Source organism: Pseudophryne corroboree, chromosome 6 (assembly GCF_028390025.1).
Source record: "Pseudophryne corroboree isolate aPseCor3 chromosome 6, aPseCor3.hap2, whole genome shotgun sequence".
Lineage (NCBI taxonomy): Eukaryota > Metazoa > Chordata > Amphibia > Anura > Myobatrachidae > Pseudophryne > Pseudophryne corroboree.
The window spans coordinates 91,144,579-91,216,667 of record NC_086449.1 but is presented as its reverse complement, the minus strand read 5'-3'; the positions used below and the strand labels follow the sequence as shown (position 1 = coordinate 91,216,667).

The 72,089-nt window shown below is 47.7% G+C and overlaps 1 protein-coding gene across 1 annotated transcript; it reads right to left on the bottom strand.

The window, feature by feature from the left end:
- Positions 1 to 21,998: 21,998 nt before the first annotated feature.
- On the bottom strand, positions 21,999 to 36,147 carry EIF3G (eukaryotic translation initiation factor 3 subunit G). The gene is made up of 10 exons (XM_063931481.1): positions 36,028 to 36,147; positions 34,802 to 34,935; positions 33,872 to 33,960; positions 26,598 to 26,657; positions 26,140 to 26,244; positions 24,351 to 24,543; positions 24,139 to 24,246; positions 23,853 to 23,989; positions 23,660 to 23,766; positions 21,999 to 22,097 (listed from the first exon to the last, which is right to left on the bottom strand). The coding sequence occupies exons 1-10, from the start codon at positions 36,045 to 36,047 to the stop codon at positions 22,082 to 22,084; spliced, it is 969 nt and encodes a 322-aa protein (XP_063787551.1). The 5' UTR covers positions 36,048 to 36,147; the 3' UTR covers positions 21,999 to 22,081.
- Positions 36,148 to 72,089: the final 35,942 nt, after the last annotated feature.

Here is a 72,089-nt window from a genome sequence, read left to right as displayed (position 1 = left end):
AGAATGAGATGTGAAAATACACAAATGAACATGCAATTCTAAATTTAATCTAATAACATACATTGATGTAAGCACACGCATATAGATATTACATATATGTACCAATCACTATTACTTATGTGAGACCTTATTTAGTGCTTCTAATTTGCATATGAATGTGCAATTTCTTTCACTGCTGGGAGAGAGAAAAAAACAACAACAATCCAGTCACACAGGTTCATTTGCATTTCAATGGCCATCCTACAAGTAGCAGAGTTAAAACAGGTTCTTGAAGAGAGACAGTGACCAAAAAAAACTACTTTGTTTTATTTGTGTATTTCTTAAATCAAATATTTAATTTATTATTAATTTTTTATTAAACTCTATCTGAACCACTTATGATTGACTATGATATGGACTAAACGAATGCATTAAAAAAAAAAACTCATTAAATGATGATTTCTTTTTGACAATGGATGGCTGATTATTTCCTGAGTCAACTGAAAATCAGCCGCTTAGGGGGAAAAAAAATTGACCTTCCCAAAATGGCCGCTGCTCCTCCCCCTTCCACATCCATGAGGGCCACACAAAATGGTGGACAGACCATTTATCACAAAGAAAATCATCATGCCAGCTCCTTTTAGTTATCACGCTATGCAGAGCGATTAAAAATCATTTTTAAACCTATTTAAACAGACACCATCCAATCTGCGTGTGTAGTTGGCACCAAATAGAAATAAAAACCAGATTTACAAAGACAATAACGTACTGTTCCTACCTTCCAGTTCCCGAATTCCTTCAGCACTCCTTACCAAGTGAAGCAGACGCTTATCTGGTCAGCACTGCGAGGGATAGCACCTTCCCGCCTTTTGCTGATCGATAATGTCTGCTAAAGTTACCTAGTGCAGATATGTGAAGACCGGAGGAGCCCTCAATTGACAAAGCCTATATGTTTATCCTATTTAAAACACTTTAAAAGGTTAAGAGACACAGTACGCAATTGGCGCAAAAGGTACCGCAAGGGTACGCCCTTAGTGTAGCAGACGCTGTGCACAGGGTGTGAGCACAGGCGTCGCAGACACTTACAGAATTAAACTTTAATAACTATACCTTATACAATGTACTTATACTGTAAACCCTTGTGCAGTGATAAGGTGTAAATGCAACACAGTGTAACCTTGTTAGTCTAAAAGCTGTATGAGCGTAGGTGAAGCTCAGAGAACCTCTTAGCAATATAATAAACACTCAAATACCGGTCTAAGGGTCTAACGCCTTTTAAGGAAATGAATGAACGTTCAATTGCAAAAGAATAATACAATACAAGTTATACACTACCAAGATAACATAAAATACCTAACCGGATAACTACACATAAAATACAATACAGATACAATTACATTTAAGGGGGAAGGAGAGAGAGAGAATGGCTTATAACATAAAATAAGAGACAATATGTCTGCAGAGAATTTACACATGTGAGAAACAATCGCTGCGCAGTTAGTCAATGCTGAGACCCTTTGTGGAGAGAAAAATTGAGCTCACCCAGGCTGGCTGTCCCTATATACACAACACCCAGCAACAACACAATGGTCCCTACAATACCGCATGGGACAGAAGCTAGACTCCATTTTGGGAAAAACTCCCATGATTCCAAAGTCTGTAACATATGATTTAAAAGGGAATGCTAGCAGCCATTTTAGATTTGCAAGTCCAAACACATGGCACTCTCTGCTACACCACAATCACATAGCAGAAGACACAAGACTCCACTATATTCCAAAATGTCCAAGCCTCAACACAATGCATATGTGCTGATTTTACAATTCCAAACCACCTAACTCACCTTTCACAATTTCAAGCCAACACAGTATCTCAATAACCAGAGCATATGGTATGCTGACTATGCTATCCTTCCAGAATCAGCACCACATATCTCATGCTGTCCATATGAGCCATCACAAGACCAGATCACCAGGTACCCACAAGTATCAGCCTGCTATTGCTACAAGCACATGACTACAGTAACAAAAGGAAGTATGTTTTGACTTCTAACCTTCAGCAAGATGCATCATGTAAAACTACTATAATCTGTTATAAATCACCATCCATAAATGTATACCAGAGATGCTATGCTACAGATTGTCTACTGTTCCAATTCATTACAGATTTCATAGAGTATCATCCCAAACACCCAACAATCACACAACTGCACAAGCATCATTAACCTTAAGCCATTTGTATCTCCAAACTAACTATTCTATGCCAATCATTTCACAACTACTTTACCACAAACACATATTTAAACTATTCTATGCCATTAAGCCATGTGAATTCAATACTTAGCCTTCGTAAGGAGGTCAGTCCTGGTGATGATCCAGCCATGCTTCTGGGTGCAAGGTAGCTGTGTGGGTGAGTGAGTGTGCCCTGTGATTTCCAGTGGGTATATCATACCTGCATTCCAGCTGTGGGGGTGTGTCAACCACAGGAAGTGTGTGTCTTTCACAGCATGTGGGCTAGCTGTATCAGTGAGCTGAGCATGTCATCTTGGTTATGCAAAACGTTGTGTGATGACTAACACATTCCTGTCTTGTGGAAAGCTATTGTTTGGCGAATACAAAACAAACCCTGTCTCTGGGTTTTGTTCGGTATTCTCAATGTCCACTTTCAGTTGAGACAATGACATCTCAGCAATCATTCTTCTGGAGACAAAACCAGCCCCATTCGTAAACACAGGTGTTGGCCCTCCTCATTGAGTCTCAAAGCTTAGTGTAATTAAAGGCTATTGTACTCCGTCTGCGGGAAAGAAACTGATTCGGAATACAATTAATCTTCAATTACTATTCCTGTGCTTAACTATGCATAAGAACATGTGAAGCCCTCCCAACATGAAAGCTATTGTTTGGGGAATCTCTAAGGTCAAAGAGCCATCTTGAGACCCACTGATACCTGTTGAACTCAGGGGAATACTAACTTATAAAATACATTATTTTGATTAAATATGCAGCGTGCACACACATGAAGTGCATATATGGCAACGTGCAGCGTGATATTTTTCTGACTTTGACACGTAGAATGAGCCTGCTGAATCGTGTTACAGATCAAGCGAGCAATAGTCTGCTTAGAAGCAGGAGCGCCAACCTTGTTGGCTGCATACAGGACAAACAGAGCCTCTGTTTTCCTAACCCGAGCCGTCCGGGCTACATAAATTTTCAATGCCCTGACTACGTCAAGGGACTTGGAATCCTCCAAGTCCCCCGTAGCCACAGGCACCACAATAGGTTGATTCATATGAAACGATTAAACCACCTTAGGCAAAAATTGAGGATGAGTCCTCAATTCTGCTCTATCCACATGGAAAATCAGATAGGGGCTCTTGTGAGACAAGGCCGCCAATTCGGACACCCGCCTTGCAGATGCCAAGGCCAACAACATGACCACCTTCCAAGTGAGAAATTTTAATTCCACTGTTTGAAGAGGTTCAAACCAGTGAGATTTTAAGAACTGTAACACCACGTTAAGGTCCCATGGTGCCACTGGAGGCACAAAAGGAGCTTGTATGTGCAGTACCTCCTTTACAAAAGTCTGGACTTCCGGGAGAGAAGACAATTCTTTCTGAAAGAAAATTGATAGGGCCGAAATCTGTACCTTAATGGAGCCTAATTTCAGACCCATATCCACTCCTGTCTGCAGAAAGTGAAGAAAACGGTCCAGATGGAAATTTTCCGCAGGAGCATTCTTGGCCTCACACCAAGATACATACTTTCTCCAGATACGGTGGTAATGCTTTGCCATCACCTCCTTCCTAGCCCTTATCAGAGTAGGGATGACTTCTTCCGCAATGCCTTTTCCAGCTAGGATTCGGCGTTCAACCGCCATGCCGTCAAACGTAACCGCGGTAAGTCTTGGAACACGCAGGGCCCCTGCTGCAACAGGTCCTCTCTGAGAGGAAGAGGCCACGGATGTGAGCATTTCCTGAAGATCTGAATACCAGGCCCATCGAGGCCAATCGGGAACAATGAGTATTGGCCCTCATTCCGAGTTGATCGCTCTTTATTTTTTTTTGCAACGGAGCGATTAGTCGCTAATGCGCATGCGCAATGTCCGCAGTGCGACTGTGCCAAGTAAATTTGCTATGCAGTTAGGTATTTTACTCACGGCATTACGAGGTTTTTTCTTCGTTCTGGTGATCGTAGTGTGATTGACAGGAAGTGGGTGTTTCTGGGCGGAAACAGGCCGTTTTATGGGTGTGTGTGAAAAAACGCTGCCATTTCTGGGAAAAACGCGGGAGTGTCTGAAGAAACGGGGGGAGTGTCTGGGCGAACGCTGGGAGTGTTTGTGACGTCAAACCAGGAACGAAACTGACTGAACTGATCGCAGTTGCCGAGTAAGTCTGGAGCTACTCAGAAACTGCTAAGAAGTGTCTATTCGCAATTCTGCTAATCTTTCGTTCACAATTTTACTATGCTAAGATTCACTCCCAGTAGGCGGCGGCTTAGCGTGTGCAAAGCTGCTAAAAGCAGCTTGCGAGCGAACAACTCGGAATGACCACCATTGTCCGCACTCTTTTTCGTCTTATGATTCTCAATATCTTTGATATGAGTGGAAGAGGAGGAAACACATAAACCGACCGAAACACCCACGTTGTCACTAGGGCGTCCACCGCTACTGCCTGAGGGTCCCTTGACCTGGCACAATACCTCCGAAGCTTCTTGTTGAGGCGTGACGCCATCATGTCTATTTGAGGAAGTCCCCAAAGACTTGTTATCTCTGCAAAAACTTCTTGATGAAGTCCCCACTCTCCTGGATGGAGATCGTGTCTGCTGAGGAAGTCTGCCTCCCAGTTGTCCACTCCCGGAATGAAGACTGCTGTCAAAGCGCTTACATGATTTTCCGCCCAGCGAATAATCCTGGTGGCTTCCTCCATTGCCACCATGCTCCTTGTTCCGCCTTGTCGGTTTACATGAGCCACGGCTGTGACGTTGTGTGACTGAATCAGAACCGGTAGGCCGCGAAGAAGAGTCTCTGCTTGACGCAGGCCGTTGCATATGGCCCTCAATTCCAGTACGTTGATGTGTAGACAAGCCTCCTGGCTTGACCATAGTCCCTGAAATTTTTTTCCTTGCGTGACTGCTCCCCATCCTCGGAGGCTCGCGTCCGTGGTCACCAGAACCCAGTCCTGAATGCCGAACCTGCGACCTTCTAGAAGGTGAGCACTCTGCAGCCACCACAGGAGAGACACCCTGGACCTTGGGGACAGGCTGATTTTCTGATGAATGTGAAGATGGGACCCTGACCATTTGTCCAGAAGATCCCACTAAAAAGTCCTCGCATGAAACCTGCCGAAGGGGATGGCCTCGTAGGACGCCACCATTTTCCCCAGCACTTGAGTGCATTGATGAACTGACACCCTTTTCGGTTTCAACAGGTTTCTGACCAAGATCTGGAGTTCCTGGGCTTTTTCCATCCGGAGAAAAACCCTCTTTTGTTCTGTGTCCAGAATCATGCCCAAGAAAGATAGCCGAGTCGTTGGAAGCAACTGTGACTTCGGCAGATTGAGAATCCAGCCATGTTGCTGCAGCACTCTCAGGGAGAGCGACACGCTTTTCAGCAACTGCTCTCTTGATCTCGCTTTTATCAGGAGATCGTCCAAGTACGGGATAATTGTGACTCCCTGCCGGCGCAGGAGCACCATCATTTCCGCCATTACCTTGGTGAAAATCCTCGGGGGCCGTGGAAAGCCCAAACGGCAACGTCTGAAACTGGTAATGACATTCCTGTACAGCGAATCTCAGGTACGCCTGATGAAGGGGATATATGGGGACATGAAGGTATGCATCCTTTATGTCTAGTGACACCATAAAATCCCCCCCTTCCAGGCTGCAGATAACTGCCTGAAGCGATTCCATCTTGAATTTGAACTTTTTCAAGTACAGGTTTAGGGATTTTAAATTTAAAATGGGTCTGACCGAGCCATCCGGTTTCGGGACCACAAACAGGGTTGAATAGTACCCCTGCCCTGTTGAAGTAGGGGAACCTTGACAACCACTTGTTGTTGACACAGCTTTTGAATAGCAGTTAAAACGATCTCCCTTTCTGGGGAAGAAGCTGGTAAGGCCGATTTGAAAAACCGGCGAGGAGGCACGTCTTCGAATTCCAGTTTGTAACCCTGGGACACAATTTCTATTGCCCAAGGATCCACCTCTGACCGAACCCAGACGTGGCTGAATAGTCGAAGACGTGCCCCCACCGGCGCAGACTCCCTCAGTGGAGCCCCCGTGTCATGCGGTGGATTTAGTAGAAGCCAGGGAGGACTTCTGCTCCTGGGAACTAGCCGTAGTAGGTTGCTTTTTCCCTTACCTCTAGCGAGGAAGGAAGAGCCCCAGCCTCTTCTGGACTTATGCGACCGAAAGGACTGCATCTGATATTGCGGCGTTTTCTTTTGCTGTGTGGAAACATAAGGTAAAAAAGTAGATTTGCCCGCGGTAGCTGTGGAAACCAGGTCCGCGAGACCTTCCCCAAATAAATCCTCACCTTTGTAAGGCAAAACTTCCATATACTTCTTTGAGTCGGCATCACCTGACCATTGGCGGGTCCACAGGGCTCGCCTAGCAGAAATCGCCATGGCGTTGGCTCTCGAACCTAGCAGACCAACGTCTCTCTGAGCGTCTCTCATATATAAGACTGCGTCTTTAATGTGACCTAAGGTCAATAAAATGGTATCCCTATCCAGGGTATCAATGTCAGCTGACAAGGTATCCGTCCAAGCCGCAACAGCGCTACAAACCCAAGCCGACGCTATTGCCGGTCTGAGCAAGGCCCCCGTATGTGTATAAATTGACTTCAAGGTAGTTTCCTGCCTGCGATCAGTAGGATCCTTGAGGGCGGCTGTGTCTGGAGACGGCAGCGCCACCTTTTTGGACAAGCGCGTTAACACCTTGTCCACCCTGGGTGAGGATTCCCACCGTAACCTGTCCTGCGCAGGGAAAGGATACGCCATAAGAATTCTTTTGGGAATCTGCAGTTTCTTGTCTGGAGTTTCCCAAGCCTTTTCAAATAACGCGTTCAGCTCATGAGATGGGGGAAAGGTTACCTCAGGTTTCTTTTCCTTAAACATCTGTACCCTCTTGTCGGGGACAGAGGGGTCATCAGTGATATGTAAAACATCCTTTATTGCAATAATCATATAATGAATACTCTTGGCCACCCTTGGGTGTAACCTCGCATCATCGTAGTCGACACTGGAATCAGAATCCGTGTCGGTATCAGTGTCTGCTATTTGGGACAGGGGACGTTTCTGAGACCCTGAAGGGCCCTGTGACACAGCCAAAGCCATGGATTGACTCCCTGTACCATCCCTGGACTCTGCTTTGTCCAACCTCTGATGTAATAAAGACACATTTGCATTTAAAACATTCAGCATATCCATCAAATCATGTGTCTACGTTGCCGATGGAGACACCACAATCATCTGCTCCACCTCCTCCTTAGATGAGCCTTCCGCTTCAGACATGCCGACACACGGGTACCGACACCCCCACACACTCAGGGATATATCTATATGGAGACAGTTCCCCAATAAGGCCCTTTGGAGAGACAGAGAGAGAGTATGCCAGCACACACCCAGCGCCAACTCACACTGGAAACAAGATTCCCAGATAAACAGCGCTTTTACATAAATATATTCCAAACAAACAGTAGATCACAATCAGTGCGCCTAAGCAGCCGAAAAGAAGAGTGGTTTGAAGTATCACCAATACTCCCAGTGGACAGACTATAGAAAGAATAGTTACCACCCTTTATTTCAGGCGCTTCTCAACTGAGTCAATTAAATGTTCAGTCTCTCAAATTACAGGAACGTGTACCCTTTGAGATGGAACATAACAAAAAATATAGTGTGATACTGTAACAACAGGGGAACACAAGAAAATCACTAATAGCCTAGACTCGTACCGCATCGAGTAGTCTGCTTTTAGCAGACAATTTCGCTTTTTATGGAGCGGATCACCGACTTGGAGATGTTCTGACCTCTTTCAATCCCTTAGAAGTATCCCCTTCTTATTCCAACCGGGGGTGCATGTGAATGAAATGGTTCTCAGATAGTGCATTACCATAACAAATTTATTTCCACATACAACATTAAAACTCTAAAAGGTGGGTTCTCACCAGACTGGATGGTCTACACAAAAGAGTAGACAATAGCGTTTGTTACAGATAAACAACCAGGCGTCCCCAGGAGTAATCGTACACAGCCAGGCGAGAGCTCCACACACGTCCTGCTACCTTCACCAACGCGTTTCAATAACACTGGTTATCTATTTCAAGGTGGACCATGGGGTATAGACAGGCTCCGCAGGAGACATGGGCACTATAAAGAACTTTAGAATGGGTGTGCACTGGCTCCTCCCTATATGCCCCTCCTCCAGACCTCAGTTAGAGAAACTGTGCCCAGAGGAGATGGACAGTACAAGGAAAGGATTTTTGTTAATCCAAGGGCAAGATTCATACCAGCCCACACCATCCACACCGTATAACATGGAATATACGCAACCAGTTAACAGTATGAACAAAACAGCATCAGCCAACGACTGATCTTAACTGTAACATAACCCTTATGTAAGCAATAACTATATACAAGTCATGCAGAAATATGTCCGCACTGGGACGGGCGCCCAGCATCCTCTACGGACTAGGAGAAAAAGATTTACCGGTAGGTTTAAAATCTTATTTTCTCTTATGTCCTAGAGGATGCTGGGGACTCCGTAAGGACCATGGGGATTATACCAAAGCTCCAAACCGGGCGGGAGAGTGCGGATGACTCTGCAGCACCGATTGAGCAAACATGAGGTCCTCCTCAGCCAGGGTATCAAACTTGTAGAATTTTGCAAAAGTGTTTGAACCCGACCAAGTAGCTGCTCGGCAAAGCTGTAAGGCCGAGACGCCTCGGGCAGCCGCCCAAGAAGAGCCCACCTTCCTAGTGGAATGGGCCTTTACTGAATTTGGTAACGGCAATCCAGCCATAGAATGAGCCTGCTGAATCGTGTTACAGATCCAGCGAGCAATAGTCTGCTTAGAAGCAGGAGTGCCAACCTTGTTGGCTGCATACAGGACAAACAGTGCCTCTGTTTTCCTAACCCGAGCCGTCCTGGCTACGTAAATTTTTAAGGCCCTGACTACATCAAGGTATTTGGAATCCTCCAAGTCTCCCGTAGCCACAGGCACCACAATAGGTTGGTTCATATGAAACGATGACACCACCTTAGGCAAAAATTGAGGACGAGTCCTCAACTCTGCTCTATCCTCATGGAAAATGAGATAGGGGCTCTTGTGAGATAAGGCCGCCAATTCGGACACCCGCCTTGCAGATGCCAAGGCCAACAACATGACCACTTTCCAAGTGAGAAACTTTAATTCAACTGTTTGAAGAGGTTCAAACCAGTGAGATTTTAGGAACTGTAACACCACGTTAAGGTCCCATGGTGCCACTGGGGCACAAAAGGAGGCTGGATGTGTAGCACTCCCTTTACAAAAGTTTGGACTTCTGGGAGAGAAGTCAATTCCTTCTGGAAGAATATAGATAGGGCCGAAATCTGTACCTTAATGGAGCCTAACTTTAGGCCCATATCCACTCCTGTCTGTAGAAAGTGGAGAAAACGGCCCAAGTGGAAATCTTCCGTAGGAGCATTCTTGGCTTCACACCAAGATACATACTTCCTCCAGATACGGTGATAATGTTTCGCCGTCACTTCCTTCCTAGCCTTTATCAGAGTAGGGATGACTTCTTCCGGAATACCCTTCCCCGCTAGGATTTGGTGTTCAACCGCCATGCCGTCAAACGTAACCGCGGTAAGTCTTGGAACACGCAGGGTCCCTGCTGCAACAGGTCCTCCATGAGAGGAAGAGGCCAAGGATCTTCTGTGAGCATCTCCTGAAGATCTGAATACCAGGCCCTTCGAGGCCAATCTGGAACAATGAGTATTGTCTGTACTCTTTTTCGTCTTATGATTCTCAATATTTTTGAGATGAGAGGAAGAGGAGGGAACACATAGGCCGACTGAAACACTCATGGTGTCACCAGGGCGTCCACCGCTACTGCCTGAGGGTCCCTTGACCTGGCACAATACCTCCGAAGCTTCTTGTTGAGGCGTGATGCCATCATGTCTATTTGAGGAAGTCCCCAAAGACTTGTTATCTCTGCAAAGACTTCTTGATGAAGTCCCCACTCTCCTGGATGGAGATCGTGTCTGCTGAGGAAGTCTGCTTCCCAGTTGTCCACTCCCGGAATAAATACCGCTGATAGAGAGCTTACATGATTTTCTGCCAAGCGCAGAATCCTGGTGGCTTCCGCCATTGCCACTCTGCTCCTTGTCCCGCCTTGGCGGTTTACATGAGCCACGGCTGTGACGTTGTCTGATTGAATCAGAACCGGTAGGTCGCGAAGAAGATTCTCCGCTTGTCGTAGGCCGTTGTATATGGCCCTTAATTCCAGTATGGTGATGTGTAGACAAGCCTCCTGGCTTGACCACAGTCCCTGAAAATTCCTTCCTTGTGTGACTGCTCCCCATCCTCGGAGGCTCGCGTCCGTGGTCACCAGAACCCAGTCCTGAATGCTGAACCTGCGACCTTCTAGAAGGTGAGCACTCTGCAGCCACCACAGGAGAGACACCCTGGCTCCGGGGGACAGGGTTATTTTCTGATGTATTTGAAGGTGGGACCCGGACCACTTGTCCAGAAGGTCCCACTGAAAAGTCCTTGCATGAAACCTACCGAAGGGGATGGCCTCGTAGGTCGCCACCATTTTCCCCAGTACTCGAGTGTATTGATGGACTGACACTCTTTTTGGTTTTAACAGGTCTCTGACCATGTTCTGGAGTTCCTGGGCTTTTTCCATTGGGAGAAAAACCCTCTTTTGTTCTGTGTCCAGAATCATGCCTAAGAAAGACAGCCGAGTTGTTGGAACCAACTGTGACTTTGGTAGATTTAGAATCCAGCCATGTTGCTGCAGCACTCCCAGGGAGAGCGACACGCTTTTCTGCAACTGTTCCTTTGATCTCGCTTTTATCAGGAGATCGTCCAAGTACGGGATAATTGTGACTCCTTGCCTGCGCAGGAGTACCATCATTTCCGCCATTACCTTGGTGAAAACGTGGAAAGCCCAAACGGCAATGTCTGAAATTGGTAATGACAGTCCTGTACAGCGAATCTCAGGTACGCCTGATGAGGATAAATGAGGACATGAAGGTATGCATCCTTTATGTCTAGTGACACCATAAAATCCCCCCTTCCAGGCTGGAGATCACTGCCCTGAGCGATTCCATCTTGAACTTGAACCTTTTTAAGTACAGGTTCAGGGATTTTAAGTTTAGAATGGGTCTGACCGAGCCATCCGGTTTCGGGACCACATATAGGGTTGAATAGTACCCTTTACCCTGTTGTATTAAGGGAACCTTGATAATCACTTGCTGTAGACACAGCTTTTGAATTGCAGCTAAAACTATCTCCCTCTCTGGGGGAGACGTTGGTAAAGCCGATTTGAAGAATCGGCGGGGAGGCAGGTCTTCGAATTCCAGCTTGTAGCCTTGGGATACAATTTCCATCGCCCAAGGATCCACGTCCGACTGCACCCAGACGTGGCTGAAGAGTCGAAGACGTGCCCCCACCGGAGCGGACTCTTTCAGTGGAGCCCCAGCGTCATGCAGTGGATTTAGTAGAAGCCGGGGAGGACTTCTGTTCCTGGGAACTGGCCGTAGCAGGCATTCTTTTCCCTCTACCCTTACCTCTGGCAAGGAAGGAAGAGCCCCGACCTCTTCTGGACTTATGCGACCGAAAGGACTGCATCTGATAATGTGGCGTTTTCTTTTGCTGTGAGGAAACATAAGGTAAAAAAGTGGATTTACCTGCAGTAGCTGTGGAAACCAGGTCCGTGAGACCGTCCCCAAATAAATCCTCACCCTTGTAAGGCAAAACCTCCATATGCTTCTTTGAGTCGGCATAACCCGTCCATTGTCGGGTCCACAGGGCTCGTCTAGCAGAAGTCGCCATGGCGTTGGCTCTGGAACCCAGTAGGCCAACGTCTCTCTGAGCATCTCTCATATATAGGCAGCATCCTTAATATGACCCAAGGTCAATAAAACGGTATCCTTATCCATTGTATCAATTTCAGCAGACAAGGTATCTGTCCACGCTGCTACAGCGCTACAAACCCAAGCCGACGCTATCGCCTGTCTGAGTAATGTACCAGTATGTGTGTAAATTGACTTCAACGTAGTCTCTTGCCTGCGATCAGCAGGATCCTTGAGGGTTGCAGTATCTTGAGACGGCAGCGCCACCTTCTTGGATAAGCGCGTCAACGCTTTGTCCACTCTGGGAGAGGATTCCCACCGTATCCTGTCCTTAGCCGGGAAAGGATACGCCATAAGAATCCTTTTGGGAATCTGCAGTTTCTTGTCTGGAGTTTCCCAAGCCCTTTCAAACAACTCATTTAGCTCATGTGAAGGGGGGAAAGTAACCTCAGGTTTCTTTTCCTTATACATGTGTACCCTCGTGTCTGGGACCGAGGGGTCATCTGTGATATGCAAAACATCTTTTATAGCAATAATCATATAATGAATACTTTTTGCCAATTTCGGCTGCAACCTCGCATCATCATAGTCGACACTGGAGTCAGAATCCGTGTCGGTATCAGTATCTACTACTGGGGATAGTGGGCGCTTTTGAGACCCAGAAGGGCCATGTGACATATTGAAAGGCAGGGATTGACTCCCTGTATTTCCCCTGGACTCTGCTTTGTCCAACCTTTTGTGCAATAAATTCACATTTGCATTTAAAACATTCCACATATCCAACCACCAATCAGGTGTCCGCGGTGCCGACGGAGACACCACACTCATTTGCTCCACCTCCTCCCTAGAAGAGCCTTCCGCTTCAGACATGCCAACACACGCGTACCGACACCCCACACACTCAGGGAAATTTCTAATCTGGAGACAGTTCCCCCAACCAGGCCCTTTGGAGAGACAGAGAGAGTGTATGCCAGCACACACCCAGCGCCAATAACCCTGGAAACACAAGTCCCAGCAATACACAGCGCTTTTTTGTTTTATATTTAAATATATTGTCTGCGCTCAAATTATGTGCCCCCCCCTCCCTCAAAGCCCTCTGTCACCGTGTTCAGCTGGGTAGAGTCCGGGGAGCCAGCTTCTCAGCAGCGTGCTGTGGAGAAAATGGCGCTGGTTAGTGCTGTGGTATCAAGCTCCGCCCCCTCAGTGGCGAGCTTCGGTTCCGCTCAAAATACAAAAAAACCTGGCAGGGGTTGTATATCATACTGCCATAGCTTGATTATACGTATAATGCCAGCCAAGAGGATTATTGCTGCCCAGGGCGCCCCCCACCTCCCCCTGCACCTATCTGTGCCTGTGTGTGTGTGCGGGAGCAATGGCGCGCAGCGTTACCTCAGTGAAGATCCGAAGTCTTCTGCCGCCTATGAAGTCTTCTTTCTTCGTATACTCACCCGGCTTCAATCTTCCGGCTCTGTAAGGAGGACGGCAGCGCGGCTCTGGGACGAACGGCAAGGGTGAGACCTGCGTTCCGATCCCTCTGGAGCTAATGGTGTCCAGTAGCCTAAGAAACAGAGGCTATCAGTTAAGTAGGTCTGCTTCTCTCCCCTCAGTCCCACGGTGCAGGGAGCCTGTTGCCAGCAGGACACCCTGAAAATAAAAAACCTAACAAAATCCATTATTACAGAGAAACTCAGGAGAGCTCCCCTGAAAGCACCCAGTCTCCTCTGGGCACAGGATCTAACTGACATCTGGAGGAGGAGCATAGAGGGAGGAGCCAGTGCACACCCATTCTAAAGTTCTTTATAGTGCCCATGTCTCCTGCGGAGCCCGTCTATACCCCATGGTCCTTACGGAGTCCCCAGCATCCTCTAGGACGTTAGAGAAATATAGTTAAACATGTAAATTATCCTGCTGGAAAACCGTGTGTGTGTGTATGTATGCGATTCTCTGTTGTCAGTAAATGAAAAAAATAAATCATAAAGGAAAGTGCCACATGGGACAACACTGTGGCACAATGGTTAGCGTTAAAAGCCTCACAGCACTACAATGAGCTTGATTTCCAGAGTCCTTTATGTGTGGGGTTTGTATGTTCTTCCCATGTTTGCGTGGGTTTACTCCAGCTTACTCCCACATTCCAAAACCAAACTGTTTGACGCATTGGCTGCTTTGTGTAAAATAACAGTGCCTGAGTTAAGGAATTTGGGCAGGGGCTGTTGACTATGACAGGAATTCCCTATACAGCGCCGCATTATTGGTGGTGCTATATAAAGGAGTGACAGTAGGAATAAGTCACACCAATGTTACATTTGCATGAAGCCCAGTTGTTCACTCTGCTACTTTCCCTGCAGCAGGACTGGATTGGGTAAAGGAGACTGAAAGTGCACCATGTGTGTTTTAGACCAGATGTGTCAAACTCGCGGCCCACAACGCATACTTTTGCGGTCGAAGGTTGCTTTTTAAAAACCAATAGAATGCGGCTCGCCACTGCCGGATGAGTTACTGTTGGCCTATCTGCCGTGCTCGGAGCGTAGCTCTGACCAGGCAGCATTCACTGTTCTGCACATGCTAGAGAAGATAGAGATAATAGGATTTTGGTACTTACCAGATAAATCCTTTTCTTTGAATCCATAGGGGGCACTGGAGTACTCTTGGGATATGGACGGCTTTAGCAGGACAGGCACTGAATATTTAAATTTAGTAACTCTCCTCCCCTCCATATTCCCAGAATACCTCAGTGTTTTTTTGAGCCGAACAGGAGCGATAGAGAGGATGACAATGGAGAATTACATATAACATAATAACATAACGGACAACAATAAAGTTGACACATAACGTAACTGACAACTAAACAGTTGACACCATAACCGATATAACTTGAACCTTTGAACAATTCGGTGAGAATGTGTTACCATAAGATCCACTGAACTTACCACAAGACAGGTAAAACTGCTCTGGGTGGGCGTCCAGTGCCCCCTATAGATTCAAAGAAAAGGATTTATCTGGAAAGTACCAAAATCCTATTTTCTTTTTCATCCACTAGGGGTCACTGGAGTACTCTTGGGACGTACCAAAGCTTCCCCCGTGGGCGGGAGAGCTGTTTGGCACATGTAACACTCGGCGGCCAAAGCTAGATGCTGATGCCGCAAACGTATCAAACTTGTAAAAACGCACAAACGTGTGCACTGATGACCATGTAGCCGCACGGCAAAGCTGCGTCGTAGAAACCACACGACCTGCTGCCCATGAAGTTCCCACAGAACGTGTGGAATGAGCCAACACTGATGTAGGCGGCTGTAGCCTAGCATGAAGGTAAGCCTGACGTATGGTCAGTTTAATCCATCTGGATAAGGTCTGCTTGGAAGCTGGCCAACCCATCTTGGCAGCATCATAGAGAACAATGTATCCGTTTTACGAACTGTAGACGTTCGGCCTACATAAACGCGTAGTGCACGTACCACATCCAAAGTTCCTGAATCTTCTGATAACACAGGAACTACTATTGGTTGATTGATGTGAAAAGATGACACTACTTTTGGCAGGAAAGCGGGATTCGTCCGAAGTTCCGCTCTGTCATCATGAAACACCAAATACGGTGGCTTTCATGACAAGGCACCCAAATCTGAAGCTAAGGCTAGGAGAAAACTTGTTTTCCAAGTGTGAAACTTAACATCCACTTGTTGTAAGGGTTCAAAATATGAAGACTGTAAAAAAAATCTAAAACCAGATTCAAGTCCCATGGCGCTGTAGGTGGAATGAATGGAGGCTGTACTCTGAGGATACCTTGCAGGAATGTGTGTACAGTCGGCAAAAGAGCCAAACGCCTTTGAAAGTAAATTGACAAGGCAGAGACCTGCACCTTTAGTGTAGACAAACGTAGTCCTCCATCCAACCTCGTCTGTACAAATTACAAAAGACGGGATAACTTGAAAGATGATGTCTGAAACTTCCGAGCTTCACACCAACCTATATAGGCACGCCAAATTCTGTGATAATGAGCTGCCGTAACTGGCTTCCTAGCACGTAACATAGTTGGTATAACAGATTCTAGAATGCCCTCTTTTCTTAAGAGGGCGGTCTCAACAGCCACCCCGTCAAACGCATCCGCGCTAAATCGGGGTAAAGGTACGGACCCTGTTGTAACAGGTCCGGACTTAGCGGGAGTGGACAAGGATCGTCTGCGAGTAGTCCACGGAGATCCAAGAACCATGCTCTCTGAGGCCAATGAGGCGCCACTAGTATGACTGTGGTGGACTCTCATTTGATCCGTTTTAGCAACAGAGTGAGCAGTGGAAACAAATACACAAGGCTGTACGGCCACGCGATTGTGAGAGCATCCACTGCCACTGCCTTTGGATCTCGCATTCTGGACACATACTGGGGTGTTTGGTGATTGTGGCGAGATGCCATCAGGTCCACTTGTGGGTAACCCCACCTCTGGACCAACATGTGAAACACTTCTGGATTTAATGCCCATTCTCCTGGATGAAAATCCAGACGGCTGAGATAATCCGCCTCCCAGTTGTCCACTCCCGGAATGAACACTGCCGACAATATCACTTGGTGATGCTCGGCCAAATTGAGGATTCAAGCTACTTCCCGCATGGCCATGCGGCTTCTTGTTCCTCCTTGTTTGTTGATGTACACAACTGCCGTCGCGTTGTCTGACTGCACCTGGACAGTCTGAGACCGGAGCATGTGCACTGCTTGTTGCAGCGCATTGTAAACTGGCCGGAGTTCCAGGACATTTATAGACCGCAATCTTTCGTGATCCGCCCAGAGACCCTGGAGCTGACAATTTTGGACCACAGCTCCCCAACCTCTGAGACTCGCGTCCGTCGTTAGAATTATCCAATTCCAGATGCCGAACAGTTTCCCTGCGATTGTGTACTTTGAGCCACCAGAGTAGAGATACTCTGGCCCGTGGAGACAACCGCACCATCTGGTGAATCTGCAGATGTGAGCCTGACCACTGTGCGAGCACATCCAGTTGAAAAGGACGTGAGTGAAATCTTCCGAACTGAAGCGCTTCGAAAGCCGCCACCATTTTTCCTAACAGTCGAATGCACAAATGTACCGAGACTCTGCGTGGCTTGAGCACTAACTGTACCAAATGACGAATACTCTGTACTTTCTGTTCTGGTAGGTAAATTCTTTGATTCACCGTATCGAGAATCATTCCTAGGAATTGAAGTCGTTGAGACGGAATCAGATTTGATTTCTTGAAGTTGACAATCCAACCGTGCTGAACTAGCACATTGTATGTTAGCAAAGCATGTTGGAGGAGCATCTGTTGAGACGGAGCTTTGATGAGTAGATCGTCCAAGTACGGGACTATTACTACTCCCAGGGATCTGAGATGAGCTATCATCACAGAAAATCACTTGGTGAATACCCAAGGCGCTGACGAGAGGCCAAACGGTAGAGCCTGAAATTGGTAATGGTTTTACCGTACCGCAAACCTTAAGTACCTCTGATGCGGTGGCCAAATTGGAATGTGTAAGTACGCATCCTTGAGATCCAGCGCAATCATGAATTCCTGTGGCTCTAAACCTGCAATTACTAACCGCAGGGATTCCATCTTTAATCTGTAGTAAGTGACGTACTGATTGAGACCCTTTAAGTTCAATATTGATCTGACCGAGCCATCCGGCTTTGGTACTACAAAAAAAAAAAACTGGAATAATAACACTGACCTTGTTGGTGAACAGGGACCGGAATCAAAACTGCTGAATCTAGCAGAGACTGAATGGCAATTTGCAGAACCGCCTTCTTGTCTTCCGACACAGGCAATCCTGTCTTGAAAAACCGCACTGGTGGGAGACAGTCGAACTCTATTTTGTAAACTTTTAACACTAAATTGCGGATCCACCCATCTGTGGATGTCTGGAACCACGCCAAATGGAACGTCTGAAGGCGTGCCCCCACAACTGGAGATCCGAGATGGGCTGGGAGCCAGTCATGCCACTGGCTTGTCGGTGACCTTAGCGTCCTGACGACGGGTGGTGGTTTGCTGAAAACAACGTCCTCTACCTCGTCTACCAGGTGTGGTTGTTCCTCTACTACGGCCTCGAAAGGGCTGAGGTCTAAAGGATTTGAACGCTGGTCCAGAGTATCTCCGTCTAGGTACCGTTGGAGGCAATGGAAGGAAAACAGACACCCCCCCCCCCCCGTGGCCTCAGAAATCCATTTGTCCAATTCAGGACCAAACAACTTCTCGCCACCGTAAGGTAACGCTTCTATTCCTCTCTTGACCTCTGCCTGCCAAGAACGCAGTCAGAGTGCTCGTTGTGCCGTAACTAGTGACGCTGAAAGGCGAGAACCGACCTGACAGATGTCCGTAGAAGCTGTACATAGATAATCGGCAGCTTCACAGATTTGATCAGCGAGTATAAGGTGGTCGTCCTGTAGGGCGGACCTGAGTTCTGCTATCCATACAATTAGCGCCTAAGCTACCCAAATGCCAACCAAACCAGGTCTAAGCAACACCCCTGCTGCTGTATACATCGACTTTAGCATAGCTTCTAGTTTACGCTCTGAAGGGTCTTGAAGCATAGTAGCAGTTGGTACTGGAATGGTTAATTTTTTAGTAAGTTTTGACAGACAAATCCACCATTGGCGGATTCTCCCATGTAGATGTCACAGACTCTGGAAACGGGTAACTAGACTTAAATCAGCGAGGTATAGAAAACCGTTTATCCGGATTCTTCCGTGCCTCTATTAACATCTTAAGAAATTCCGAAAAAGGAAAACACACTGGAGATCTGTGTCGTTTAGTAAATACCACCTCATCATTTGTCAGAGGTTCTTCAGTCTCTGTAAATTTCAGAGACTGACGCACCGCCCTGATGAGATTATCAGTGCCCGGACTGTCAATATCCTCACTATCTGACTGCTGGTCCAATTCGGCTTCGTCATGCTCATCTTGCACAGTGAGGTCTGGCATAGAATCGTCAGAATGCAACATAGCAGAAACTGGTAAATTATAAGACAAATGAAAATTATCCTTTCTACCCGAAGTGGACTTGGACCTTGGCAAAGGCCGAGACCCTTCTGGCGGTCTCATAATAGACTAAGATCTTGCCGCTTCCCGCTCGTGGCGGCCAATTCTGTTTGCAACCCAGCCATTACATCCGCTAATATTGCCCATTGAGGATCCAGCGATGAAACCGGAGTAGAAATCGGATTTGTAGCTGAATTTACAAAACATACTGGGCATGTGGTAGAACCATCCGGTAACACACTCTTACAGACAGTGCAGGTAAACTGCATAATGAATATGGCACCAGCAAAAACAAAAAGCAGACAGACAACACAAATAGACAAGACAGACAGCTCACACGACTTAGTAAAATTATTACCAAGGTGTGTCTACGGCCGAAGTGCAGTGCACGTGGCCAGTACTATAAGAAACCTGATCCAAAATTCCCACTAACACCCCTGTGCCATCCGGTGGAGTAGGACAGGAACGTTCTGGAAGGAGAAACAGGAAGAACAGGAAGCATGGTTAAAATGGCCCCCATGCCATGCTTACAGTCAGAGTCACATTTCAGGCTATCATTTATAACCTGTAACCCTGTTAATATAGACTTAACAGCCTATCTTCCTATTAAACCCATGCAGCCTTGCCTATAATGCTGCTGCTGCTATGGGCATTTTCTCCCCCCCCCCCTCCCCTCCCCTTGCAGCTGCGCTGCCTGGTATACTGCTTCCCCCCTTGAGCTCCATGCAGCGGACGGGAGTGGCGTGCAGGGAGCCGGGGAATGAAGTGGCCAGCGGTATCGCTGATCGGAGCCGCGCTGCCGGAAGCCGCTGTTAGTAACTCTGTACGGAGCCTGGAGGGTGACGGGCACCCAGCGGTAGCCGTGATCTGACCGCCGCGGCCTTGATTCAGCGGGGAGCGGGCAGGCGTGGCGCTGCTGGGAGCCGGAAAGTGGGGGGAATGTAACTGTCTGCAAAGCACCTTCCCCCACACACAGCGGGGCGGCGTGCTTGGACCTCTGGGCAGCGCGTTCCCCACACAGCGGGGCGGCAGCGTGAGCTGACCGCCCTGTCCCCCCAGCATACCTGATCTCCTGTAGTGAGGGGATATGACGGGGCTTCTTCTGTAAGCTCCGTCCAGCCTTTCCTGCAGCTTAGAGACAGAGTTGCTTGTGGCTGTGAGGGTGCTCTTTGTGTGAGGACCGACACACCAGTAGCTGCCCTTGCAGCGTGCACTATCCCAGACCAAGCTTCTTGCTAAACTGGGAAGGGATGTGCTGAAGTATTAAAAAGCAAAAATAGTATATAAAAAAAAAAAAATCAAAGTATGAGTGGAAGAATCACTCGTGCTTGTCACTCCTGTGAGCACCGAAAAAACACTGAGGTATTCTGGGAGCATGGAGGGGAGGAGAGTTGCTAAATTTAAATATTCAGTGCCTGTCCTGCTAAAGCCATCCATATCCCAAGAGTACTCCAGTGACCCCTAGTGGATGTAAAAGAAAGGGAAATGTCCATGGTGGGAGCTGCTGTGCATGCCCGGCTGCCTTTGTACAGCTCTGCCCCCCAACCACATCTCGCCTGCTCAGCACCATTAGTACTGAGGCTGTCATGCCTTGTAAGTTTGTGTGCCCGACTGACCTGTGTATCCAGCTGCCCTAATTGGAGGATTCTCCTGGCTCACAATGAAGAAGGCAAATTGGAGGCAGCTAGCACAGGGGTTGAAGGCTGCATAGGCACAGGAGATACAGAGCACGTGTGGCTGGAGGGGACACAAGGAGCAAGAGGGGATACCAGGGAACATGTAGCTGGAAGGGAGGGAAAGAGGGGGGCTGGAATGGACGCATTTTACTAGCTCACACTGATATGTATCATACAGGAGGGGGAACCGCACAGTGATATATGAGGGGAATAATAACTCCCAGCTTACATCATTAAAGTTCTTCCCACTACTTGACATCTCTTAGATTGGGTGTAGTATGGTATGCCGGCGGCCAGGCTCCCGGTGACCAGCATACCGGCGCCAGGATCCCGACCGCCGGCATCCCGACAGCGTGGCGAGCGCAAATGAGCCCCTTGCGGGCTCGACACGCTATTTATTCTCCCTCCAGGGGGCTCGTGGACCCCCAAAAGGGAGAAAAAGTGTCGGTATGCCGGTTGTCGGGATTCCGGCGCCAGTATACTGTGTGCCGGGATCCCGACAGGCGGCATACTGAAGATCACCCCTTAGATTATACTTTATTTTTTCTAATACACCTTTCAAAATTGCATAAATTACTTTCTCTTGCGGACCGCACAAGGCTTAGACCTTGATTATTCAGCCCAGTTGGGATTTTGAGTTTGACATGCCTACTTCAGACAGTAACTGCTGCAGGGCACATGTGCAGAGACCGACTCTTCCAGCATTTCATTACAGAAGCCATGTGATAACATCCTTGTACATACACTTGTGTGCTCAGCCACATGAAATGTCCAAATCTAGTAGTGTTTCACCTAGCAAGCTGGGGATTCCAAGCCATCCATGTTATATGTATGTTTTTATAAAGCGAACAGCGTGCTCAAAATTGCGCAAGAGCAAGTTTATTTGGTACACGCCTTCTAGTGTAATATCAGGTGTACCAGAAGGCCAACAATGCTGTGTGCCTGGCTCATACAGCCCACCAAGCACCTCTGCAATCTGGCTGGATCTGTATGCAATAGGTAGCACCTATCCTATATGCCTATTTCCCTATAGATAGTCAGCTTGCGAGCAGGGACCTCTTCCCTCTTTGGATTACGGTCCTGTCTGGTTTAATTTCAGGTTTGCACCCAATTGTACAGTGCAATGGAATATGCCAATAAAATACATAGCAGAACATAAGACACAAGTCATTACTCTCCACCTCAACACTACAAAATAGATGTACCGTTATAAATGTTCAGCGGTTACATAAGCAAAACCTTTATAAAAGCAGAAGTAAAATCAGTTACAAACAAAATCAGAGCATCTTTGGTTGTCAGATGTTTTATTAGAATGCAGTAAGTGATCAGCAGTAAGTCCCGTCTTCTAGTCATATGCAGCAGTGTCACGCTCAGTTGGTTGAGGGTCTGTGGAAAAGAAGAGCGATTTCAGGATGTGTGGAACTACAATGTCACACTAACCTAGCCGGTACCAGACTGCTGGCCAATGAAGCTGGCACTTGGATTTATCACAATTTTTTTTTTTTTTTTTTTAAGTGTTAAGTACTTTTATACAGGTCATGTATCTATGAGCTGATTCTAATATTACTGTAATAATATACAGTAGAAGGTACATTATTCCCTATAAACCCTAAAGTGAAATCAGAACCCAATAATCCAGATAACTTGTGTATTAAACACCTGTAACTTATGTAAATACATGTATATATTCAATTGTACAGCACAACAGAATATGCTGCGCTACATAAATTGTTAATAATAAATTTAGTTTATAGAGATTAAGCTTGCAAGCAAAGCCACATTACCTCTGTCTACTATCACTCAATCTCATCTTATTAATGTTTTGGTCTCAAATGTAATACATTTATATTACACTGTTTTATGGGTCCATCCGATATTCATAATAATGCAACCTATCAATTTCAGGTAAGCAGCATTTCATGACTATTGGCTCAGCCTGAGTAAAAAATGTCCGCCTCCATATGATAAGTGCAATGGTTTAACAAATAATTGTTTTTGTTACTGAAGACGAAACTTATGTGCAACGTCTAGAAAAGGATTAAAAGTTTGCAACTCCCCACACACACACAGCGCAAAATGCTTATTATCCTCAAACATTTTTGCTATTTCCCATAAGTAAGTACACTCCCAAAGACTCAAACCAAATTACTCTCTGCACAAAACCCTCCAGGTCTGTAGGAAGTATGGCGGCCTACACTTAAGTTCCTGTGAGGTTATGTATATTTGCGGTAAGTACTGAAGTCCGAGTTCGGCGGCTATGTGCGATGCCAGCCGATCTCTGACTTTTTTTTTTTTTTTAAAGTGGCAATCATGTACACGGCTAAACTATGCCTTGTACATGACTGCCCCTTTTAAAAAAATAAAATCTGAGTTCGGCTGGCATGCCGCACTGTCGCCGAACTTGGACTTACTACATTCCAACCCCTCTCTCCATGTGTAATTGACTTGGGAAGTACTGGTAGGCAACATCTTATGGGGTGCGTTGGACTAAGACCAGAACACCTCACTGTATTCAGTCTTCTATTGCTCACATGAAGTGTTTGCCATTAGAGGATGGATGGAATTGCTATGGATAGCACAGATTATCTCAGAGGAGGAGTGTGGTGATCTTGTGGGTGGCAGTGACCGGACAACTAATGTGATTAGGTCTGTGATGACAGGGCTGCATGTGACAATGTAAGGAGGGGAGTGGGAGCAAACATGACGCCACAAAGCTTGCTAAGCAAAGTGATGGTCCTTCAATAGCATACAGTACGGATGTGATGTTTCCTGTAATCTGGAGGAAACGGATCGTAGTATCAACGCTTCCGTTGCCAGACAAAATGTCACATCTACCCTATAAACCGCTATAAAATCACCTGCCCTTGTATTAGCGATAAGGGATTCCTACAGAGAGGAGGAAGAAGAGAAGCCTGGCAGGTATATACATAAAGCCAATATAAACATACTTGGCCCATTCCACATTCAGAATGAGATGGTCATAACCAAAGCCAGAGACTCCGGCGATGGCGCGGGCTGCATCCTCTCTGCGATGGAAACTGATGAAGGCAAACCCCTGGGGAGAGAAAGAAGGCGAGTCCATCTCAATACGGGGTTAATAGACATACAGACACATGGCCTGATCAGGAAATGCTGTTATACCTTTGATTGCCCGGTGGTTTTATCCTTAGCCAGGTAGATGCGAGAGATGGATCCGAATGGCCTAAAGAGCTCCTGGAGGTCGGTTTCCCGGGTGTCCTCAGACAAGTTGGTAACACGGATTGTAGCATTGTCATCGGCTACAGGAAGGATGCAGAAACACAAGTGATTACACTACGGGCATGGGAGGAAGCATCTGATAACACCAATCCAGTGAGAGGTCAGTAACCAGTGCCTGAGTCTAGTGACTGCTAGACCACCAGATCCCTGTAACATGGAGCATTCGTACCTCTACGATTAGGCTGCATGGACTCTCCTCTCCGAGTCGCCCCATCTCTCAGACTCGGAGGAACGTACTTTCCAGTCTTGCTCACAGGAGCTTGTGTTGGCTCTGGCTCTGTGGCAAAGACGACAAACAATAATGAACAGTAGTAAATAGGTTTTACATCTCCTTCCTCTATGGATTTCTTGAGCTATAAGTAATGTGTAGATGAAACTAACCGGCCCCTGGCACTTTCTCCTTGTCCGCTGTAGACAGGCCCAGCTGCTCGGCCAGCTCCTTCTGCATAGGACCCAATGTGTCTTTGTAAGGACATCTTGTGGTCCAGTGATCCCCTTTACAAATTCTACAAGACACAATCTTCTGACCCTTCAGCTTGTTCATCGGGTCCTCCTCCTCCTGGTTATTTAGATCCTGTAAGAGTAGAAGATTGGCATCAGCTGTATGAACAGTAGTGTAACAAAGATACATAGAATTTGACGGCAGATAAGAACCACCTAGAACCCCCCCCCCCCTTTTTTTTTTCTTTTCTTATAACCTTTAATTAACTTCAACCCTATCTGATCCTTAGTTCTTTGTAAGGATATCCATATGCCTATCCCACGCATGTGTAAACTGCTTTACTGTCTCGGCCTCAGTACAGCTAACTAAACATGCTGAATTTCAACATACAAGACAAAACACACCAACTCCCAAGGTAGCGAGTAGAGAGACAAGACACAGGAAACCTACCAGCTCATATTAGCTACGGGCTGGACATTTTTTTCTTCCAAAAGTTAAAAGCCAGGTCTGAAATGCAGCTACCACTATTCTGTAGTGTTTCTGCCTTGAAAAATGTATGGATGAGGGAATATGTGCATTAGCACAGCTGCTATTATACATAACACCTATATAGCATCCAGTGCTGGACTACATATGTTTAGCAGTAAGGACCCAAAAGAGTGCACCACCCTGCAGCCAGCATGAGGAGAGTGGGAGAGGTGAGGGGCTGGGAGTTGGATTAAGCACCAGCAGCAGATATATGTGAGGTGTGGAAGAGGAGAGGGGTAAGGGGCAGGGATTAGGCCCAAGCAGCAGATATTTAGGAGGAGTGGATAGCGGAAGAGGTGAGGGGTAGAGAGTGGGAGAGGAGAGGTAAGGAAAGCAGATTAGGCCCAAGCAGCAGATATTTAGGAGGAGTGGATAGCGGAAGAGGTGAGGGGTAGAGAGTGGGAGGGGTAAAGAAAGCAGATTAGGCCGCAGTAGTAGATATTTAGGAGGAGTGGATAGCAGAAGAGGTGAGGGGTAGAGAGTGGGAGGGGTAAGGAAAGCAGATTAGGCCGCAGTAGTAGATATTTAGGAGGAGTGGATAGCAGAAGAGGTGAGGGGTAGAGAGTGGGAGGGGTAAGGAAAGCAGATTAGGTCGCAGTAGTAGATATTTAGGAGGAGTGGATAGCAGAAGAGGTGAGGGGTAGAGAGTGGGAGGGGTAAGGAAAGCAGATTAGGTCGCAGTAGTAGATATTTAGGAGGAGTGGATAGCGGAAGAGGTGAGGGGTAGAGAAAGCAGATTAGGCCGCAGTAGTAGATATTTACGAGTGGGAGAGATGACAGGTAGGGAAGGTAAGAGGTTAGGGTCTGGGAGAGTAGATTAGGTTTCAGCAGCAGATATTTATCAAAGTGACCAAGCAGCCAAGAGTTCTCCAGCCCAGGTCTTGCATTTTCAAGTCACTGTTTTTGTGCTATTTCTGAGTATAATTACCTACTCATTGTGTCTGACTTCACAAACTAAAAGCATAGAGTATTATAGGTTTCCTTTTGAACCTTCTGCCGTCATTGCCTATCCAGCTTAATAGGTCAATAATACATGGTCTGTACATGCGCATTACAGATTCAATGCTCATGAAGGAAGAGCGCACAGAATGCCAGAGGACAATCCGGTTTGGAATACTAAGAGCTAGTCCCGGTGTTAGGAATGATAGCACAATTAGCGGTCTAACTAGCAGAAATAACTTGCTGTGTCAGTCATCTCACCTCCTTATTGGTGATAAAGGTCATCAAGACATCGTCACTGACTGTGGTGGTTGCTACATTTGGTCCAGGAGCGTCGAATTCAGAATTCCCAAATTTCTTCCAATTCTGAAAAGAGCAACAGAAACACAATGAGGGCGGGTTACGGTCGTTGGGTCGACAATGCCATTAGGTCAACATGTACTAGGTCGACAGGTCAAAAGATCAACATGAGTTTTTCACATTTTTTGGATTTTTTCATACTTAACGATCCACGTGGACTATGATTGGAACGGTAATCTGTGCTGAGTGAAGCGGTACCGGAGCGAGGCACGTTGCCCAAAGTATGGCGAGTGAAGCGAGCCACGCGAGGGTACACGGTGCACTAATTTGGATTCCCCGTCACTTTACGGAGAAAACGACACCAAAAACCTCATGTCGACCTTTTGCTTGCAGCAATGTGCCCAAAGCCCTGCACTCACCTTCCTTCGAGCCACCACTTTGGAAGCTTTGCGGGTTTCAATTTTAAAGGTGCGCACGATCTGCAGGTTAATGGAAAGAATTAGAACTGCTACATAGTCTCAATGTGTCAGGTCATTTTCCAATATGTCGTCTCTCTGTGGTAAACAAACGTATTTTATTCACTGTACAATTAAAGAGAAAAGTATTTATGTTTAGAGGACATTTCTCTATAAGGAAAGTTATTAATCAAAGCATGGAGAGAGATAAAGCACCAACCAGTTTCTCTCATGTTGCAGGCTGTGTTCGAAAAAATAACAGGAGCCTATTTGTATGGAATTTCTCTCTCTGGGGCAGATGTATTAACCTGGAGAAGGCATAAGGAAGTGATAAACCAGTGATATGTGCAAGGTGATAAAGGCACCAGCCAATCAGATCTTAACTGTTAATTTACATATAGGAGCTGATTGGTTAGTTCACTTATCACCTTGCACATATCACTGATTTATCACTTCCTTATGCCTTCTCCAGGTTAATACATCTGCCCCTCTGTGCTTTGATTAATACTCCCCTCAATATTGGCATCAGATAGGTAGAAAGAATAACAAAACAGGTCTAGGAGGGAGAACAGTATTGTTACATCCTATATTACAAATACTGGGTCTGCTAGAAGACCTCCCCCTTTAGGAGTCTGCCATTCCGGTTCTCGAACCCTTATTTAATTTGTTTAGGGGCTGGAACAGGGTCCACAGTAAGACAAGTTGGCAGACACAGACCACAACATTTGCTCCTAGTCTGTACAGTATGATTGGATATCTGGCATAGGGTATTCAAGTGTGAAACATGTGAAGAGGTTACTCCAATGCAGCCTTCAGGGAGGAGTCCGTAGTTCCAAGGGCTAAATAATAAGAATTTACTTACCGATAATTCTATTTCTCGGAGTCCGTAGTGGATGCTGGGGTTCCTGAAAGGACCATGGGGAATAGCGGCTCCGCAGGAGACAGGGCACAAAAAGTAAAGCTTTTCCAGATCAGGTGGTGTGCACTGGCTCCTCCCCCTATGACCCTCCTCCAGACTCCAGTTAGGTACTGTGCCCGGACGAGCGTACACAATAAGGGAGGATTTTGAATCCCGGGTAAGACTCATACCAGCCACACCAATCACACCGTACAACTTGTGATCTAAACCCAGTTAACAGTATGATAACAGAGGAGCCTCTGAAAGATGGCTCCCTAAACAATAACCCGAATTAGTTAACAATAACTATGTACAAGTATTGCAGATAATCCGCACTTGGGATGGGCGCCCAGCATCCACTACGGACTCCGAGAAATAGAATTATCGGTAAGTAAATTCTTATTTTCTCTATCGTCCTAGTGGATGCTGGGGTTCCTGAAAGGACAATGGGGATTATACCAAAGCTCCCAAACGGGCGGGAGAGTGCGGATGACTCTGCAGCACCGAATGAGAGAACTCCAGGTCCTCTTTTGCCAGGGTATCAAATTTGTAGAATTTTACAAACGTGTTCTCCCCTGACCACGTAGCTGCTCGGCAGAGTTGTAATGCCGAGACCCCTCGGGCAGCCGCCCAAGATGAGCCCACCTTCCTTGTGGAATGGGCCTTAACAGATATACGCTGTGGCAGGCCTGCCACAGAATGTGCAAGTTGAATTGTGTTACAAATCCAACGAGCAATCGACTGCTTAGAAGCAGGCGCACCCAACTTGTTGGGTGCATACAGTATAAACAGCGAGTCAGATTTTCTGACTCCAGCCGTCCTTGAAATGTATATTTTTAAAGCTCTGACAACGTCCAACAACTTGGAGTCCTCCAAGTCGCTTGTAGCCGCAGGCACTACAATAGGCTGGTTCAGGTGAAACGCTGATACCACCTTAGGGAGAAAATGCGGACGCGTCCGCAGCTCTGCCCTATCCGAATGGAAAATTAAATAAGGGCTTTTATAAGATAAAGCCGCCAGTTCAGATACTCTCCTGGCGGAAGCCAGGGCCAGTAACATAGTCACTTTCCATGTGAGATATTTCAAATCCACATTTTTTAGTGGTTCAAACCAATGGGATTTGAGGAAATCTAAAACTACATTTAGATCCCACGGTGCCACCGGAGGCACCACAGGAGGCTGTATATGCAGTACTCCTTTGACAAAAGTCTGGACCTCAGGGACTGAGGCCAATTCTTTTTGGAAGAATATTGACAGGGCCGAAATTTGAACCTTAATAGATCCCAATTTGAGACCCATAGACAATCCTGATTGCAGGAAATGTAGGAAACGACCCAGTTGAAATTCCTCCGTCGGAGCACTCCGATCCTCGCACCACGCAACATATTTCCGCCAAATGCGGTGATAATGCTTCGCGGTGACTTCCTTTCTTGCCTTAATCAAGGTAGGAATGACTTCTTCTGGAATGCCTTTTCCTTTTAGGATCTGGCGTTCAACCGCCATGCCGTCAAACGCAGCCGCGGTAAGTCTTGAAAGAGGCAGGGACCCTGTTGAAGCAGGTCCCTTCTCAGAGGTAGAGGCCACGGATCGTCCGTGACCATCTCTTGAAGTTCCGGGTACCAAGACCTTCTTGGCCAATCCGGAGCCACTAGTATCGTTCTTACTCCGCTTTGCCGTATGATTCTCAATACCTTTGGTATGAGAGGCAGAGGAGGAAACACATACACCGACTGGTACACCCAAGGTGTTACCAGCGCGTCCACAGCTATTGCCTGCGGATCTCTTGACCTGGCGCAATACCTGTCCAGTTTTTTGTTGAGGCGAGACGCCATCATGTCCACCATTGGTCTTTCCCAACGGTTTATTAGCATGTGGAAAACTTCTGGATGAAGTCCCCACTCTCCCGGGTGAAGATCGTGTCTGCTGAGGAAGTCTGCTTCCCAGTTGTCCACGCCCGGGATGAACACTGCTGACAGTGCTATCACGTGATTCTCCGCCCAGCGAAGGATCCTGGCAGCTTCTGCCATTGCACTCCTGCTTCTTGTGCCGCCCTGTCTGTTTACATGGGCGACTGCCGTGATGTTGTCCGACTGGATCAACACCGTTCTTCCTTGAAGCAGAGGTTCCGCCTGGCTTAGAGCATTGTAGATTGCTCTTAGTTCCAGAATGTTTATGTGAAGAGACTTTTCCAGGCTCGACCACACTCCCTGGAAGTTTCTTCCTTGTGTGACTGCTCCCCAGCCTCTCAGGCTGGCGTCCGTGGTCACCAGGATCCAATCCTGTATGCCGAATCTGCGGCCCTCCAATAGATGAGCCCTCTGCAACCACCACAGAAGAGATACCCTTGTCCTTGGAGACAGGGTTATCCGCAGGTGCATCTGAAGATGCGACCCTGACCATTTGTCCAACAGATCCCTTTGGAAAATTCTTGCATGGAATCTGCCGAATGGAATTGCTTCGTAAGAAGCCACCATTTTTCCCAGGACTCTTGTGCATTGATGTACAGAGTCCAGACACCTTTCCTGGTTTTAGGAGGTTCCTGACCAGGTCGGATAACTCCTTGGCTTTTTCCTCGGGAAGAAAAACCTTTTTCTGAACCGTGTCCAGAATCATCCCTAGGAACAGCAGACGAGTTGTCGGCATTAATTGGGATTTTGGAATATTCAGAATCCATCCGTGCTGCTTTAGCACCTCTTGAGATAGTGCTAATCCCATCTCTAGCTGTTCTCTGGACCTTGCCCTTATTAGGAGATCGTCCAAGTATGGGATAATTAATACGCCTTTTCTTCGAAGAAGAATCATCATCTCGGCCATTACCTTTGTAAAGACCCGAGGTGCCGTGGACAAACCAAACGGCAGCGTCTGAAACTGATAGTGACAGTTTTGTACAATGAACCTGAGGTACCCCTGGTGTGAGGGGTAAATTGGAACGTGGAGATACGCATCCTTGATGTCCAAGGATACCATAAAGTCCCCCTCTTCCAGGTTCGCTATCACTGCTCTGAGTGACTCCATCTTGAACTTGAACTTCTTTATGTACAGGTTCAAGGACTTCAGATTTAGAATAGGCCTTACCGAGCCATCCGGCTTCGGTACCACAAATAGAGTGGAATAATACCCCTTCCCTTGTTGTAGAAGAGGTACCTTGACTATCACCTGCTGAGAGTACAGCTTGTGAATGGCTTCCAAAACCGTCTCCCTTTCGGAGGGGGACGTTGGTAAAGCAGACTTCAGGAAACGGCGAGGTGGATCTGTCTCTAATTCCAACCTGTACCCCTGAGATATTATCTGCAGGATCCAGGGATCTACCTGCGAGTGAGCCCACTGCGCGCTGTAATTTTTGAGACGACCGCCCACCGTCCCCGAGTCCGCTTGAGAAGCCCCAGCGTCATGCTGAGGCTTTTGTAGAAGCCGGGGAGGGCTTCTGTTCCTGGGAAGGAGCTGCCTGTTGCTGTCTCTTCCCTCGACCTCTGCCTCGTGGCAGATATGAATAGCCCTTTGCTCTCTTATTTTTAAAGGAACGAAAGGGCTGCGGTTGAAAAGTCGGTGCCTTTTTCTGTTGGGGAGTGACTTGAGGTAGAAAGGTGGATTTCCCGGCTGTAGCCGTGGCCACCAAATCTGATAGACCGACTCCAAATAACTCCTCCCCTTTATACGGCAAAACTTCCATATGCCGTTTTGAATCCGCATCGCCTGTCCACTGTCGCGTCCATAAAGCTCTTCTGGCCGAAATGGACATAGCACTTACCCGTGATGCCAGTGTGCAGATATCCCTCTGTGCATCACGCATATAAAGAAATGCATCCTTTATTTGTTCTAACGACAGTAAAATATTGTCCCTGTCTAGGGTATCAATATTTTCAATCAGGGACTCTGACCAAACTACCCCAGCACTGCACATCCAGGCAGTCGCTATAGCTGGTCGTAGTATAACACCTGCATGTGTGTATATACTTTTTTGGATATTTTCCATCCTCCTATCTGATGGATCTTTAAGTGCGGCCGTCTCAGGAGAGGGTAACGCCACTTGTTTAGATAAGCGTGTTAGCGCCTTGTCCACCCTAGGAGGTGTTTCCCAGCGCTCCCTAACCTCTGGCGGGAAAGGGTATAATGCCAATAATTTCTTTGAAATTATCAGCTTTTTATCAGGGGCAACCCACGCTTCATCACACACGTCATTTAATTCTTCTGATTCAGGAAAAACTATAGGTAGTTTTTTCACACCCCACATAATACCCTGTTTAGTGGTACCTGTAGTATCAGCTAAATGTAACGCCTCCTTCATTGCCAAAATCATATAACGTGTGGCCCTACTGGAAAATACGGTTGATTCGTCACCGTCACCACTGGAATCAGTGCCTGTGTCTGGGTCTGTGTCGACCGACTGAGGCAAAGGGCGTTTCACAGCCCCTGACGGTGTTTGAGGCGCCTGGACAGGCACTAATTGATTGTCCGGCCGCCTCATGTCGTCAAACGACTGCTTAAGCGAGTTGACGCTATCCCGTAATTCCACAAATAAAGGCATCCATTCTGGTGTCGACCCCCTAGGAGGTGACATCCCCATATTTGGCAATTGCTCCGCCTCCACACCAATATCGTCTTCATACATGTCGACACACACGTACCGACACACAGCAGACACACAGGGAATGCTCTACACGAAGACAGGACCCACTAGCCCTTTGGGGAGACAGAGGGAGAGTCTGCCAGCACACACCAAAAAAGCGCTATATATGACAGGGATAGCCTTATAATAAGTGCTCCCTTATAGCTGCTTTATATATATCAAAATATTGCCATTAAATTTGCCCCCCCTCTCTGTTTTACCCTGTTTCTGTAGTGCAGTGCAGGGGAGAGACCTGGGAGCCGTCCTGACCAGCGGAGCTGTGAGAGGAAATGGCGCCGTGTGCTGAGGAGATAGGCCCCGCCCCTTTTCCGGCGGGCTCGTCTCCCGCTATTTTGTGAATCCAGGCAGGGGTTAAATATCTCCATATAGCCTCTGGGGGCTATATGTGAGGTATTTTTAGCCTTTTAATAGGTTTTCATTTGCCTCCCAGGGCGCCCCCCCCCAGCGCCCTGCACCCTCAGTGACTGCGTGTGAAGTGTGCTGAGAGGAAAATGGCGCACAGCTGCAGTGCTGTGCGCTACCTTTAGAAGACTGCAGGAGTCTTCAGCCGCCGATTCTGGACCTCTTCTTACTTCAGCATCTGCAAGGGGGCCGGCGGCGCGGCTCCGGTGACCATCCAGGCTGTACCTGTGATCGTCCCTCTGGAGCTGATGTCCAGTAGCCAAGAAGCCAATCCATCCTGCACGCAGGTGAGTTCACTTCTTCTCCCCTCTGTCCCTCGTTGCAGTGATCCTGTTGCCAGCAGGAATCACTGTAAAATAAAAAACCTAAGCTAAACTTTCTCTAAGCAGCTCTTTATGAGAGCCACCTAGAATTGCACCCTTCTCGGCCGGGCACAAAAATCTAACTGGAGTCTGGAGGAGGGTCATAGGGGGAGGAGCCAGTGCACACCACCTGATCTGGAAAAGCTTTACTTTTTGTGCCCTGTCTCCTGCGGAGCCGCTATTCCCCATGGTCCTTTCAGGAACCCCAGCATCCACTAGGACGATAGAGAAAATCACATACAGTCCAGTTCTCCATCTCTGTATGGACGCTGAGCTTTATTTGGCGACAGTGTGACTTCTACGGACAGCATTATTTACAATATTAGTTTATATTGGCTACAATATTATTTTTATTAGGTAGGATACAGCAAAGAACTATTAGTCCCACAACAATGGGAAAGCTTTCATTAGGCACCATGACCTCTTACGTTCATCTAGTGCAGTGATGGCTAACCTTGACACTCCAGCTGTTGTTGAACTACACATCCCAGCATGCCCTGCTACAGTTTTGCTATTTGTCCATGCTAAAACTGTAGCAGGGCATGCTGGGATGTGTAGTTCAACAACAGCTGGAGTGTCAAGGTTAGCCATCACTGATCTAGTAGCTGAATTATGTTCTCCTTATTGTAGGTTTCCATTGAATAGTCCTGATTCGTGCACCAGGCGTGCCAGCCAGCAGTGCAGGAGACATGGCAATTCTTCATCCAAATCCCATTACCTGCAATATTCTGAATACCAGAAGGGGAAATAAAATGATTGCTAATATTCGCACACACAGACATCCCTATTACTGGGAAATTTGAACTTCATCTCGTTTGCCTCCACTGATAGGGTACAACGCCAACCCAACACACTAAAGGGGGGGGGGGGGGGTATTGTCTTTAGCACAGAGACTCAGACAAGGTGATAAATCCACCATGGAACCTTTCACCCCTCACACTCCACCCACCTTAATTTTCTTGTCATTTTCATCCAGCTTGTATTCTGTGATGGTCTTTATGTTTCCATTGATGACCTCTTGGGGGGTGTCTAGGACAACTAGGGAAGATCAGATGTTATAACAATGTTCCCTGACATCACACTCTAAATTCCAATATTCCTAATTAACACCTATACCCAGTTTGGTACATCATCATCATCAGTCCTGGAATACAAGGAACGCCCACTAATTGTAAATGACTATCACAAGCTGAGAAAGACACCAGAAGTCATGGAGCCTCAGCATGTAAACATGTCCTGGGGATTACTTTGCATTTCTGTCAACGTGTGCACCTTGTGCCTGACATCCCTCCTATATAATACGTCATGCTGAGCACCCGTCCACTGGAGCAGCATGAGGCAACGACAAAGAGGCCTGGCATCTGATTTCATGTACAACGGTAATGGTGAATAGTCATACAATTATCCAACACCTCCAAGAGATTATTTTACTTGTCACAGATTCAGAAGTAGATGATTCATTATTAAGTGCACTGTTTTCACAGGTTAAACTGTCTATGCTGACAAATCGGAGCTTTTACCAGTGTTGCTCTCACTGTTCTGTTTTCCCTGCTTTCACCCCCGCCATACTGTACAGAAAGGGTCTTCAACCTCAGCCCTCCAGCTGCTGTGGAACTACATGCCCTGCCTCAGTTTTAGCATGCCTTAATAGCAAAACTGTGGCAGGGCATGCTGGGATGTGTAGTTCCACAGCAGCTGGAGGGACGAGGTTGAAGATCCATCGATAGCTAAAGACTCTACCAAACAAAATAGCATCTAGAACGTGTCTGTCCTTATTTATATTACATGTGCAGACATTGCAATACACTTTGCATTAGGATTTAAAGCCAGTAATAACGCTGCTCCGTCATTTTCTACAAACATTGTGGGTCATACTCACAGCCATGTTCAGGGACTCTCTCTCGCTCTCTTTCCTTTTCCTTCTCTTTCTCCTTCACCTTCACAACAGGTGGACTTAAAGGCTCGACATCTTCGACCTCCTCCTCTACCTGATCGGCCCAGCTGGGCTTGGAACTGTGACAGAGTACACACAGATTGTCAGCTTTGTATGGTTGAGGCTAGATCCAAGTGGCCTAAGGGACCTCTTCCGTCAGGGGGAGGAGCCACGACACAAGGGGGAGGAGCTAGGCCAGCGGGACAGTTGCTCTACTAGCCCTGCCACCAACTATTACCTTTAGTAATTAGGTGGCGAGCGAAACGGAGCGGAGCGAGCCGCCGAGCCCCAAGCGTGGAGAGCCCGCGAGGGTACTTTTTGGGTACCCTGTTCAGCCGTAGCTCCTCCCCCTGGTGACGTGTCTCCTCCCCTAGGTACGTCACAAGGTCCCTTCTCCCACTCAGATATAGAACCAACCAGCTTTGTTTAGCCACATCAGGGTCAGCCTAATGTAGGTCTGCTCCCCCACTACCGCCACAGCTGCCCCCAACACCAACCACCATTAGAGTCATCCTTGCAGTGTACGTCACAGATATCCACACCTTCCGCTGGTCAGGCCTCTTATCTCCACCACTGGCTGTGACCCCACCGGCTGGTATCTTTCTTCTGCTTGCAGCGTTCTGTCCTGGCACTACTGCACAATCATTGCCTACAGTACCTTCCTGTTCCTCCTGTGCCACTCCGCTACGTCAGTCTCATCACTGCTACCTTATGTATGTGTGCTGCCAGCAGCTGCATGTGCTCTCACTACCATCATCACCCTCCACTATAGGAGCACAATATGCTCCCTTGCCTCCCCCTCACTGTCCCATGTGTCTGCTCTATCAGCATCACACACATGGGGGGAAGTGTATTAAAGCTTGGAGAGAGACAGCATCAGCCAATCAGCTCCCAGCTGTCATGAAACAGGCTGTCTTTGAAACATAACAGTTAGGAGATGACTGTCACTTTATCTCTCTCCAAGCTTTGATACAGCTCCCCATATTAGTTTGGCATAACCCCAGCTCCTCCCCACCCTAGTCCCCATTCCCTGCGCTCTGTTAGCGCTCTCTGTCCTCTCCATGACACCATCATCTCCCCAACCCCTCATCCCCACTCCCGAATGCCGCTGTCCTCTCCCGTCTGTGACACCCATCACCTATCCTTGGCCGGCCCTCGCCACTAACACTCACTCGTAGTCCTCGGTGGGCATATTGCTGCAGCCTGGCGTTTATGGCGCCGGCGGAAATGAAGGAAGGTGCAAGACGAAAACCACGAGTGTGTACGCGACAGCTTCCGGTGCCGCTCTACCTCGGCGTCCAAAGCTCTATGGCGTTGGCGGACTGGCTAGTGGCTAGGTAATGCGTTAGTGCTGTGCTAGACGCTACCGTGCTTATGTCTGACTGGTATGCTGCCTGTAGTGTAGCCCTATGTTAGGGGAATGGGGAGGGGAGTAGCTCCTCCCCCTTGCGTCGTAACTCCTCCCCCTTACGGAAAAGGTCCCTTAGCCCACTTGATTGATTCTAGCATCTACCGAGAGGCTGGGTCACAGGGGGAACAGCTATCTGGCAGCTCATCACTTACACAGGGGAGACCAATAACAAAAAAATTGGCAGCCTATTGGCCCGTATTGACAGGCCGATGCGGGAGAGATGTGTGCTGAGCGTGCGGGGGTGATGGGGGCCCAGTGGCGGAACAAGCAAGCGGTGGGCCCAGGTGCAACAAAATGCTTTGGGCCCCCCATCCAAGTACACCCCATGGGCAGTGCGCGCCGTAGGCGCGCGCGCAAAAATACATAGTGGCGTGGCTTCGTGGGGAAGGGGTGTGTCCACAAAATAATACCAATTCATAAAACGGTGCACAGTAGTCTCCATTCTTCAAATTACGCCGCACAGTAGCACCACTACACCAGGTAGAGACCCTTTTACTCCTTACAGCGAACAGATTCCCCTTTTTACACATAACGGCAGACAGCGTGCACTTTTTACACATAACGGCAGACAGCGTGCCCTCGTTACACATAGCGGCAGACAGCATACACTTTTTACACAATGGCAGACAGCGTGCCCTCGTTACACATAGCGGCAGACAGCGTGCCCTCGTTACACATAGCGGCAGACAGCGTGCACTTTTTACACATTACGGCAGGCAGCGTCCCCATTTTACACATTACGGCAGACAGCGTCCCCATTTTACACATTACGGCAGACACCATACACTTTTACACATAACGGCAGATAGCGTGCCCTTTTTACACATTACGGCAGGCAGATTCTACCTTTTTACACATAGCGGCAGGCAGATTCCCCATTTTTACATTGCGGCATGCAGATTCCCCATTTTTATACATAGCGGCAGGCAGTCCCCCCTTTTTACACATTGCGGCAGGCAGTCCCAACAAATAAAAAAAGAAATTACCTGCTTGTTGCCAGGGGTTTCATGCACTTGGTTCCATGCACAGTGCCAGGATGTCATGCTCGTTGCCAGGGGTTTCATGCACTGGGTGTCATGCTCGTTGCTAGTGGGTAGTGCTTGTTGCTAGGGCCGTGCTCCCAGTGCCACATATGCTCCCAGTGCCAGATATTCCCCCACAGTGCCAGGTATATGCACCCAGTGCCAGATATTCTCCCACAGTGCCAGATATTCCCCCCCAGTGCCAGGTATATGCCCCCAGTGCCAGGTACATGCCCCCCCAGTGCCAGTTATATGCCCCAGTGCCAGGTATATGCCCCCAGTGCCAGATATTCCCCCCCAGTGCCTGCTTCCCCCCCAGTGCCAGGTATATGCCCCCAGTGCCGGGTATATGCCCCCCCAGTGCCAGATATTCTCCCACAGTGCCAGATATTCCCCCCCAGTGCCAGGTATATGCCCCCAGTGCCAGATATTCCCCCCCAGTGCCAGGTATATGCCCCCAGTGCCGGGTATATGCCCCCCCAGTGCCAGATATTCTCCCACAGTGCCAGATATTCCCCCCCAGTGCCAGGTATATGCCCCCAGTGCCAGGTACATGCCCTCAGTGCCGGGTATATGCCCCCCCAGTGAAAGGTATATGTCCCCAGTGCCAGATCTGTCCCCCCAGTGCCAGGTATATGTCCCCAGTGCCAGATCTGTCCCCCCAGTGCCAGGTATATGTCCCCAGTGCCAGATCTGTCCCCCCAGTGCCAGGTATATGTCCCCAGTGCCAGATCTGTCCCCCCAGTGCCAGGTATATGTCCCCAGTGCCAGATCTGTCCCCCCAGTGCCAGGTATATGTCCCCAGTGCCAGATCTGTCCCCCCAGTGCCTGCTCCCCCGGTCCCCCCTCCCCCCCCTATGTGTTGGAGGGACACGAGCGCATCGCGCGTCTCTACTGTGTCCCTCCTGGCTCTCCCCCGCTTGTCTAATGAAGCATGTGCCGTTCGTGAGCCAATCAGAGCTCACGAACGGCACATGCTTCCTTAGAGCGGCCGGGGGAGAGCCAGGAGGGACACAGAGAGACGCGCGATGCGCTCGTGTCCCTCCAACACATAGGGGGGGGGGGCCGGGGGAGCGGGGGAGCAGCAAGGAGGGAGAGGAGAACGCAGATTGACATGCGGACTCTCGTCCGCATGTCAATCTGTTCTAAATGCCGGCCGGCGGCTGTGGGCCCCTGAGTGCGGCGGGGCCCCAGTGCAATGCACTGCCTGCCCCGCCAGTAGTTCCGCCCCTGTGGGGGCCACTCATTTCACCCAGCGGGTGAAATGAGCGACCTGCTAGATTGGCCTGCATACAGGCCAATCTAGCAGCAGCAATAGCGATGCGTGGGGCTGCGCATCGCTATCGCTGTGAGGGGTACACATGGAGCGATCATGCTTAAAATCTAAGCAATCTAGTCAGATTGCTTAGATCACAGGTTCTCAAACTCGGTCCTCAGGACCCCACACGGTGCATGTTTTGCAGGTCTCCTCACAGAATTACAAGTGAAATAATTAGCTCCACCTGTGGACCTTTTAAAAAGTGTCTGAGTAATTAATACACCTGTGCACCTGCTGGGTTACCTGCAAAACATGCACTGTGTGGGGTCCTGAGAACCGAGTTTGAGAACCCCTGTCTTAGATTATCACTCCATGCGTAGTTAAGGGGGGTACTCATGGAGCGATATTCTAAGCAATCTGACTAGAATGTACCCCCTACAGCGATAGCGATGCGCAGCCCCTTACATCGCTATCGCTGCTGCTAGATTGGCCTGCATGCAGGCCAATCTAGCGGGTCGCTCACTTCACGCTCAGCACACATCTCTCCTGCATCGGCCCGTCTATATGGGCCTTTAGACTTCCCAGTTGTTTTGTAACTACAAGGATCATAAAAGGTAATATGCTGAGACTTGTAGTTCCACTGTAGCTAACTCATTTAGGGTTCAGTCTGGGGGTCCTTTAGAATGTAAGTTCTCATGAGCAGGTCCCTCGCCCTTTATGTGCTTTCCCTTCTCTTAAGCTAAGTACACAATGTGTACCCAGCGCGATGTATCGGGTGTGGTTCGTTGGGTCGACAGTAACTAGGTCGACCACTATTTGTCGACATCTGGAATAGGTCGACATGAGAAAATGTCGACATGCGTTGTTGTGTGTTTTTTTTAAATAGTGTCGTTTTCTTCGTAAAAAGTGACCAGGAACCCCAATTAGTGCACCGTAACCCAAGGTTACTATTCCCAATTGTAGTCCACGTGGATCGTAAAGTATGAAAAAGAAAAAAATAATTAAGAAAAAAAAAGTGAAAAACTCATGTCGACCTAATGAGTGTTGACCTAAAGCCCAGTACCCACGGGCCGATGTGGGAGAGATGTGTGCTGAGCGAACCGCTCACATCGAATGCAATCACATTCCCGATCACATCGAATGCAAATCCAGAACAGGCCAAAAAGGTAATGTCTGTGTGTGCTGATGAGGAGTACACCTATTACATAGTCCGCCAATAAGGGGAGTGTAGTGCAAGTGTGTAATACAAAAATATGTATAAAATAAATAGAAAAAAACAATAATAATAAAAATAAAAAAAAGATTGTACACAACAGGAAAATTAACCATAGACCAAATTCACCCATATGTTCATGTTTAAGAAAGCAAGCTAAAGAAGCTGGACTGCTATAGTATTTTGATGCATTTAATTCACCATGGAGCCGGCCCCGAGGTGAGACACAGTGCATCAGCACTAGACTGATACACTGTGTACTCTAGTGGGAATTGCCAAAGGGGTGAGTATCACTCCCCTACTCCGGCAAACGAGATGTTCATACATCTCGACGGTACCTCTTCCTGCTTTACCTCGGTAAAAAGGCAAAAGCAGGAAGCGCTATAATACAACCCCCCCACCCTCTCCCATGTCTTAATCAAAAGTACATGGGTGCACAAAGCACCCCCCCCCTCCCCCCTTCAGGTTCTACTACAGTAAATGCCAGTCCTGAGCCTTTATAATAAAGGAGCTTTGGCACTGAGCCCACCATGGCCTCCATAATAAAAAGAAAACAAACCTGGATATGAGCTTATTTTACATTTCTGATGTCCCAGGAGAACACATGTAGAGGAGTTCTCTAGACAGTGTAAACCAGCCTCCCAGAACCCAATTGAGGTTTTCCTGTGCCCTTCAGTCCAATACAGGTAAATGCATATTGCTCTAACCATATCCTCAGAAATGTTCCTCCCTAGAGAAGGAATAACAATTTCCTCATCCACATGAAATCATGATACCATATTGGGTAAAAAAAATAAAAATAAAATCCATTTATCTGAATCCACTTGGGAACACTGAAGATCTAGACAGCTGGGGTGTGAAGATTGCAGACCGGAGGTGGCACAATGTATTAATAAAAAATTATTCAAAGCTGGCTCCTCCCCATTCACGCCCCCTACATTCCTCCAGTTTGAAAAATTTGATGGAGAGAAGAGGGAACATTAAAGACTCACGCCTGACGGGAAGGAACCAAACATATCAGAACGTCAAACAGCAACCAAGCACTCTCATAAAACAGTAACCAACTTGTCTGACCCAATGTAACAAGGACACGCAGGCTGACAGCACCGAGGTGGGCGTTCAGTGTCCTTGGGTGGATTCAGAGAAATGGATTTATCGGTAACTACCAAAATCTTCTTTTCTCTGACGTCCTAGTGGATGCTGGGGACTCCGTCAGGACCATGGGGATTAGCGGCTCCGCAGGAGACAGGGCACAAAAATAAAGCTTTAGGATCAGGTGGTGTGCACTGGCTCCTCCCCCCATGACCCTCCTCCAAGCCTCAGTTAGGTTTTTGTGCCCGTCCGAGCAGGGTGCAATCTAGGTGGCTCTCCTAAAGAGCTGCTTAGAAAAAGTTTTTAGGTTTTTTATTTTACAGTGAGTCCTGCTGGCAACAGGCTCACTGCAACGAGGGACTTAGGGGAGAAGAAGTGAACTCACCTGCGTGCAGGATGGATTGGCTTCTTAGGCTACTGGACACCATTAGCTCCAGAGGGATCGAACACAGGCCCAGCCATGGAGTCCGGTCCCGGAGCCGCGCCGCCGACCCCCTTGCAGATGCCGAAAAGTGAAGAGGTCCAGAAACCGGCGGCAGAAGACTTTTCAGTCTTCATGAGGTAGCGCACAGCACTGCAGCTGTGCGCCATTGTTGTCACACACTTCACACCAGCGGTCACGGAGGGTGCAGGGCGCTGCGGGGGGCGCCCTGGGCAGCAATGAAATACCTATACTGGCTAAAAGATACATCACATATAGCCCCTGGGGCTATATGGATGTGTTTAACCCCTGCCAGGTCTCAGAAAAACGGGAGAAGAAGCCCGCCGAAAAGGGGGCGGGGCCTATTCTCCTCAGCACACAGCGCCATTTTCCCTCACAGAAATGCTGGTGGGAAGGCTCCCAGGCTCTCCCCTGCACTGCACTACAGAAACAGGGTTAAAACAGAGAGGGGGGGCACTTATTTGGCGATATGATTATATATATTAAGATGCTATAAGGGAAAAACACTTATATAAAGGTTGTCCCTGTATAATTATAGCGTTTTGGTGTGTGCTGGCAAACTCTCCCTCTGTCTCTCCAAAGGGCTAGTGGGGTCCTGTCCTCTATCAGAGCATTCCCTGTGTGTGTGCTGTGTGTCGGTACGTGTGTGTCGACATGTATGAGGACGATGTTGGTGAGGAGGCGGAGCAATTGCCTGTAATGGTGATGTCACTCTCTAGGGAGTCGACACCGGAATGGATGGCTTATTTAAGGAATTACGTGATAATGTCAACACGCTGCAAGGTCGGTTGACGACATGAGACGGCCGGCAAACCAATTAGTACCTGTCCAGGCGTCTCAAACACCGTCAGGGGCGTTAAAACGTCCTTTTACCTCAGTCGGTCGACACGGACACTGACTCCAGTGTCGACGGTGAAGAAACAAACGTATTTTCCTTTAGGGCCACACGTTACTTGTTAAGGGCAATGAAGGAGGTGTTACATATTTCTGATACTACAAGTACCACAAAAAAGGGTATTATGTGGAGTGTGAAAAAACTACCTGTAGTTTTTCCTGAATCAGATAAATTAAATGAAGTGTGTGATGATGCGTGGGTTTCCCCCGATAGAAAATTATTGGCGGTATACCCTTTCCCGCCAGAAGTTAGGGCGCGTTGGGAAACACCCCTTAGGGTGGATAAGGCGCTCACACGCTTATCAAAACAAGTGGCGGTACCATCTCCAGATAGGGCCGCCCTCAAGGAGCCAGCTGATAGGAGGCTGGAAAATATCCTAAAAAGTATATACACACATACTGGTGTTATACTGCGACCAGCGATCGCCTCAGCCTGGATGTGCAGCGCTGGGGTGGCTTGGTCGAATTCCCTGACTGAAAATATTGATACCCTTGACAGGGACAGTATTTTATTGACTATAGAGCATTTAAAGGATGCATTTCTATATATGCGAGATGCACAGAGGGATATTTGCACTCTGGCATCAAGAGTAAGTGCGATGTCCATATCTGCCAGAAGTTGTTTATGGACACGACAGTGGTCAGGTGATGCAGATTCCAAACGGCACATGGAAGTATTGCCGTATAAAGGAGAAAAAGACAACGTCTTTTCAGCCTCAGTCCTTTCGTCCCCATAAGGGCAAGCGGGCAAAAGGCCAGTCATATCTGCCATGGGATAGAGGAAAGGGAAGAAGACTGCAGCAGGCAGCCCATTCCCAGGAACAGAAGCCCTCCACCGCTTCTGCCAAGTCCTCAGCATGACGCTGGGGCCGTACAAGCGGACTCAGGTGCGGTGGGGGGTCGTCTCAAGAGTTTCGGCACGCAGTGGGCTCACTCGCAAGTGGACCCCTGGATCCTACAAGTAGTATCCCAGGGGTACAGATTGGAGATTCGAGACGTCTCCCCCTCGCAGGTTCCTGAAGTCTGCTTTACCAACGTCTCCCTCCGACAGGGAGGCAGTAGTGGAAACAATTCACAAGCTGTATTCCCAGCAGGTGATAATCAAAGTACCCCTCCTACAACAAGGAAAGGGGTATTATTCCACACTATATTGTGGTACTGAAGCCAGACGGCTCGGTGAGACCTATTCTAAATCTGAAATATTTGAACACTTACATACAAAGGTTCAAATCAAGATGGAGTCACTCAGAGCAGTGATAGCGAACCAGGAAGAAGGGGACTATATGGTGTTCCGGGACATCAGGGATGCTTACCTCCATGTCCAAATTTGCCCTTCTCACCAAGGGTACCTCAGGTTCGTGGTACAGAACTGTCACTATCAGTTTCAGACGCTGCCGGTTGGATTGTCCACGGCACCCCGGGTCCTTACCAAGGTAATGGCCGAAATGATGATTCTTCTTCAAAGAAAATGGACGATCTCCTGATAAGGGCAAGGTCCAGAGAACAGTTGGAGGTCGGAGTAGCACTATCTCAAGTAGTTCTACGACAGCACGGGTGGATTCTAAATATTCCAAAACCGCAGCTGTTTCCGACGACACGTCTGTTGTTCCTAGGGATGATTCTGGACACAGTCCAGAAAAAGGTGTTTCTCCCGGAGAAGAAAGCCAGGGAGTTATCCGAGCTAGTCAGGAACCTCCTAAAACCAGGAAAAGTGTCAGTGCATCATTGCACAAGGGTCCTGGGAAAAATGGTGGCTTCTTACGAAGCGATTCCATTCGGCAGATTTCACGCAAGAACTTTTCAGTGGGATCTGCTGGAAAAATGGTCCGGATCGCATCTTCAGATGCATCAGCGGATAACCCTGTCTCCAAGGACAAGGGTGTTTCTTCTGCGGTGGCTGCAGAGTGCTCATCTACTAAAGGGCCGCAGATTCGGCATTCAGGACTGGGTCCTGGTGACCACGGATGCCAGCCTGAGAGGCTGGGGAGCAGTCACACAGGAAAAAAATTTCCAGGGAGTGTGATCAAGTCTGGAGACTTCTCTCCACATAAATATACTGGAGCTAAGGGCAATTTACAATGTTCTAAGCTTAGCAAGACCTCTGCTTCAAGGTCAGCCGGTATTGATCCAGTGGGACAACATCACGGCAGTCGCCCACGTAAACAGACAGGGCGGCACAAGAAGCAGGAGGGCAATGGCAGAAACTGCAAGGATTCTTCGCTGGGCGAAAAATCATGTGATAGCACTGTCAGCAGTGTTCATTCCGGGAGTGGACAACTGGGAAGCAGACTTCCTCAGCAGGCACGACCTCCACCCGGGAGAGTGGGGACTTCATCCAGAAGTCTTCCACATGATTGTGAACCGTTGGGAAAAACCAAAGGTGGATATGATGGCGTCTCGCCTCAACAAAAAACTGGACAGGTATTGCGCCAGGTCAAGAGACCCTCAGGCAATAGCTGTGGACGCTCTGGTAACACCGTGGGTGTTCCAGTCAGTGTATGTGTTTCCTTCTCTGCCTCTCATACCAAAAGTACTGAGAATTATACGGCAAAGGGGAGTAAGAACGATACTCGTGGCTCCGGATTGGCCAAGAAGAACTTGGTACCCGGAACTTCAGGAGATGCTCACGGAAGATCCGTGGCCTCTACCTCTAAGACGGGACCTGCTTCAGCAGGGACCGTGTCTATTCCAAGACTTACCGCGGCTGCGTTTGACGGCATGGCGGTTGAACGCCGAATTCTAAGGGAAAAAGGGCATTCCGGAAGAGGTCATTCCTACACTGGTAAAAGCCAGGAAGGAGGTGACTGCACAACATTATCACCGCATTTGGAGAAAATATGTTGCGTGGTGTGAGGCCAGGAAGGCCCCCACGGAGGAATTTCAATTGGGTCGATTCCTACATTTCCTGCAAACAGGATTGTCTATGGGCCTCAAATTGGGGTCCATTAAGGTTCAAATTTCGGCCCTGTCGATTTTCTTCCAGAAAGAATTGGCTTCAGTTCCTGAAGTCCAGACTTTTGTAAAAGGAGTACTACATATACAGCCCCCGGTTGTGCCCCCAGTGGCTCCGTGGGACCTTAATGTAGTTTTGGATTTTCTCAAATCCCACTGGTTTGAGCCACTCAAATCGGTGGATTTGAAATATCTTACATGGAAAGTAACCATGCTACTGGCCCTGGCTTCAGCCAGGAGAGTGTCAGAATTGGCGGCTTTATCGTATAAAAGCCCATATCTGATTTTCCATTCGGACAGGGCAGAACTGCGGACGCGTCCTCAGTTTCTGCCTAAGGTGGTGTCAGCGTTTCACCTGAACCAGCCTATTGTGGTGCCTGCGGCTACTAGCGATTTGGAGGATTCCAAGTTGCTGGACGTTGTCAGGGCATTGAAAATATATATTTCAAGGACGGCTGGAGTCAGAAAATCTGACTCGCTGTTTATACTGTATGCACCCAACAAGCTGGGTGCTCCTGCTTCTAAGCAGACGATTGCTCGTTGGATTTGTAGCACAATTCAACTTGCACATTCTGTGGCAGGCCTGCCACAGCCTAAATCTGTCAAGGCCCATTCCACAAGGAAGGTGGGCTCATCCTGGGCGGCTGCCCGAGGGGTCTCGGCATTACAACTCTGCCGAGCAGCTACGTGGTCGGGGGAGAACACGTTTGTAAAATTCTACAAATTTGATACCCTGGCTAAAGAGGACCTGGAGTTCTCTCATTCGGTGCTGCAGAGTCATCCGCACTCTCCCGCCCGTTTGGGAGCTTTGGTATAATCCCCATGGTCCTGACGGAGTCCCCAGCATCCACTAGGACGTCAGAGAAAATAAGATTTTACTTACCGATAAATCTATTTCTCGTAGTCCGTAGTGGATGCTGGGCGCCCATCCCAAGTGCGGATTGTCTGCAATACTTGTACATAGTTATTGTTACAAAAAAATCGGGTTGTTATTGTTGTGAGCCATCTGTTCAGAGGCTCCTACGTTTGTCATACTGTTAACTGGGTTCAGATCACAAGTTGTACGGTGTGATTGGTGTGGCTGGTATGAGTCTTACCCGGGATTCAAAATCCTTCCTTATTGTGTACGCTCGTCCGGGCACAGTATCCTAACTGAGGCTTGGAGGAGGGTCATGGGGGGAGGAGCCAGTGCACACCACCTGATCCTAAAGCTTTATTTTTGTGCCCTGTCTCCTGCGGAGCCGCTAATCCCCATGGTCCTGACGGAGTCCCCAGCATCCACTACGGACTACGAGAAATAGATTTATCGGTAAGTAAAATCTTATTTTCTCTATCGTCCACTAGGGGACACTGGAGATCTAGACAGCTGGGGGCGTCCAAAAGATACTCCCATGGGCGGGAGTGCTGTCCGAAGCCTGTAGAACCAAACGACCAAAATTTTAATCTCTAGATGCAAAAGTAGCAAATTTGTAAAAGCGAGTGAATGTGTGTGCTGATGACCACATTGCAGCTCTACAAAGTTGGGCAGTAGAAGCTCCTCTAGCCGCAGCCCAAGAAGCCCCCATTGACCTGGTGGTATGAGCACCCACCGGAACTCTCTTACCGCTTGAGATATATGCTTGTTTGATGGTTAGTCTTATCCATCTAGCCAAGGTTTGCTTTGAAGCTGGCCAACCTCTCCTGGGGCCATCATACAGAACAAAGTGTCTATTATCCTAAGAAAACTAGTACTCTGTCCGTACACTCTTAAACCTCTGACCACATCAAGGGAAGGGTCCCCCTCTGACACCCCATGGAAAGATGGAACCACAATTGGTTGGTTTATGTGAAAACCAGATACCACCTTAGGTAAAAACTCAGTCTTCGTACGGAGTTCCACCCTGTCTTCGTGAAAGACAAGGAAGGGACTTTTACATGACAGGACCCCAATTTTGAGACCCTTCTTGCTGATGCTAAAGCCAAAAGTAAAACTGTTTTCCAACACACATATTTCCAAAGGTTCAAAAAGATCAGATCTCAAAAATTCCAACACTAAAAGGTGGTTGAATTCTCAACACTCCCTGTAAAAAGGACTGAACCTCTTGCAGGGACGCCAGCCTTTGCTGGAAAAGAATTGAAAGTGCTGAGACCTGGACCTTCAAGGATCCTAAGCATAATCCGCCATCCAACCCTGATTGGAGAAATCTCAACAATCTAGTAAGGCAGAATTCTCTAGGATTCCAACCTTTAGGCTGGCACCGATCCATGTATTTCTTCCAGATCCTATGGTAGGGTGCTGCAGTGACCGGTTTCCTTGCTGGTATCATGGTAGGGATAGATGATCTTGGGATACCCTTCTACCATAAAATCCTGGTTTCAAGAACCACGCCATTACACTTAGTCGGTTCAGTTCGGATGCAGAAATGGGCCTTGTGACAGCAGATCACCCCTCTGTGGAAGTCTCCAAGGCACGTCCGCCAGAAGTTTATTCAGATCCGCATACCAACTTCTGCGAGGCCAATCTGGTGCTATCAAGATTACCCATGCTCTTTCCTGTTTCACCTTTTTTTTTTTTTTTTTTTATAAATTTCTTTATTAGACAGCCATATAGTCATAACATAAGTTTCCAAAAGACAGCGTACAAGGTTATTCAGCAATGACAGATATTCTAAACCAATAGTGAATAGCATGCAGAAAATTGGAGGCTGTACATCTTTTCTATTTTTTAGTGAGGAAGGAAAAGAGGGGAAAGAAAAGAAGTTAGCAGCAGTTCACATAGGATAATATAAGTCCAGCTGTCCAGCAGCGAGCATGGAGGAAATGATCCACGTGGGTGTCCCACCTTCCCCAACCGCCCACCACATAAACAGGACGTAAACTAAATATCACATCTGCCAGAGAGGAGGAAAGACGGAAAAGAAATAGGATAGAGATAGAGAGTGAAGAAAAGAAAATAATACAGAAATTCTGTAATTGGGTGATGTATATTGCCGGGGGGGGGGAGGTGATCAAATATACATTCTGGATGAGGGGAGTAAATCTCGATTTTGGGGTGACCGTTTCAATGTGGAGAGTTATCCTTTTAGAGGATCGGTATTATAAGTGGGATTTACCCATTAACTCTGCCTTTTAAATTGCAATAATCATGTAATAATTCCCGCTATCCGACCAGTCCAGTACCACGTTGTGTCTCGGAATACCCTCCATATACCTTCGCGTCTAGCCGGGGGTAAGCTCTCAATATACAGTCCCCATTTTTTATGGAAGAGTACAACTCCATTCTCAATTTGGAAAGTGGCCATTCGTCTCTCACAAAACAGCACATCTAATAAGGCGGATTCCCATTCTCCTACTGATGGGGCAGTTTTGTATATCCAATGCCTCATTATCACCTGTTTTGCCACCGTGACCATCACAGTCAGCAGAGGGATTGCCGGGGCAAGGTCAAATCGCGATAGCCAGGATGAGAAGTCAGCAAACAACAGCGGGCCCACTAGTCCAGGAAGATTTAACTTGAATAGTTGGGATAAATATTGGAGAATCTTACACCAGAAACGTCTAATCTTCCCACATGACCATAGGTTGTGTGTAAGGGTTGCTCCGTTTACTCCACATTTAGGGCATTTGCCCGACTCACCCTGGCGGAAGTGTTGTCTTTGGGAGGGGGATATATACATCCTGTTTACAATCCTTAGATGTATCTCTTGTAACTTAGCTGATTTTAGGGCTTTTAGGACCGCGTCAGTGTTCTTTGAAACCCCGCCCATCTCAGGTGTCCCTGGAAGTTCTCGCTTCCAAGAATCAGTGAGAGGGGACCAAGAGGGGGTTAACGTTTCAATCAGGTCATTGTAGAGATAACGAATTTTGAATGGATTATGTCTGCAGAACAGGAGAGTGTCGAGAATCGTTCGAGTGGGGGTCTCTTTGCCCAAGGGATCCTTAAGGGAGTTAATATAATGGCGTGCTTGGAGAAACATGAAGAAGTTGGAGTGGGGTAAAGAAAATTTGTCACGTAGTTGCAGAAAGGAGAACATCTGTCCCCCAGGATCAAAGACATCCCTAATAGTGTATATCCCTTTACATTTCCATGTGTAAAAATGACGATTATCTAAAGAAGAGGGGAAGTTGGGGTTACCCCATAAGGGTAAGTATGGTGATTCAAAGGGATCAGTATGGAATAGTTTATGTATGGAGGTCCAGGCCCTATAAGTGTCCCAAAATAAAATATTAGTCTTGATCCCCTGGGGTAGTTTGGACCTCGGTGTGTGGAGCAGTGCTGCAGGGGAGTACGGGGAAAACAGTGCTTCTTCCAGTTCCAAGTTCGTGAATATATCTGATCGGAGGAGCCAATCTGAGGCAAATTTAAATAGTGCCGATCTGGCAAACATCGTCACATTGGGCATGCTCAAACCACCCTTTCGCTTACTAACATAAGTTCGGATCTTGGGCATGCGGGGTTTTGAGTTTTTCCAGATGAATTTTGAAAACATTTGTGAGCATAATAAGGAGTCTTGTTTAGTGATCGTGATGGGGAGCATTTGAAGCAAGTAAGCCAGTTTCAGGAAAATGACAGCTTTTATCACCACTATCCTACCCAACAGAGAGAGTTTAAGGTCTTTCCAGGATTCTAATCGTGTTTTGATTTGCTGGATAGTGGGTATATAGTTAAATTGATATAATCGGGAAAGTTCTGAGGGAATATAAATACCTAAGTATTTTAGTTTGGTAGGTGTCAGCGTGAATTGGGAGGAGAAGTCAGCATAGAGGAGAGGGTTCTGCATGTTGGTCAGAGGGAGTAATTCCGATTTATGGGTGTTTATGCGATATCCTGCAAAGGTACTAAAACATTGTATAGTGTCAAAAATGGCAGGTATTGAGATACTGGGGTTAGAGACAAATAAAATCATATCATCCGCAAATAATCCGAGTTTAACTTCTCTTTTTCCCACCGATATCCCAGAGAAGGTTGGTAATTGTCTCAGTGCTATAGCCAGGGGTTCCAAAGCTGCCGCAAAAAGTAAATGGGATAAGGGGCAGCCCTGTCTGGTTCCCCTATGAATCGTTAAGGGTTGAGACATATATCGGTTAGTGAAAACTTGTGTAGATGCATTATGGTATATGGTATGTAAAATGGCCACAAATCTGTCAGAGAATCCGAAGCGTCGGAGTGTCTCAAACAGGTGGTCCCACGTCACCAAATCAAACGCTTTCTCAGCATCTAATGACAATAGAAAAGTGGGATCACCCGTCTCCACCCCCTTCAGGGATTGGAGAACTGCTAGAACTTTGCGGATATTGGTCACCGAGTGTCTGCCCGAAATAAAACCGGTTTGGTCACTTTGGATTATTTCAGGTAGAATAAATTTTAGTCGGTTCGCTAACAGTTTAGTAAACAGTTTGTAGTCTACATTAAGTAGGGAGATAGGGCGGTAGGAAGACGGGAGGAGCGGGTCCTTGCCAGATTTAGGTATAACCCGGATCAGGGCCGAGTTAAAATGGTGTGGGATAGTGAGGTTGGAGAATATAGTATTAAAGAAGGTCACTAGTGAATCCACAATTTTAGGGGAGAGTAGTTTAAAGAATTCTCCTGATAGGCCATCAGGGCCTGGGGTCTTCAGTGGTTTAAGGTCTTTAATTGCCTCCGTCACTTCGGTGGCAGTTATAGGGGTCGTAAGGGAATCTGATTGATCCTGGGAAATCTGAGGTAATTGTACTGTTTCCCAGAAGGAGGTTTTGGTATATTGGTCAACAGTGTTGTGAGAGTAGAGATCAGTAAAAAAGGAGTGGAAGATGTCAGCTATTGCCTTCCCTTCAGATTGTATAGCTGAGGTCGAATCCCTCAAAGCTGTCACATGATGGGGTCCCTTATCAGATTTAAGTAAATTGGAAAGCATTCGACTCGGCTTATCTCCATATTGGAAAAAATTATATTTGCCTGCAGTGAGGAATCTATTATCCATATGCGTTAGAGTATGATCAAATTGGGTTTTGGCGTCTCTATATTTCTGTTTGTTAGCAAACGTAGGTGTGGTTTTAAAATTTTGAAATGAGGAAGTGAGTACAGCTTGTGCTGCTCTATATGCGGCGTCTTGATCTCGTCTATATTTCGCCATGAATGCAATTATATCTCCTCGCAGAACAGCTTTAGCGGTCTGCCAGAATAAGGCAGGGTCAGACGTATGGTCAGCATTGTTAAGAGCATAAGAGTCCCAGGAAGTCAGCAGCATAGTTTTGAATTCCGGAGAAGCCGCCATCTTGGCAGGGAATCTCCAATGGGAATTGGTACCCAAAGTGAGTCTACCTTGAAGGACAAGTGATATAGGGGCATGGTCTGAAATAGTTATAGGGTTAATAGCTGCCTCAGTGATCCTGGGGGACAGATCAGTGGAAACAAGAAAGTAGTCAATACGTGAGAAAGAATTATGGGATGAAGAATAATAAGTATATTCCAACTCTACCGGGTTACGGAGTCGCCACACATCGACCAGTCCCAATTGTGCAGACATGTATTCCAGGTTGATCTTGGGGAGTCGGGCCCCCTGAGACGAGGCACCCTTCCTGTCCAAAACCAAAGAGGATACCATATTGATATCCCCGCCAACAATGAGGGAGGTATGTGAATATGGACGGAGAACATTAGTTATTTCTAGATAGAATGCTTTTTCATAGACAGCCGGGGCATAAATATTACACAAGGTTAATCTGGTGCCCTCCAAGGTGATATCTAACACAACATATCTGCCTAGAGGGTCGATAATCTGATGATGTATGTCAAATTTCACCCCCTTACGGATAAGGATAGCAACTCCCCTTGCCTTTGAAGAAAATGAAGAAAACACTACAACCTCTTGTCTAAGCATGGTAAGTTTAGCATGTTCAGGGGGGGTCAGGTGTGTCTCTTGGAGCATAGAGACATCAGCTTTTATCTTATTTAAGTAGGTAAGGATACGTCTCCGTTTAATAGGAGAATTAATACCCCTAACATTCCACGATATTATATTAAGCTGTGACATTTATATCAACAACGGGGGAATACAGAGAGGTATCAGTCGGTCTCATGAAGAAAGACAGCTTCCCGTCATTAATACAGAGTATCATAAACATAAATATTCCCCACCACAGCCAGGCAAACATCTGTAGGTAAAAAGTAGCAGAGAGGAGAGTAAAAGGAGTCGGAAAGAAGAGAGAGAGGTAAAGACAAATTTTAAGAGAAGTATAACATATGAGTGCGTCCACACCAGCATGCATCATTATGGACTTTCAGCGTGAACCCGCTGCGATGTAGAACAATAAAAATAACAAAATAACCAACAGGCAATAGTATGATAAGCAACTCAAGAGATCGCCTTAATGATCCTAATACAGGGAAAGGGAAGTATTTTCGAAAATGGTCGTGGTAGGGGCAAAACTTAATCCACCTCGTATAAGAGGAGGATTATTAACTATAACAACCAGTAGAAGAACATGGGTAAAGTCCCGGTGTCAGGTTTCAGTCGGTAACTGCAGCTCCGTTTGGGGAGGATGGATGTGAGGCCGAGGATAATCTCGCAGATTCCCCAAGTTCCGTTATATAGTCCTTGGCCGAGTCAGCTGAGGTGAAATCTTTCGGGCCTTGTGAGGTGAAGATGCGTAGCCTTGCAGGGTAAAGAAGGGCAAATCGAAGACCATTTTTCACCAGTTGAGAGCAGATTGGAGACATTTCCCTTCTAGCTCTGGAGACTTCCGCAGAGTAGTCCTGAAAGAGGAACAATCGCTGACCCTCCCATTGAAGTGGGCCTTTGTTTCGAGCTGCGGACCATATCAGTTCTTTGTGTCTGAAATTTAAGCATTTAAAAATGATCGGTCGGGGTCTAGCCTGGTTAGAGTCACGCGGGGGACCCAATCTATGAGCTCGTTCGATCTCCATCGAGGAGAGTTCTTCGGGAATACCTAGAAGGTCTGGTAAGTCGGAGATGAGGAATTTTAGCAGGTCCGGGCCTTTCAGTGATTCTTTAAGGCCCACAATCCTCAGGTTATTGCGTCTCGAACGATTTTCCAAATCATCTATCTTCATCATCATATGTTGACGCGAGGTCGCTAAAGATACGACTTGTTCTTTGAGATCCTCTATTTCCTTAAAGTTAACTCCAATTCTATTTTCGTTCACTGAGATTCTGCGGGTCATCGACCCAAGTTCTGATTTCAAATCTGATACTGCGGTCATAAATTTATCAGCCTGAGCTTGTAGTAAAGGTTCCACGGTTTCTTTAATCGCTTTCACTATTTCCGAATAGGAAGGTGGAGCAGGGGGAGCTTTCGGGGCCATGGTAGGTGGTGTTTCAGCCGCGATGTCTTGGCAGACAGAGTGGGAGGTTAGTGATGGGGAGGTGGTGTTTGGTTCTCCGCGTTTACTCCCACTTCTATATCGTTGCGGTTTTGGTGTAGAGGAACTTAAGAATTTGTCCATAATAGTAATTACGAGCTCATGAGGGTCGGAGAGATGACATAACTTGCCGTTGGTTAGAAAGATGGGGATAGGTCTACATCACAGTTGTGGGTGACACGACTTCACATATCGCCACGATATGTATCCAATTATGAGAAGCTGAGAGTGGGTGTGGTTCTCCAAGTCGTCGGAGGGATGGAGTTGTGTTTACCAGTTATAAGATTGCTATCACCACTATATGGGAGATTAGACAGTGAGATTTAGATAGCGTGGAAATAATATCTGTGATTTCAATTACAATGGCAATCCGGCCCGCGGCATCACCGTGTAGACACGCCAACTGAGAACTGATTAGTAGGTATGAAGATAGTCTCACTCACCTCCCACACACGTGGCGACGGGGAGGGGGGGTAAATAGGAGTTGTAATTCACTTTGTGGCAGCAGACTGGAGAATTAATGGCAGTTTAAGTAATCAGCCATGGTGGTAATGAGGGTAGGCAGCTTCACTATGGTAGGATCCATGGATGTCGGATTATAAGCAGTAAAGGGTATGGGGAGGGGGAGATGGTGCCCCTATAGTTGTAATGTTAGGTAAGGCTTCCCCAGCATGAGTATGGCAGCTGCAGTCTTCTTCACCCTCACAGCCCCCCTCCTGTCTCTCCCTATTACATTAGGAGCTATTGCTATTGGGGGGAGAGGGGTGTAGGGAAGATACCTCAGTGTCTCAGTTTCTTCACTGCAGGCTGAGGGAACGTTGCACCGCCGCAGCACCGGAAGTGCGGGTCCGCGGCTTTCTTCCGTCCACGAGCGCCGGGTCCCAAGCCCGATGTACGGGGCACTGGTGTCTGCGCAAGGGGGGTCCCAGGCACTCTCCAGGTGGTTGCAGGGTCAGCCTGTGTGGTCCGACGTCCGCGGTCAGCTCCGGCGTCGCGCACCTCTTGGAGCTTCTCGGCGGGTCAGCTCCAGAAATCTAGTCCCCGGCTCCGGTGTCTAGTGCAGGCCACAACCTGCAGAGACCATAAAAACGATCTCCCGGCTCCGTGACTCGGCACCCAGACACCTCGAGGCACAAGGTTGGTTGTGAGGGCAGTGTGGGGGTAGTTTGTGTAGGGATATACGGGTTATTTTTTACAATGAGCAGGAGCTCCGAATTTTTGCTGCCAGTCTCCTCTCCAGTCAGGCCACGCCCCCCCCTGTTTCACCTTTTTTAACACTTGGTGGGAAACGGTGGGAATATGTATACCAGGTCATAATTCCAGTGAACTGCCAGCATATCCACTGCTTCTGCTGCTGGATCCCGCGTACTGGCCACATACCTCAGCAACTGATGGTTGAGTCCATGAGATCTACCTGCAGCCACCTTACCACTGCTTCAAAGACCTGGGGGTGTAGACTCCATTCTCCTGGGTGCATATCCTGATGGCTGAGGTAATCTGCCTCCCATTTGTCCACTCCTGGAATGAAGATTGCTGACAGGATTATGTTGTGTTTTTCCATCCAGGACAGAATCTTTGTAGCCTCCTTTAAGGCCATGCGAGCCGCATGTTCCTCCCTGATGGTTTATGTATGACGCTGCTGTCACGTCCGATTGCACCTTCACGTACCGAGCTCTTACTAGAGTCTCCGCTTGAAGGAGTGCATTGTAGATGGCTCGTAGTTCCAGTACATTTTTTGGCAAGCTACTTTCGTACTGTGACCATCTCCCCTGAAATTGATGGTTGCCTAGTACTGCACCCCATCCTCTGAGACTGGCATCCGTCCTTAAAATGATACAATCCCAGATTCCAAAGCTTTTTCCCTTCGATAGGTTCTTGTGAACCGACCACCAAATCAACAAAGTCCTGGCCTGAGGTGACAAGTGAATTCTTCTGTGAAGTAGTAGATGCATACCTGCCTCCTTGGGAATCAGATTTGATTGAAATGGTCTAGAATGTTGTCTGCCATACTGGATCACTTCGAAGAATGCCACCATCTTTCCCAGAAGCCATACACAGACATGTAGCGATACCGTCTGATTCTGGAAGACCTGTTGAACCATCTCCTGGATGTGTCGAATCTTGTCCTCCGGAAGGAACACTCTTATTTGTATTGTGTCCAAGATGAGACCCACAGAATTCTCTGTGTTGGTTGTAAATTGGATTTTTTGAAATGTACAATCCAACCGTGTTGAATTAAAAATTGATGAGTGATCCGAGCATCCCTGATCAATAGATCCTGGGATGGAGCCTTGATCAGAAGTTCATCCAAATACGGTATTATTGTTACCCCTAACGATCTCAATTTCGCTATCATGACTGCCATGATCTTTGTGAAGAGTCTTGGGGCCAATGACAGGCCAAATGTCAGAGCTTTGAATTGGTAATGATTCTTGTTCACCGTAAACCTTAAATAAGCTTGGTGTGGGGACCAAATTGGGACATGGATGTACGCATCCTTTATGTCCATCGACACCATGAACTCCTGTTGCTCCAGACTCGCAATGACCGACTGTATCGATTCCATTTTGAATCTGTAAACCGTCAGGAATTGATTTAACATCTTTAAATTGAGGATTGGCCCTACGGACCCATCTGGTTTCAGTACTACAAAAACATTTGAATAAAAGCCTGTTTCTCTCTGAGGAACTGGAACTGGTGTAATTACTTCCGTCAGAAGTAACTTTTAAATAGCCATGTCCTATGCTCTTGCTCTTTGAGCCCCTGACACTGCTCCCCAGCCCTGGAGACTGGCATCTGTTGTCAGAATTTCCCAATCTGATATCCAAAAGGGTCTCCCCTTGTGCAGATGGGACATGTGTTGCCACCAGGCTAATGACCTTCTTACTTTTATCGAAAGTACCATAGTCTGTGTTTTTATCGTCTGATATAATCCATTCCATTTGGTAAGAATCAGACGCTGCAGAAGCCTTGAGTGGAATTGTGCATACTCCACCATGTCGAATGTTGACACCATCAAACCCATCACTCGCATTGCTGCATGAATGGATACTGTTTGACTGTGTAGTAAGTCTTGAATCTTTGAGTGAACCTTGGATATCTTATTTCAAGGTAAAAATACTCTCTGCAGACCTGAATCCAGTACAGCCCCCAAGTGAGTCTTCCGTTGTGACGAAACTAGAGACGATTTTGCCCAATTTATGAGCCACCCATGCCTCTGCAGACATGTTATTGTCTGTTGTAGATATCATAGGAGCAATTCCTGTGACTGTGCCAGGATTAAAACATCGTCGAGGTATGGAAAAATTCTTATCCCCTGCTGGCGGAGATAAGCTGCCATAACCACCATAATCTTGGTAAATACTCTGGGGGCTGTGGCTAACCCAAAGGGTAGAACCTGGAACTGAAAATGCTGTTGGAGGATAGGGAATCTAAGATAACACTGATGAGACAGTGCTATAGGAACCATCCTGTAGATCCAGGGATACCATATAATCCCCTGGGTCCATGGCCAAGACTATGGAACGTAACATCTCCATGTGAATCCGAGTTACCCAAATGTATTTGTTTAGCATTTTGAGATTGAGATTGGGCCAAAATGACCCATTTGGCTTCTAAACCAAAAACTGGTTAGTGTAAAAGCCCTGTCCTCGTTGTGCAGGGGGAACTAGAATGACTACGCCTGACTGAAGCAATTTCTGAACTGCTTCTTGCAACGCCCTGGCCTTCGACTCTACCTGGGACGGGCTGGTACAAAAAAACCTTTGAGGAGGATGCTTCTTGAAGGGGAAAGCATAACCTAGAGATACCGATTCCTGCACCTGTTGTAGACTGCTGCTAGATTTGTGCAAACTGAAGAAGTCAGCCCCCTACCCTGGGGTCCCCTAGGAGGAGGCCCGCACCATCAGGCTGATGGCTTGTCTTCTGATTTGGAAGCCGGCCCTCTGGTAGCCCAATGCTTTCTTGATTTACCAGACTTATTGTATTGGGGCTGCTTGCGAACACTTTTTCCCCTAGCTTTTCCTTGAGACCGAAGGGGCCGAAAAGCCGGAACTTTAGGTTTGAAGTTGTATGTGGAAGGAAACTTGACCTTTTTGGAGTCTGCTTCCGACTCCAGAATATCTGTCAATTCTTTACCAAAAAGAATATTTCCAGAAAAAGGCAAAGATTCCAAAACCTACTTAGATTCTGAATCAGCTTTCCACGTACGTAACCAAACTGCTCTGCGAGCAGCTTTTGTTGAAGCTGATGCCCTGGAGGCAATAGTACCCATATCTAATGCTGCTTCTTCCAAGAATATTGCAGCCTGTTTTATATGAGCTATATGGGATTTTTACTCTCTAGTGGCTAGACAAAAATCCCCCTGCAATGTATCAGCCCAGGCAGCCACTGCCTTTGCCATCCAAGCTGAAGCCATGGTTGGCCTTATGACTGCCCCAAACAGGGAAAATATGGTTTTTAGAAACCCATCCACTCTCCTATCCGTGGCATCATTTAATGATGTTGAAGGCAAAGGTAATATAGATTTTCGCACTAATCAAATCACATGCGTATCTACTTTAGGAGCTATCTCCCTTTTAAAACACTCCCCAGCTAGAAGAGGATAATTGGAAATCCAATTTTTTTAGGAATTCTAAACTTCTTATTGGGTGTAGCCCAAGCCTCTTCCATGATTTACGTCAGCTGATCTGACCCTGGAAACTCGGTTTTAACTGTTTTGGACGTTTAAACACAGGTGCCTTGGTTTTTAACACAGGCTCTGTTGAATCATCTAAGGCTAGAATGGCTTTCATTGCTTTAATTAACTCAGCTATATCCACTGAGCTGAGACCTTCTTCCTCCTCTTCGTATGCCGAAGTACAATTAATTGAACTTTCATCTTCCGATGAATCCTCCTCTGCCTCATGTGTAGCCTGTGAAGGTGAAGATTTACTTACCATCGGTTTATCAGGTTGTTGTTTTTTTGAGAAGCTGCTGGTGGAAGTGATATACCGTAGGTAGGGAGCTGCATGTAACGGTTAATAGTGTAACCTATTCCTGGTACAGAAGTTGTAGGAATTATTCATTCAGCTATACTGGATAAGGTCCGTGCAAACATAGCCCAAGGTGGATCCATCTGTACCTGACGTTGTACAGGGATCTGCCTTGTACTTTGCTGAAAACTAAAACAATTTGCACATAAACCATCCTGAACCAGATCCTGAGAGGATAATACAGATTTGCAAGACAAACATGATATGAGTGTTGGTGTTGCTGTGAGTGTACCTTACTCACCTTTGCCGCTCTGACATGATAAATATTCAGCACTTTCACAGTGTACTACACAATTTGTGACAGTAATCACTTTAAAGTTTCTAAAGTGACATACAATCTGACCCTACCCATGCACCAGCATTGAGGATCAGAAAAACAAACTGACAGACATATAGTAAACTCAGCAATCACACTAGCAGTCAGTCACATGTTATACATGAGTATAATTAGCAATATGAGCATATCATCAACTACAAACACATTTATAAGTATGTAGAACATATTACTGATCATGTTTGAATGGATCTAACGTATTCAGATGCAAAGCGAAAGTAACAACAGTAAATGTATACAGACTCATATGCAATAGGCACTTATCTAACTATTCGTACTCAAAAGGTAGATAGAGATTTAGTGCTGTATAACCCATACTCAGTAGAGTGGGATACAGGGAGACTCACCTCGCTTCCAGGATCGATCAATACGTTAGCGAACGCTGAGTGGTTCCAGACGCTGCTAGTGTACACTGCCGCTCCATGAACCTATAGTGAACACAGATGCTCAGTGAACACAGCCGCCTATGCTGCGACCGAGTCCCCTCGTGCACAGCGTCTGGGATGGAAGCGAGGAAACAGTTCATGGAGGGAGACTCGGAGGAAACTGGTAATGAACCGGGGGGAGGGGCGACCAGGAGAGCGTCTGACATCAACCCTAGGGTTCGCGGCCTCATGCTATTCCTGGAGCCTATAATCCCTAAGGCCTAGCGCTGGTGCACCCGCGGTGGCAGCTGCGTCAGCTACTCTTTGGTAGTCTCCTCCCAAAACAGTGCGGCTGTGTCCATATTCCATCTAGCTAAGCGGAACCGATGCCTTACCTTCTCCACGTGCTCCGGCCACAGCCTGGTAACGTCTGATGGACCTGCTAGTATATCCAACAGACGCCCACCGAAACAGCACTGTACTCGTGGGTAAGCGTTGTCGCGACCCGGCGGACAGTTGTTGGAACGACTCTTTCTAATATAAGTTTAGGATGCTGTTTAGAAAGATCACTCAAAAAACTAGTAAAACTATAGAAATCAAATAAAGCTTAGGGCTGCTAAAAAGCAGCAGCTCTCTGACCATGGTCCGGCTCCTGGCGTACCAAACAAAAAATTGATTTGCCTGAGCCAGGAGGCGGGGATATATGGATGGGCCTGTTGCATGCTGGGAAGCCGGAAAGCTTTGATCGATTGGTGCCAATCTGCTGTCGCTTCATCATATCCCATTGTTATTCTGTGTATAACCTGTGGACCCTGCCGGAGAAATATATGCCTGTTCGATGGTAAGTCGTATCCATCTGGCCAAGGTATGTTTTGAAGCCGGCCAATCCCTCTTGGGCCCATCACACAGTACAAACAAAATGTCAGACTTCCGAATAGAATTCGTAGCCTGTACGTAGACTCATAAGGCTCTGACTATATCCAAGGACAGGTCCCCCTCCTACAATTCCTGAAAAGAGGGGACCACAATCGGCTGATTTATGTGGAAGCCCAAAACCACCTTAGGCAAAAACGCCGCTTTTGTATGGAGCTCCGCTCTGTCCTCATGAAAAAATAAGAATTTACTTACCGATAATTCTATTTCTCGGAGTCCGTAGTGGATGCTGGGGTTCCTGAAAGGACCATGGGGGAATAGCGGCTCCGCAGGAGACAGGGCACAAAAAGTAAAGCTTTCCGATCAGGTGGTGTGCACTGGCTCCTCCCCCTATGACCCTCCTCCAGACTCCAGTTAGGTACTGTGCCCGGACGAGCGTACACAATAAGGGAGGAATTTTGAATCCCGGGTAAGACTCATACCAGCCACACCAATCACACTGTACAACCTGTGATCTGAACCCAGTTAACAGTATGATAACAGCGGAGCCTCTGAAAAGATGGCTCACAACAACAATAACCCGATTTAGTTAGCAATAACTATGTACAAGTATTGCAGATAATCCGCACTTGGGATGGGCGCCCAGCATCCACTACGGACTCCGAGAAATAGAATTATCGGTAAGTAAATTCTTATTTTCTCTATCGTCCTTGTGGATGCTGGGGTTCCTGAAAGGACCATGGGGATTATACCAAAGCTCCCAAACGGGCGGGAGAGTGCGGATGACTCTGCAGCACCGAATGAGAGAACTCCAGGTCCTCTTTTGCCAGGGTATCAAATTTGTAGAATTTTACAAACGTGTTCTCCCCCGACCACGTAGCTGCTCGGCAAAGTTGTAATGCCGAGACCCCTCGGGCAGCCGCCCAAGATGAGCCCACCTTCCTTGTGGAATGGGCCTTAACAGATTTAGACTGTGGCAGGCCTGCCACAGAATGTGCAAGTTGAATTGTGCTACCAATCCCACGAGCAATCGACTGCTTAGAAGCAGAAGCACCCAGCATTGTTGGGTGCATACAGGATAAACAGCAAGTCAGATTTCCTGACTCCAGCCAACCTGGAAACTATATTTTCAGGGCCCTGATAACATCCAGCAACTTGGAGTCCTCCAAGTCCCTAGTAGCCGCAGGTACCACAATAAGCTGGTTCAGGTGAAACGCTGACACCACCTTAAGGAGAAACTGGGGACGAGTCCGCAGCTTTGCTCTGTCCGAATGGACAATCAGATATGGCTTTGTGAGATAAAGCCGCCAATTCTGACACTCGCCTGGCCGAGGCCAGGACCAACAGCATGGTCATTTTCCATGTGAGATATATCAAATCCACAGATTTGAGTGGTTTAAACCAATGTGATTTTTTAGGAATCCCAAAACTACGTTGAGATCGCCCAGTGCCACTGGAGACATCAAAGGGGCTGTATATGCAGTACTCCCTTAACAACTTCTGGACTTCAGGAACTGAAGCCAATTTCTTTCTGGAAGAAAATCAACAGGCCGAAATTTGAACCTTAATGGACCCAATTTGAGACCCATAGACACTCCTGTTTGCAGGAAATGTAGAAATTAACCTAGTTGAAATTCTTCCGTGGAGCCTTCCTGGACTCACACCCTGGCACATATTTTCACCTAAGTGGTGATAATGTTGTGCGGTCACCTCCTTCCTGGCTCTGACCAGGGTAGGGATGACCTCTTCCGGAATGCCTCTTTCCCTTAGGATCCGGCGTTCACCCGCCTTGGCGTCAACGCAGCTGCGGTAAGTCCCGGAACAGACACGGTTCTTGCCGAATCAAGACCCTTCTTAGTATCTCTTGAAGTTCCGGGAACCAAGTCCTTCTTGGCCAAACCGGAGCCACGAGTATAGTTCTTACTCCTCTCCTTCCTATCATTTTCAATACATTGGGTATGAAAAGCAGAGGATGGAACACATACACCGACTGGTACACCGACGGTGTTACCAGAGCGTCCCAGCTATTGCCCGAGTGTCTCTTGACCTGGCGCTTCAGGTGGGACGCCATCATAACCACCTTTGGTCTTTCCCAACGGTTTACAATCATGTGGAAACTTCCAGATTAAGTTTCCACTTTTCCGGGTGGAATTCATTTATGCTGAGGAAATCTTCCCAGTTGCCCACTCCCGGAATGAACACTGCTGACAGTGTTAACACATGATTTTCCGCCCAGCGAAGAATCCTTGCTGTCATTGGCCTCCTGCTTCTTGTGTCGCCCCGTCTGATAACGTGGGCGACCGCCATGATGATGTCCTACTGGATCAGCACCGGTTGACTTTGAAGCAGGAGTCTTCCTAGGCTCAGAGCATTGTAAATTGCCCTTAGCTCCAGTATATTCATGTGGAGAGAAGTCTCCAGACTTGACCACACTTCCTTGGAAATTTTTTCCCTGTGTGACTACTCCCCAGCCTCTCAGGCTGGTATCCGTGGTCCCCAGAACACAGTCCTGAATGCTGAGTGTGCTGCCCTCTAAAAGATGAGCACTCTGCAGCCCCCACAGAAGAGACACCCTTGTCCTTGGAGACAGGATTATCCGCTGATGCATCTGAAAATGCGATCCGGACCATTCGTCCAGCAAATCCCCTGAGATCTGCCGAATGGAATCGCTTCGTAAGAAGCCACCATTTTTCCCAGGACTCCTGTGCATTGATGCACTGATACTTGGCCTGGTTTTAGGAGGTTTCTGACTAGGTCGAATAACTCCTTGGCTTTTTCCTCCCGGAGGAACACCTTTTTCTGGACTATGCCCAGAATCATTCCTAGGAACAGCAGACGTATCGTCGGAAAACAGCTGCGATTCTTGGAATATTTAGAATCCAGTCGTGCTGTCGTAGAACTACTTTAGATAGTGCTCTTCCGACCTCCAACTGTTCTCTGGAACTTGCCCTTTTCAGGAGATCGTCCAAGTAAGGGATAATTTAGATGCCTTTTTTCTTTGAAGAAACATCTTTTCGGCCATTACCTTGGTAAAAAGGCCCGGGGTGCCGTGGATAATTCAAACGGCATCGTCTGAAACTGATATTGACAGTTCTGTACCACGAACCAGAGGTACCCTTGATGAGAAGGACAAATTTTGGACATGGAGGTAATCCTTGATGTCCAGGGACACCATATAGTCCCCTTTTTTCCGGTTCGCTATCACTGCTCTGAGTGACTTTATCTCGATTTGAACCTTTTATGTAAGTGTTCAAAACATTTTAGATTTAGACTATGTGTCACCAAGCCGTCTGGCTTCAGTACCACAATATAGTGTGGAAAAATAATACCCTTTTCCTTGTCGTAGGAGGGGTACTTTGATTATCACCTGCTGGATATACAGCTTGTGAATTGTTTCCAATGCTGCCTCCCTGTCGGAGGGAGCCGTTGGTAAAGCAGACTTCAGGAAGCTGCGAGGAGAAGATGTCTCGACTCTCCAATCTTTACCCCTGGGATAATACTCGTACGATCTAGGGGTCAACTTGCGAGTGATCCCACTGCGCCCTGAGACTCTTGAGACTACCCCCCCACCTTGAGTCCGCTTGCACGGCCCCAGCGTCATGCTGAGGACTTGGCAGACGCGGTGGAGGGCTTCTTTTCCTGGGAAAGGGCTGCCTGCTGCAGTCTACTTCCCTTACCTCTATGTCTGGGCAGATATGACTGGCCTTTTGCCTGCATGCCCTCATGGGAAAGGAAAGATTGAGGCTGAAAAGACGGTGTCTTTTTTAGCTGAGATGTAACTTGGGGTAAAAAAAGGTTGGATTTCCCAGCTGTTGCTGTGGTCCCCAGGTCCGATGGACCGACCCCCAAATAACTCCTTCCCTTTATACAGCAATACTTCCATCTGCCGTATGGGATCTGTATCACCTGACCACTGTCGTGTCCCTGACATCTTCTGGGAGATATGGACAACGCACTTATCTTGATGCCAGAGAGCAAATATCCCTCTGTGCATCTCACATACATATATATAGAATGCATCCTATTAAATGCTCTACATGAATAAAATATTTTCAGTCAGGGAATCCGACCAAGCCAACCCAGCACTGCATCTCCAGGCTGATGGCGATCGCTGGTCGCAGTATAACCACCGTATGTGTGTATATACTTTTTAGGATATTTTTCCAGCTTCCTATCAGCTGGCTCCTTGAGGGCGGCCGTATCTGGAGACGGTAACGCCACTTGATAAGCGTGTGAGCGCCTTATCACCCTAAGGGGTGTTTCCCAACGTACCCTAATTTCTGGCGGGAAAGGGTATAACGCCAATATTTGCTATCGGGGTAACCCTACGCATCATCACACACTTCATTTTATTTTATCTGATTCAGGAAAAACTACAGGTAGTTTTTTCACTCCCACATAATACCCTTTCTTGTGGTACTTGTAGTATCAGAAACACGTAACACCTCCTTCATTGCCCTTAACGTGTGGCCCTAATGAGAAATACGTTTGTCTATTCACCGTCGACACTGTATTCAGTGTCCGTGTCTGTGTCTGTGTCGACCGACTGAGGTAAATGGGCGTTTTTAAAACCCCTGACGGTGTTTCTGAGACGCCTGGACCGGTCCTAATAGATTGTCGGCCGTCTCATGTCGTCAACCGACCTTGCAGCGTGTTGACATTCTCACGTAATTCTCTAAATAAGCCATCCATTCCGGTGTCGACTCCCTAGAGAGTGACATCACCATTACAGGCAATTTCTCCGCCTCCTCACCAACATCGTCCTCATACATGTCGACACACACGTACCGACACACAGCACACACACCGGGAATGCTCTGACAGAGGACAGGACCCACTAGCCCTTTGGGGAGACAGAGGGAGAGTCTGCCAGCACACACCAAAAACGCTATAATTATATAGGGACAACCTTATATAAGTGTTTCTCCCTTATAGCATCTTTTATATATATACAATATCGCCAAAATCAGTGCCCCCCCTCTCTGTTTTAACCCTGTTTCTGTAGTGCAGTGCAGGGGAGAGCCTGGGAGCCTTCTCTCCAGCTTTACTGTGAGAGAAAATGGCGCTGTGTGCTGAGGAGATAGGCCCCGCCCCTTTTTCGGCGGCCTCGTCTCCCGCTATTTTTGAAGTTAGGCAGGGGTTAAATATCTCCATATAGCCTCTGTGGGCTATATGTGAGGTATTTTTTGCCTCTAATAAGGTTTTTATTTGCCTCTCAGAGCGCCCCCCCCAGCGCTCTGCACCCTCAGTGACTGTTGTGTGAAGTGTGCTGAGAGGAAAATGGCGCACAGCTGCAGTGCTGTGCGCTACCTTTATGAAGACTCAGGAGTCTTCAGCCGCCGATTTTGGACCTCTTCTCTCTTCAGCGTCTGCAAGGGGGCCGGCGGCGCGGCTCCGGTGACCATCCAGGCTGTACCTGTGATCGTCCCTCTGGAGCTAGTGTCCAGTAGCCAAGCAGCAAATCCACTCTGCACGCAGGTGAGTTCACTACTTCTCCCCTAAGTCCCTCGTTGCAGTGATCCTGTTGCCAGCAGGACTCACTGTAAAGTAAAAAACCTAAGCTAAACTTTCTCTAAGCAGCTCTTTAGGAGAGCCACCTAGATTGCACCCTTCTCGTTCGGGCACAAAATCTAACTGGAGTCTGGAGGAGGGTCATAGGGGGAGGAGCCAGTGCACACCACCTGATCGGAAAGCTTTACTTTTTGTGCCCTGTCTCCTGCGGAGCCGCTATTCCCCCATGGTCCTTTCAGGAACCCCAGCATCCACAAGGACGATAGAGAAAATAGGATTTTAATACCTACCAGTAAATCCTTTTCTCTTAGTCCGTAGAGGATGCTGGGGTCACTTCAAGAACCATGGGGTATAGACGGGATCCGCAGGAGAGATGGGCACTTTAAGACGTTCAAAGGGTGTGACCTGGCTCCTCCCTCTATGCCCCTCCTCCAGACTCCAGTTTAAGGAACTGTGCCCAGGGAGATGGACATTTCGAGGAAAGGATTTATTTGTAAACCACGGTGAGCATCTTACCAGCTCACACTGCTAGCATGCCGCGGAACGTGGCATTCAACAGAGCACAAGCCAACGGCATGAAGAAATTTGCAGCAATATGCTGACAAAAACCGTTACAAAACCTGTGTGTAACCACAACCAATAACTGCAGATACAGTGCGCACTGGGACGGGCACCCAGCATCCTCTACGGACTAAGAGAAAAGGATTTACTGGTAGTTATTAAAATGCTATTTTCTCATATGTCCTACAGGATGCTGGGGTAACTTCAAGAACCATGGGGTTATACCAAAGTTCTAGAACGGGCGGGAGAGTGCGAACGACTCTGCAGCACCGATTGACCAAACTTGAGGTCACCATCGGCCAAGGTATCAAACTTGTAAAACTTAGCAAAAGTGTTTGATCCCGACCAAGTAGCTGCTCGGCAAATCTGTAACGCTGAGACCTCCCGGGCAGCCACCCAGGACGAGCCCACCTTTCTAGTAGAACGGGCCTTCACCGATTTCGGTAACGGCAATCCAGCAGTGGAATGAGCATGCTGAATCTCACCACAGATCCAGCGCGCAATGGTCTGCTTGGAAGCAGGACACCCAACCTTGTTGGGAGCATACAGGACAAACAGAGCCACTGTTTTCGTAATCTGAGTCGTTCAGGCGATATAATCTTCAAAGCTCCAACCACATCCAGAGACTTTGATTCAGCGAAGGTGTCAGTAGCCACAGGCTGATTAGTGTGCTGGCTTAGTGAGGAAGAAGCCCTGCCCCCGTACTGGCGCACTTCTCTCGCTCTTAAATAAATAGTTAATTATACTGGCGGGGGTAGGACAATGTGCCTTTTGACATTTTATGCTGCCCAGGGCGCCCCCCCAGCACCCTGCACCCAGCAGTTGTCAGCAGTGTGTGTGTGAGTTGTGAGGAAGAAGCTCCTCCCCCGTAATGGCGCGCTTCCTTCCCGCAGTTTTCAACAAATATTTATACTGGCGGGTGGTAGGACAGTGCCTTGGCACAAATGTCCCCTCATGCCAGTGTCAGAATGAAGATTTATATGCTGCCCCCCCCCCCCCCGGGTCCTGCACCCTGTAGTGCCGCTGTGTGTGGGAGCATGGCGCGCTGTGCGGTACCTCAGAAGCCATCACTGAAGTCTTCTTTGCTTCTTCTACTCACCTGACTTCTGGCTCTGCAAGGGGGCTGAAGGCCGGCTCTGGGAACGAGCATCTAGGCGTACCTAGCGATTAGATCCTCAGGAGCTAATGGTGTCCTGTAGCCAAGAAGCAGAGCCTTTAAACTCACTAGAAGTAGGCCTAACTTCTCTCCCCTAAGTGCCACGAAGCAGGGAGACTGTTGCCAGCAGTACTCCCTGAAAATAAAAAACCTAACATGTCTTTTTCAGAGAAACTCAGTAGAGCTCCTCAGAGTGCATCCAGCCTGATTGGGAACAGATTCTAAACTGGAGTCTGGAGGAGTGGCATAAAGGGAGGAGACAGGTCACACCCTTTGAAAGTCTTAAAGTGCCCATGTCTCCTGCGGATCCCGTCTATACCCCATGGTTCTTGAAGGGACCCCAGCATCCTCTAGGAGGTATGAGAAACTAGGAACGGACTCTTACATGACAAGGCGCCTAACTCTGAGACCCGTCTTGCTGATGCCAAAACAAGGAGCAGGAACACTTTCCAGCTCACATATCTGAGATCAGCCCTTTCCAAAGGTTTAAAAACGGATGATCTCAAAAATTCTAGCACCAAATTTAGGTCCCACGGGGCAGTGGGAGGGCGAAAATAAGAATTTACTCACCGGTAATTCTATTTCTCGTAGTCCGTAGTGGATGCTGGGAACTCCGTAAGGACCATGGGGAATAGCGGGCTCCGCAGGAGACTGGGCACTCTGAAGAAAGATTAGGTACTATCTGGTGTGCACTGGCTCCTCCCTCTATGCCCCTCCTCCAGACCTCAGTTAGGGAAACTGTGCCCGGAAGAGCTGACATTACAAGGAAAGGATTTTTGGAATCCAGGGTAAGACTCATACCAGCCACACCAATCACACCGTACAACTTGTGATAACCTTACCCAGTTAACAGTATGAACAACAACTGAGCCTCACTCAACGGATGGCTCATAACAATAACCCTTATTAAGCAATAACTATATACGCGCATTGCAGAAAGTCCGCACTTGGGACGGGCGCCCAGCATCCACTACGGACTACGAGAAATAGAATTACCGGTGAGTAAATTCTTATTTTCTCTGGCGTCCTAGTGGATGCTGGGAACTCCGTAAGGACCATGGGGATTATACCAAAGCTCCCAAACGGGCGGGAGAGTGCGGATGACTCTGCAGCACCGAATGAGCAAACACAAGGTCCTCCTCAGCCAGGGTATCAAACTTGTAGAACTTTGCAAAGGTGTTTGAACCCGACCAAGTAGCCGCTCGGCAAAACTGTAAAGCCGAGACCCCTCGGGCGGCCGCCCAAGAAGAGCCCACCTTCCTTGTGGAATGGGCTTTTACTGATTTTGGATGCGGCAGTCCAGCCGCATAATGCGCCAGCTGAATCGTGCTACAGATCCAGCGAGCAATAGATTGCTTTGAAGCAGGAGCACCCAGCTTGTTGGGTGCATGCAGGATAAACAGCAAGTCAGTTTTTCTGACTCCAGCCGTCCAGGCTACATAGATTTTCAAAGCCCTGACTACATCAAGTAACTTGGAGTCCTCCAAGTCCCGAGTAGCCGCAGGCACCACAATAGGTTGGTTCAAATGAAACGATGATACCACCTTTGGGAGAAATTGGGGACGAGTCCTCAATTCTGCCCTGTCCATATGGAAGATCAGATATGGGCTTTTACATGACAAAACCGCCAATTCTGACACACGCCTAGCCGATGCTAAGGGCAACAACATGACCACCGTCCACGTGAGATACTTTAGTTCCATGGTCTTAAGTGGCTCAAACCAGTGGGATTTCAGGAAATCCAACACAACGTTAAGATCCCAAGGTGCCACTGGTGGCACAAAAGGAGGCTAAATATGCAGCACTCCGTTAACAAACGTCTGAACTTCAGGCAGTGAAGCCAGTTCCTTTTGAAAGGAAATGGATAGGGCCGAAATCTGGACCTTGATGGATCCTAATTTTAGGCCCATAGTCACTCCTGACTGTAGGAAGTGCAGGAATCGACCCAGCTGGAATTCCTCTGTAGGGGCCTTCCTGGCCTCACACCAAGCAACCTATTTTCGCCATATACAGTGAAAATGTTTTGCTGTCACGTCTTTCCTAGCCTTTATCAGCGTAGGAATAACTTCATCCGGAGTGCCCTTTTCCGCTAGGATCCGGCGTTCAACCGCCATGCCGTCAAATGCAGCCGCAGTAAGTCTCGGAACAGACAGGGCCCCTGTTGCAACAGGTCCTGTCTGAGAGGCAGAGGACATGGGTCCTCTGAGCATATTTTGCAGTTCCGGGTACCGAATCCTTCTTGGCCAATCCAGAGCAATGAATATTGTACTCACTCCTCTTTTTCTTACAATTCTCAGCACCTTGGGTATGAGAGGAAGAGGAGGACATACATAGACCGACTGGAACACCCACGGTGTTACCAGTGCGTCCACAGCTATCGCCTGAGGTTCCCTTGACCTGGCGTAAAACCTTTTTAGCTTTTTGTTGAGGTGGGACGCCATCATGTCCACCTGTGGCAGTTCCCTTCAATTTGCAATCTGCGTGAAAACTTCCTGATGAAGTCCCCACTCTCCCGGGTGGAGGTCGTGCCTGCTGAGGAGGCCTGCTTCCCAGTTGTCCACTCCCGGAATGAACACTGCTGACAGTGCGCTTACTTGATTCTCCGCCCAGCGAAGAATTCTGGTGGCTTCCACCATCGCCACCCTGCTCCTTGTGCCGCCTTGCCAGTTTACATGAGCCACTGCGGTCTGACTGGATCAGAACCGGTTGGTCGCGAAGCAGGATCTCTACTTGACTTAGGGCGTTGTATATGGCCCTTAGTTCCAGGATATTGATGTGAAGGCAAGTCTCCTGACTTGACCACAGACCTTGGAAATTTCTTCCCTGTGTGACTGCCCCCCACCCTCGGAGGCTTGCATCCGTGGTCACCAGGACCCAGTCCTGAATGCCGAATCTGCGGCCCTCGAGAAGGTGAGCACTCTGCAGCCACCACAGGAGAGACACTTTGGCCCTGGGGGATAGGGTGATTAACCGATGCATCTGAAGATGTGATCCGGACCACTTGTCCAGTAAGTCCCATTGGAAGGTCCTCGCATGGAACCTGCCGCAGGGAATGGCCTCATATGATGCCACCATCCTTCCCAGGACTAGAGTGCAGTGATGCACTGACACCGGTTTTGGTTTTAATAGATTCCTGACCAGTGTCACGAGCTCCTGAGCTCTCTCTATCGGGAGATAAACCCTTTTCTGATTCTGTGTCTAGGATCATGCCTAGGAGAGGAGGATGAGCTGTAAGAACCAACTGCGACTTTGGAATACATAGAATCCAGCCGTGTTGCCGTTTCACTTCCAGAGAAAGTGATACGCTGTTCAGCAGCTGCTCTCATGATCTCGCTTTTATGAGGAGATCGTCCGTGTTAATAGTGACACCCTGCATCCGCAGGAGCACCATCATTTCCGCCATTACCGTGGTGATATTCTCAAGGCCGTGGAGAGACCAAACGGCACCGTCTGAAATTGGTAATGACAATCCGGTATCTCAATTCTGAGGTACGCCTGATGAGGTGGATAAATGGGGACATGAAGGTATGCATCCCTTATGTCCCGATTCACGATAAAGTCTCCCTCTTTCAGGCTTGCAATGACCGCTCTTAGCGATTCCATCTTGAACTTGAACCTTTTCAGGTATATGTTCAGGGATTTTAATTCAATATGGGTCTGACCGAACCGTCTGGTTTCGGGACTACAACATGGTCGAATAATAACCCCCTCATGTTAAAGGAGGGGAACCTTGACCACCACCTGTTGGAGATACAATTTGTGAATTGCAGTTAACACTGGTTCCCTCTCTTAGGGGGAAGCCGGCAGGGCCGTCGGTGAGGGGGCATCTTCTCACAGTCCAGCTTGTATCCCTGAGACACAATATCTATTGCCCAGGGATCTAACAGGGAGTGAACCCACTTGTGGCTGAACTTACGAAGGCGTGTCCCCACCGGGCCTAGCTCCGCCTGTGGAGCCCCAGCGACATGCGGTGGATTTTTGTAGAGGCCGGGGAGGACTTCTGTTCCTGGGAACTAGCTGTGTTGTGCAGCTTCTTTCCTCTGCCCCCGCCTCTGACAAGAAAGTATGCACCTCAGACTTTCTTGTTTCTCTATTCGAAAGGCTGCATTTGATAATGTCTTGCTTTCCTAGGCTGTGCAGGAATATAAGGCAAAATATCAGAATTACCAGCTATAGCTGTGGAGACCAGGCCCGAGAACCCTTCTCCACACAATCCTCAGCCTTCCATATGCCTCTTAAGTCGGGTTCATCTGTCCATTGCATATTACTACAGGACACGTCAAGCAGAAATTGACATAGCTTTGACTCTAGGACCCAGTATACTCATGTCTCTTTGGGCATGTTATATAATTATATATCTATCACTTAAGACAGCATCTTTAATATATATATATATATATATATATATATATATATATATATATATCTCTATACATACATATATATATATATATATATATATAAATATCTATATGCATACTAGGGTCTCAATCTCTGCTGATAAGGTACCTGTCCACGCTGCCACAGCGCTATAAACCCATGCCGACACAATCGCCGGTCTGGGTAGTATACTAGAACGTGCACGCTATCTGCAGGATCCCTGAGAATAGCTAGTGCAAACAGGACACCCTATGGGAAGATTCTCAACGCATCCTGGCCCTAGTGGGGAAAGGACACAGCCTGAGAATTTTTTTGTGGAAAGCTGCAGTCTCTTGTCTGGAGATTCTCGCTCTTTTTCCTCATGAGAGGAGGGGAATTTAGCTCAGATTTCTTCCC

Coding starts and splice junctions, on each gene's coding strand:
- EIF3G (XM_063931481.1), bottom strand. CDS start 36,047: ATGCCCACCGAGGACTACGA. Junction 24,247..24,350: donor GGAGAAAGTGCCAGGGGCCG/GTTAGTTTCATC, acceptor TCTTTGCCACAG/AGCCAGAGCCAACACAAGCT. Junction 23,990..24,138: donor CATGCAGCCTAATCGTAGAG/GTACGAATGCTC, acceptor TCCTTCCTGTAG/CCGATGACAATGCTACAATC.